At 47.2% G+C, this 70963-nt stretch overlaps 3 protein-coding genes across 4 annotated transcripts; all 3 read right to left on the bottom strand.

The window, feature by feature from the left end:
* Positions 1 to 32790: 32790 nt before the first annotated feature.
* On the bottom strand, positions 32791 to 44235 carry BUB3 (BUB3 mitotic checkpoint protein). 2 transcript variants are annotated; one of them, XM_021703869.1, is made up of 8 exons: positions 44039 to 44235; positions 43390 to 43584; positions 42784 to 42853; positions 40842 to 40993; positions 37848 to 38006; positions 36041 to 36218; positions 35344 to 35560; positions 32791 to 33137 (listed from the first exon to the last, which is right to left on the bottom strand). In XM_021703869.1, exons 2-8 carry the CDS (start codon positions 43582 to 43584, stop codon positions 33128 to 33130), a joined length of 981 nt encoding a protein of 326 aa, XP_021559544.1. In that variant the 5' UTR covers positions 44039 to 44235; the 3' UTR covers positions 32791 to 33127. The 2 variants fall into 2 exon arrangements, with proteins under 2 accessions (XP_021559544.1, XP_021559543.1); XM_021703868.1 differs by having other exon boundaries at positions 32791 to 34368; positions 44039 to 44225.
* A 4146-nt stretch (positions 44236 to 48381) lies between these two features.
* On the bottom strand, positions 48382 to 50057 carry HMX2 (H6 family homeobox 2). The gene is made up of 2 exons (XM_021703863.1): positions 49790 to 50057; positions 48382 to 48935 (listed from the first exon to the last, which is right to left on the bottom strand). Exons 1-2 carry the CDS (start codon positions 50055 to 50057, stop codon positions 48382 to 48384), a joined length of 822 nt encoding a protein of 273 aa, XP_021559538.1.
* A 10502-nt stretch (positions 50058 to 60559) lies between these two features.
* HMX3 (H6 family homeobox 3) lies at positions 60560 to 62240 on the bottom strand. Its single transcript, XM_021703862.1, has 2 exons — positions 61841 to 62240; positions 60560 to 61233 (listed from the first exon to the last, which is right to left on the bottom strand). The coding sequence occupies exons 1-2, from the start codon at positions 62238 to 62240 to the stop codon at positions 60560 to 60562; spliced, it is 1074 nt and encodes a 357-aa protein (XP_021559537.1).
* Positions 62241 to 70963: the final 8723 nt, after the last annotated feature.

Below are 70963 nucleotides of genomic sequence, written 5' to 3'. Positions count from 1 at the left end.
ATGGAGAGGTCCATGTGGTAAGGAGCTGAGGCCTCCTGCCAACAGTGGGCACTAACTTGCCAGACAGGCAAGTGAGTCACCTTGGAGGCAAATCCTCCAGCCCCAGTTCAGCCTTGAGACAACTGGACAACCCACCAACAGCTGGACTGCAGCCTCCTTAGGGACCCTGAACCCAAACCATCCAACTAAGCCACTCCTAGATTCCTGATCCACAGACTGTTTGAAATCATGGTTTTATGTTTGAAGCCACTAAGTTTTGGGGTGGTTTGTTATTTGGCAATAGATCGTTAATACACCAGGACAAATGAGGACACCTACCCAAGCTGATGTTCCTCAGAAATCATGAGACTGAGCAAACCCAACTCAGGACTGGAGAATCCCAGCTCTGATCTGGGCCCCCACGACCCCAGATGGGTGGCCATCATGCACCATATGAGACTTCCCCAACTCCTCTGTCTCTAGCTGACGCTCCTTCTTCAGACACTTGGTACCACATTGCTTGGGGACACCTTCATTCTCTCCATCACCCCCAAGGAATCATGATTTGGCCCATCTTCAGTCACAGATCAGACCAGGTGGAGTAGCAGAGGCTGATGCCAAGCAGGCAGATGCGGTGCATCTCAGCACCTAGGCCTCCACGTGAGAAAAGAGTGACCCTTCACTCCGGGAAACGTCTGCTCTCTCTTGCCAGTCTCTCTCCTGCTGGTGTCTTTCCCCAGATTGCTGCCAAAAGACCGAGTCTCCCTCTTAAATTCACTCAACTGGACTGCCTCCAGTTCCAATATAGCAGGTGTTGAAATTCCGGGGAGATGGGGCACATGTGTGTGACACGGAGGGATCCCACCCCATCCACCACACCCACCCTCGTATTTCCTCTGCTTTAGAGGGACCCTGAGTCTTTACCCGTACAGGCTCCATATTAATCCCCCATTCACACAACATGGCCCTAACCCTCCTCCCCACCTTATATCGTACCACCCTCACTGCCTGCTTTCAGCTCCAATGTCACGGTCCCTTGTACCTGACCCAGGGCCTTTGCTCAGGCTCCCCTGCCCCACTATCCTCCTTTCTAGTCCTTCATCACTTCCTTGGGGGAAGCTCCCCTCAGTGGCCTTTTCTAGGCCCTCATTATATCACGTGTTTGTCCTTTGCAGGAACTCGCATCCTTAGCTCAGCTCCTTCAGCTTCCTGCACAGCCCAAAAATTCCATGAGGGCTGCAGCTGTATCTGATTTTGTTCACCGGGCACCCAGACCAGCCCCTGGTACATAATAGCTGCTCAATAAACATTTCTTAAATAACTGAATGAATGATGACTTCTAGACCGTAACACCTGAAAATAAATATTCTCAAACTCAGCCCCCAGCATGATTTCCAGATGTATCGGGCCCTCCCTCCCAGCTTCCCCATCTTTCAAAGGGGTTATTATTAACTCCCTCCTGGCCTGTGCAACAGCAGATTTTGAGACTCATGTAAGCTACCAGGGGCCCCGCAGTACAGAGCCGAAGGACATGGCCTTTGATCTCTGAAGGACCAGAGTTTGACTTCCTACTAGCTGTGGTGATTCTGGAAGCATTGCCTACAGTGCATGCAGCTCCTTCAGTGTTTGCACCAAACACATAAGATACACCAAGTTTTCCTTATTCATTAACATCGTCATGAGTTCTTTTAGCAACACAGCTTTGTGATACGGTACTTTGTGCCCCACACAGCACCAACAATTAAAACACATTTTTTCCTTTACAGAGAGTGCTTTCACATGTAATGTCCCCATGAAGATCATTATCCCCACTTCTCAGATGAAGAAACTGAGGCTCAGAGAGGTGAACTGACTTGCCCAAGGTCACTCAACCGGGACGTGTCAGAGTCACAATTCAAGCCACACTGTAAAGTGAAGCTGGGAATCCCCACCACAGGGTGGGCGGAAAGGGGTCTGTCAAGTGCATGGCCTAGTGCCTCACACACAGAAAGCACTCAATAAATGACAGACACCAGCCGTTGCCCAAGGGAGAGACCAGGAGGGCAAGAGCCCAAGAAGGCAAGGTGGTGGTTCTCTGCCCACCACCCCTCCCCCGGCACTGAGCCCGGAGCGTTAGGGAAATACTGGTCATTGACACACACTCTGCCTCTGCCTCTCTCCAACTACCTTTACTTAAGGGCCCAACCCCTGTCCCTGCATGTCAATCCTGTGCCACAGATCAGCAGCGACCTGCAGCCGTCCTGACCCGCAGACAGACACTGCGGCACTGGGAGGCTCCTGCTGGCCTCAGCCCCACCAAGGGAAGGCAGCCAGCTACACCAATGAAGGCTGGTCCCTTCCTTATGCCTTGGTCACTGCCTTGAGACAGCTCAGACTCTCTAGCAGACCCAGAGGGGCTCTCTGCACTGAGAAACTGGAACCCTCATGCTCCCTCCAGGCTGTTTGCCTTCAGTTGAGTCACCCTGCTGCACAGGGTGCACTGGGGCCCTATCTTCTGGAACCCCAGGCCACCATTTCCACACGGCAGCCCCCAACTGGCACCCACCAGGGCCCCATTTGAAGGGCGGGCAGAGTTGATGGCTCTGTGTCCTTGTGAGTTTTGTGGATGGCTAAAACAATTTGTTGCAAATCTTAAAAGCCTGGCCCCTCAACATAGAGCACTCGGGGTCTTCATCCTGCCGGTCGGGGAGCCCTGGCCTCTCCCCCTTGTCCACAACGCTGCCCAGACAACAGTTCATGACTTGTTGCAGTGGGTCACATGGAGACAAATTTGTATTCCATTCTTTGGTCAGAATTAACCAAGAATGGCATCTGAAGGCCACCACCTTCACCTACATTATGCCCTCCATTTTCCTAATGCTCTTGTCACTGGGACATGAGCACCCAGCAGCTTCAGCCAGAGATTTCCTGACCATTTACTAAAGAGCGGGGCTGTCGTCAGCATCGTGGAGCAAAGGTAAATGGCCGTGTCTCTCCTAGGCCCTCTCCTTTCCTTCTTCCCAGCTTAGAATGAAAGTCTACTGTAAGCCAAGTTGCCTGTGTATTTATGGGAAGAATGTGATTATTTGCCTAGTGGTTAAAAGTGCAATCTAAAGTAACAAGTGTTGGCAAGGATGTAGAGAAAGGGAGCCCTCAGACATGGCTGGTGGGGTTGTAAAATCCTGCAGCTACTGTGGGAAACAGTTTGGTGGTCCCTCAAAAAGTTAAACATAGAATTATCATATGATCCAGCAATTCCACCCCTAGGTATATATCCAAAAGAATTGAAAGTAGGTACTCAGACAGATACTTATACACATTTTTGACAGCACCATTCACGACAGCCAAAGGTGGACACAACCCAAACAACCCCATCTGTCCATTGACCGATGAATGGATAAACCAAATGGTGGTCTACCCATACAGTGGAATATTATTCAGACATAAAAATGAGGGGCACCTGGGTGGCTCAGTCGGTTAAGCACCCAACTCTTAATTTTGGCTCAGGCCATGGCCCTGGGGTCGTGAGATTGAGCCCCACGTCTGGCTCTGTGATCAACACAGAGTCTGCTTGGGATTCTCTCTCTCTCTCCCTCTCCCTCTGCCCACCCCCCACCCCCAGCTCACACACTCTCTCTCTCAAATAAATAAATAAATCCTTAAAAAAAAAAAGGAATAAATTTCTGATACCTGCTATAGTATGGATGAAACTTGAAAACATACTAAGTGAAAGCAGCCAGATACAGAAGGACAAATGTTGTGGGATTCCCCTATATAAGCCATACCTAAAATCAGCAAATTCATAGACACGAAGGATAATGGTGGTTGCCAGGGACTGGAGAAGGACCGGGGAGTTACTGTTTAACGAGTACAGTTTCAGTATAGGATGATGAAAAAGTTCTGGAAATGGATAGTGGTGATGGTTGCTTAATGCCACTGAATTATACACCTAAAAATGGTTAAAATGGTAAAAAAAGAAAAAACGTGCTCTCTATAATTAGAAGGTCCTTTCCTTTCAAGGTTTGGTTTCATTGTCAATTCACCAGGTATTCATTGGGAAATCAGCTTCAGAAAGGGCTGGCCCCGCACTGAGCTAGGCACAGATAAGGTGTGTGGGATGCAGCATGGAATAAAGTGTTCTGTCTCCATAAGCAGCTCATCTTCACATAGATTCTGGGTACAGACACTTAAATCACAATCTAGTGCAGCGAGATCACTAAGATGCTGCCTGAGGGTCAAAATCAAGGTTCAGGGAAGAAGGACCCTGCAGTGTGGTAGCGCAGCTCCCACCTGCAAACTCTCCCCAAGTTTGGGGGCTTGGAGGCCGTAGAGGTGACAAGTCTCCTGGCCTACTCATGGAGGATCAACAGAGGGAGAAAATGGGGGAGGAGGGCCAGCGGAGGGGCTTGGCAGGCTTAGAATAGCTCCCCAGCCCTCAATTGAACCTTTCATCGATCCCGTCAAAGAGAGTTGAGCATCTCTTAGCCGCACAGATTTGATTAATTAATAATAATCAGAAGAAGAAGACCAAGAAAAGCTCATTCTTACTGAGGGCTTCCTATGGGCCGAGCACTGTGTTAGGAGCTCTACCTGCATTTTCTTGTCTGATCCCCTGACAGCCGCAGGAGGTAACAGGAATTATTATGATCAGTGTACAAACGAGAAAACGGAGTTCAGAGAGGAAAATGTGTCTGAGGTCACAGCTAGACGAATGATTTGTGAGTTGGAAACTTGGTGCGGAAAGCATTTTTCTTTTCTTCTCAAATGAGTCGGGCATGTGCCCAAAAGGTAGAAATACATGGACCATAGGGATGGCGTCTTGAACCCTAACCTTTCCCGTGTCAGTCTGGCTCTAGAGCTGGCCTCTGAGGCTGCCCGGCTGAGAATGGGGGGCAAACATATCATCCTGAATTATCTATGGACTTAGGTTTTTGTTGGGTTTTTAATTGCCCGACATCTCTAACCTGAGACACAGGCTCAGAGGGGCTCAGAAAGAACCTGCACTAAATTCTGTCTCTCTGCCGCCTCTTTCTGGAGAAGCTCCAACTCTTGCTCACTCCAGTGAGAGCTGGAAGATGCAGATGCTGGAGAAGACTATCTCTAATACAAATCCCTGGCATTGGCGATGGGCTTTAGAATGTATAAGGCATTCATGGGCATGCTCTCATTTAACCCCCTCAAGACTCTTGTGATATAAAATGTCTTATCCCCATTTCACAGATGACAAGCTGAGGCTCCAAGAGGCAAAATAATTGCCTCAGATTTCCAGACGGAGTGCAGAACCAGCTACATAATTTTCGAGGCCAGTGCAAAATGAAACTTCGCAGTCCCTTGTTCAAAAGTTCTTAAGAATTTCAAGATGGTGACAACAGAACACGAAACCAAACTCAGGCCCCTTCTCAGAGTGGGAGCAGGTCACGTGCCCAATGAAGTCAGCCCTGGGACTTAGGGACTGAGCCAGGACTGCTGGGGGCATGTTCCAGCATCCACAGCTGCCTCTCCAGCCCCCTGAACACAGCCGCCCTCCCGCCTGCCGCCTGCAGCCTCCAGAAGGGGGAGGGATCCTCTGAACCGAGACAGTGACTGAAGGCCTCGACAGAGCCGGGTCACAGACTCCAGCCCCCTTGTCGCTGATCACATTAGCTCAATTCAATTGTGATTCTCTCCAATTACAATCCTTTTCTAGGAACAAGAGGCCCAAACTGAATTAGGAGGGGGAAACAGTCCATACTTTCATTCAGAAAAAAAAAAAAATTGGAATAAAAGCAAAATGAGATTTCACTCCGTGGGTCCTGGATTTGTGAACCAGAGGACCCAGGGCTGAGGCTTGCCTCTGTCACTTCCAACTTGCACGCGACTTTGAGCCAAGATTTCTCTTTGAGCCTTGGTTTCCTTATCTGCGAAATGGGAATAAAATAACCATTTTTAAAACTTTTATGAAGATTAAATTAGATGATGCAGTGGTAATCTTTGGGAGGAGGCTTGCAAAAACTGAATCGTCCTGTTTAACTTCAGGGAATTTCATGGACCCTAAAGTCTAGGCTTCAGTATTCCTGAAAGTGCCTGGAAATCAAGTTAAGAACTGCTAAACTAAGGAACGTGAAGGCACAATGCAATTAAAATGTATTTCTTGTTATTTTGCGGGATTTCAAAACACCATGATATGAATGTATTGAATTAGAAATCTTTGTTGAAATATTCAGACTTTTTAACAAATAAGCCAGAGGACCTATGCATTATTTTACTCTGCTCTAGCATAAATATTTCATAAATTACATGCAATTATTAACAACATCAACACTAGCAAATTAATTACTGTCAATTCATATTAATAAAATTGCATTTTGTAATAAATAAAGTTAGTTTACTGGGCCCCATCAGTCTCAGAGGTATTCACATTTGTCAATTGTCCTCTACTTCAGGCTAAAACAAAAGTAATCAAATAACTAATTATTGTACTAAATGTAGCTCCGCTTACACATCAATGAAAACTCACATTATTTATAACCCTTAGGACTGAATATTCAAATCTGTGTTGATTCCTATGCTAAGAAGAACTTTCCAGCCCTCTCCATTTTTACCTGCTCCCTCAGCCCCCACCTCTGGCCACCTGAGGAGCGACAGGAGGGCACCTGAACCCTGCGGAAGATGTTTCAGTGAATAGGGAGACCGTGGTGAACAATAACTCAAGTATAGGTTACAGAATCTTCCAGAATCTTCCATCACCAGTGGCCAGTTGCTCTCTTCTTGAACTCAGTGCCACATAGGCCTCCTCTACCGTTTTGCATTCTTACAAATGAAAAAAATTCCTTCTCCTTTAATAAAGGCTCCAGAGTTGTAGCTTGAGATTGCAACACCAATTTTGTCTCCATGTATGTTTCAAAACCTGGTGAGTCGGCTCACCAAAGTAAAACAGAAATAAGAGCAATGAAAACTCTACACGGCCCAGTGCAGCAGAGTTAAATTACACCGTCTTGATTTCATTTGATGCTCACTCACAACAATTTAGTGTGTTGGCAGTTCCATTTTATAGGTGGAAAAACCAAGGCTGCACAAGGCCAGGAACCTGCCCTACTGACCTCATCTCCCCTGAGATGGCCATTGAACATCCCCGAGTCTCTTGCATCTGGCCAGGCCAGATGCTGGCTTCTTCCCTAGAGATGTTCATACCGGGCTGAGCAGACATGAACCCTGAGATTTGGCCAGTCCCACATGGCCAAGAGGCATCTCATGCCCTCAGCATTTAACCATCCGTTTAAAAATGTGTCAGTACAGATGCCAACAGATACATAGGAAGGTGCTTAACACCACTATTCATGAGGGAAATGGAAATCAAAATCACAATGAGGTATAACTTCACACCCCTTAGAATGGCCATCATCAAAAAGACAAGAGAAAACAAGTGTCGGTGAGGACATGAAGAAAAGGGGACCCTGTGTGCTGCTAGTGGAAATGCAAACTGGTGCAGCCACTGTGGAAACCAGATGGAGGTTCCTCAGCAAGTTAAAAAGAGAACTACCATATGGTCAGCAACCCTACTTCCAGTCTCAGATCCAAAGGAAATGCAATCAGCATCTCCAAGAGACTTCTGCAGCTCCAGGTTCCCCGCAGCATTACTCACAATAGCCAAGTCATGGAAACAACCTCAGTGTCCATCACTGATGAATGGATAAAGATGTGGTGCAAATATACATTGGAATATTATTCAGCCATGAGAAAGAAGGAAACCCTGCCATTTGCAACAACATGGAAGGAGCCTGAGGGCATTATGTTCAGGAAAATAAGTCAGAGAAAGACAAATACTGCATGATCTCGCCTGTATGTGGAATCTAAGAAAGCCAAACTCATAGAAAGAGCAGAATGGTGGTTACCAGGGTCCGAGTGTGAGGAAAACGGAGAGATGTTGGTCAAGGGTCCAAACTCTGAGTTTAAGATGAGTAAGTTTTGGGGATTTAATGTACTGGGGGGCGATTATGGTTAATACTGTGTTATATACTTGAAAGTTGCTACAAGAGTAGAACTTAAATATTTTCACCACAAACAAGATACGGTAATTCTGTGAGGTCACGGAGGTGTTGGTAGAGCTATGGTGGGAAGTCTTTCACACTATATAAGTGCATCAAATCAATGCACTGCATATCTTAAACTTACACAGTGTTATATGTCAATTCTATCTCAATAAGGCTGAAACAAATAAAAAATAAAATTTAAAAAATTAAAATGTATCAAGACCATTTTCCCCTAAGGGGGAAATTCTTTCCTAAGATGTGTATGGATGTCTATAAATGCCAGAAACATGTCAAATTATTCACAAATAGGCTTCATCAGCAGAGTTTCTGCCTAATTGCAGGATTATCAAAATGTGATGTAGAGTCTGTATTAGTTCCCTATTGCTGCTATAACAAATTACAACAAACGTGACAGCTTCAAACAGCAGAAATTTATTCTGAGGAGAATAAACTGTTACACAGTTCTGGAGGCCAGAAGTTGAAGGCCAAAATCAAAGTGTTGGTAGGGCTGTGCTTCTTCCAAAGCCTCTGGGGACGATCCTTGCTTCTTCCAACTTCTGGTGGCCCCAGGTGTTCCTTGGCTTGTGGCTGCATCACTCCGATCTCTGCTTCCAGCTTCCCTCTGTGTGTGTCTCTGTGTCCAAATTTCCTTCTTCTTACAAGGACGTCAGTTACGTTGGATTTAGAGCCCACCTCCATCCACTAGGGCCACATCTTAACTTGACTACATCTGCAAAGACCGTATTTCCAAACACGGTCACATTCACGGGTTCTGGGTGGGCGTAAGTTTTGTGGGGACCTATCCAACCCAGTACAGGGTGCACTTCATAATACAACACAGACACCTGTCAGGGCCAGAAGCACACCCCTTGCAATCTCCTGGGTTGAGCTCCACAGCCATCCCATAAACACAAGGGAAACACATTCCCAAAATCCATCTCGGCAGCTCTGATTCAGGAGGTCAAGGAGGGCCCAGGAATCTATGTGTAAGAGCTGTCCATGTGATGGGTAGCGGCCAGGCCTGAGAACCTCTCTTGTAGTTATAATGACAGCCATAGCAGCCGCCACTCACTGAGCTTTTCTTGTGTGCTGTGCACTGAGCTAAGTGCTTACCTGTCCCACTTCATCCTCATGCTGATGCTCGGTGACAGGTGTTGTCACATCAAGTGTGAGAAACTGACGGGGTGCAGGGAGCCTCTGTGACTCACCCAAGGCCACACGCAGCTAAGTGGGAAGCCTGGGCTGGAAGCCTGTGTTCGGTCATTTCACCATGCACACAGCCATGGGACAAGCAGTGAGGACCAAGAACCATCATAGGGAGCTGGGTGCCAAGGGAGTTCAGAAAAGGGAACTCCCCTGGCAAGACACTGCATGCTCCAAACAGGCCTGGGGGAGGTGTTGGGATTCCCAAAGTGATTCCATTCACTTTAGTCCCCGCTCACATAGAGCCACCGTACTAGCACCGAGTCAGGGAAGTGACAGAGAGAGGGCCCCCTCCCACCAGGGCAGTCAGCAAAGGCATGTCTGAGATTAGCCACCACAGGCAAGTGGGACCAGCAAGTACTGGGTGCTCCGTGAGTATCTGATGAATATGCCAACGAGAGTCTGAGTGAGTTCATGGCACAGGAAGCAAGAAAGAAAAGGATGCTAGGCAGTGGAACCCATATAAACAGAGGCACAAGGACTGGAGAGCTTGGGTTAGGGAATAGTGGCTGAAATATAGAATTCAAACATCTAAAACGTCTAAACATCTAAGCCAAGAGTACAGGATGCGATTTTAATAATAACACCAATAATAGCAGCTCACATAGCTAAGCAGTTAAATCCCAGGCTCTGTGCTAAGGGCTTTCCACATGCTGTCTCATTTTATCCTATGAGGTATTACTACGATACCCATTATACAGATGAGAGAACTGAGACTCACAGAAGTTAAGCAACTTGACCAAGATCAGAGCTTGTAAATGTGCTAGATGGAGAACTCAGACCTTTGTCCATCTGACTCCAGGGCCCACAGTCTGGTTCATGCTGGGATATAGAGTTTACACTGTCCCGTGGTCAACAGGGAGCTCCTGTGGGTACTAAGCTACAAAAGGACATGCCTGGAGCTGTTGTCTGAGGAGGACCCACCAGGAAGCAGCACGTGAGCCTCCCCAGTGATCCCAAGGGGAAAAGTGAAGTAAGCAACACAAATATCCTAAAACAGAATGACCCCAAACAGCAGTTTCTTAAAGGAAAAACTCCAGATGGGTGGTTTTTATTGCAGGCTGATTACACAAGCAAGAAAGACTCATCATTTTGGTCACCACCCCCATTCCCCAAACATGCAGAAGTCAGCCCACATCAAGCAGACTCCTTCCATTTATCTGAAAAAGATAGTATTGTTCTCAGTACACTGCTGTTGATCTCAGACATGTAAACAAACAGAAAAGAGTCTTTGGTCACCCTCAAGAAGAGGGAAATATTGGGACATTGGTCAAAAGCCACAGGGACACATTCCTGCCAAAGGGAAACAATGCTGGGCTAAGGGATCCTATGTTCACTGGCAGGTGAAAAACTTGTCCTGTGTGCACGTACAGCACCCTTCCACATTCCAGAACCACAGCTGAACTAACACACACCAGACAGGAACTTTCAGGCCGCTGGGAACCAGGCTCCTTATCAAGGTATGGTGATGGAGCAGAAGAGAGTCACCACACACACACACACACATACGCACACACACATGCACACACACGCACACATGTACACACCCTCCCTCCAATCGAGGCTGCTTTGGAATGACCCCAGCACATGATCCTTTCACTAATTAATCCGAAGGCCTTTTGAGTTCCTAAACACTTGGAGATCATCCGCTGGAACCCATGCACTTTCCAGAGGAGGGGACTGGGGCTCAAAGAGGTTGTCTTGCCCAAACTGCACAGCTAGGTAGAGGTAGACAGGGTCTGCCCTAAAACTCAAGCCCCCTGACTCCCAACCCTAGCTCTCTTTTTCTCCTTCCATCCCATTCTACCGCTGCTTCCTAAGAAATGTTTCTTCTTCAGAAACAAAAACCAAAAAAGCAGCAGACACACATGCACACAAATATACACACACACACACTTTTCTTAAAATTAGTCAAAAATCACTGAATCCGGGAAACCGAAGTTCAACATGACATTGTGCTTAATTAATGATGCTCTCTTCATATTTTTCCTATCTTCAAAGTTGCTTTTTAACAACAGGAAGAGTTAAGTAGAGTGACTGTATTAACTCTGAATTTCTTGCCTTTGAATAGTCGGTGTCACCACCTTCATGTGATTCAAATTTAGTTGCTTTGCATCTAATTGAAGCATTGCACAAAAAAAAAGGTAATTTGCCATCCAAAGGAGGAGTGAGGGGAGAGCAGAGAAAAGAGGGGACATATTACTTAACTTTGTGATGATAATTACCCGAACACAAAGACGCTTACAAGAACATTCTACATTGGATATCAGCCAGAAAAATTAAACCTATGTTGCTGCTTCAATACATCTGAATACTAGGAATTGGCAGAAAAACATCTATTCTATGAATAATAGCCTCTACAGTCCGAGAGGGCAGCGGTACATGAATTTAAAAAAAAAAAAAAAAAAAAGGAAGAAAGAAGAAAAGAAAAAGAAAAATAGTCTCGAGCTTTTTCCAAAATGGTGCTAATGCGCCACTGAAACTTAATTTTATAATTTACTGGCAGTCAAGATGGCAGGAAATAAAATAATTTGCTATATTCTGCACAACAAACCCTGCTTTTCCCAGGAAGGCGTAATTATCCCCATGGAAAAAAAAAAAAAAAAAAAATACGCCATCTCATATTAGGCTAAAGTCTCATCAAGAAGAGAAAAAGTGCCTCATTACACGTAATTACCAGGGAATTAGAAACATCATTTAACTAAATGAGCGAATAATGCTCAGGATATTGAAGAAACTTGCCTGCACTTCTGCAAAGCACTCTAAGTCCCATTACAAAAATTGCCCCTCTTTAATGGAATAATTTTCGGCCTTGTCTGCCTTGCTTTAAAAATAAAGAGGCTCCGAGAGGCAGAAAGAGGCTGAAACTGCCATAAACAACTGTTGAAAGGACTGGAGAGAAGGCGCTGTCTCTCCTGGAGACCAAGACTCAGAATGACTCATAATCTACCGTAATCATGAAAATTAAACCTGAGGGCTTGAAGAAAGGATTACCCCCTTTCTAATTGTGCTTCCTCAAGACTGCGACGTACTCGTGAGTATGTATTAAGGGACGACAGATGAAAGATCTTCAGGTCCGGGTACAGCTTCCCTGCTCCAATACAAAAGCAGTTACAGCTATTCCACATTCTCTTAAAACAGAAAATTATAACATACCTGCAGATTGATGTTTATTGCAGCTTCATACAATGATTTTTCGAGCCACTCAAAAGCCTCCAGGCTTGGGTTGGGATCCCCCTCCCCCTTTTCCGGTCACTTTCAGTATTTGTCAAAATCCAGCATCAAAGCAGTGAATTTAACAGAACTACCCCAGCTTCCTGCACCAGCACCCTTTACTCACACAGGGAGCCAGAAGAGGAGGGCGCACTGATCCTGGTTGCCTCGTCAGTGTCTTGACTTTAGAGCAAGTAAGATCAGAAAGGGACTGGTACTGGTCAGATTCTTAGCAAATGACCCAAGAAGGAACTGAAGAAGGCACTGTAAAGAAGAAACGGGAGTCAGGGAGGACTGCAGTATCATCCTGAGGACCCTGCCCCAAGACCCTTTAAGGAGCTACCCCTAACCTTGAGCGACAACAAGTCCCCTTCCCTGGGACAGGCACAGCCTGAGCAACAAAAGGTGCCATTCCTTCCAAATGGACTTTTAGCCATTGGCAACTGCGACCCCCCATATCAGAGGTAAGGAAACTAAAACCAGGCCAAGGCTACGGAGCTCCCCGTTCAGGTCCCTTGTGTCCCAGTCCAGATTCTTACATATAAACTAGTCGCCTTTCAGTCGGGCAGGAATGACGTTCCTGCTTCCACACCACGTCTGAACTCTCTGTTGCCTTGGAGGTTCTGCAGTCCAGATGCATTCCTGCCTGGTGCAGCCCTTGTGAATGATCGCAGAAGAGAACCCCACAAAGCGCTGGCACTATGGGTGTGCTCATCACAAGCACCTGGCTTCGGGGAGCTTGCAGATGGTGGGCAGCGAAGGCAGGGGTGCTAGGGTGGGAAAGACCCGAGGCTGGTCTGTCCCTCTACCTCCTAGAGCCATTTTGACCTGACCCTCTGAACCACTTTCTAGGTCTGGTACCCAAGAAATCAGAAAATAATGAAAGGCAATTGGCTGGTTTCCTCAGGAATGAGAAAAGTTTCATACAGATGACGCTCTGGGAGGAAAAACCACTCTGGGGGATGATAAAGGGCAAAGTGCCCTGGGCTTCTTTAATCTTCTCCTTTAACTCCAGGATGGAGCTTGGCACTACTGAAGTTTCCAGAGGACAGGAAACGAAGAAGTTGACCTCCCATCCCAAGCTCATGGAGCAAAGTAAAAGGGGGCACAGTAATGACAGCTACTGCTTATCTCATTTAAGGAAGAAGAGTCTGGTTAACTAATTTACCCACCAGGATCACACAGCTAATAAGTGTGGACCCAGAATCACAACTCAGATCCACCTGCTTCTAAAACCCTTCCCTTGGGCCACACTGCACTATCTTCTCCAACGAGAACCGCCAAGGAGTATTAATAATAACACCATTCACTGCGGCAGAGGACTTCCAAACGTTGTTCAAAGTGCTTGCACACCTACAATCTCCAGTGAAGTAAATCAGGACAGCCCAATATCCACTTCACTCCAAAACAGAAAATGATCTAGAGGAAGTCATCCTGCCAACAAGCAGCCAAGACAAGAGACACTTCCTCCTGAGCCGGTGGTCATCTTGGTAGTGGTGGTAAAACAAATTCTGAGAGCAGGTACACCTGGCCTAAGATGTGTAAGCCCAACCCCTTGGTTCATTTCACCAACCAGAATTAATTCTCTCAATGTTGGCAATATCAGGAAACTGGGAATATTTGAGCCACTACTTTTATTTTTCTAATTGTTTCTCATCAAGTCATCTACCTGGTGCAAATAGAGCAAAACGTTTAAACCACATGAGCTAGCTCATCACGATGCCACAGTAAGCGCACGTTCTGATCACCCTCTGCTCCAGGGACCACAGCAACGATGGCTAAATTGTAAGAGAAAACAAAAAAGACAGATTTTGACCCTAAAACCAGAAACTGACATCTATGCGGAGCTGATCTCTGGGGCTGGTGGCAGAAAGCAGCAGCTGGGAGGCTGGTATCTGCCGGGTACGAGGGGTCTGTGAGACAGGAAGAAGGAAGTACAGAGAGAGAAACACCAGCAGTAACAACAAAGGACCAAAATTAAGAACCTTTACTCAAAATCTTGATGGGGGAATTCCTGTTACAATGTATACATATATCAAATCATCACATCGTACACCTTAAATATCTTACAATTTTATTTGTCAACTGCACTTCCATAGAGCTGGGGGGGGAAATAATAAGCCTAAAAAACAAAATTATAAGTCAGCCATCAAAATCAAATTGAAACATATATTTAATCCAGAGGACATTAATTTTATAGCTCTGTCAACCAAAGACTTTATTGATGTCTAAAATATTCAAGGAGATAAAGGAAGGCATGACTTCATTAAAAACAATTCAAGAAATTATGTATCAAAAATAGGCAACTATAAAACAAGAAGAGGCAGATATAAAAAAACCCCAGAAATCCTAGAAATAAAAAACACTTACTGGGTGGAATAAATTCTACACAAATACAAAGAGAAAATTAATATATTGGAAGAGAGTTCTGAGGAACTCACTCAGAACAAAGCACAGAGAGAAAACACAACATCCAGCAAGCAGGAGTGCCAGAACAAGGGAATGTTAACGAATTTGGGGAAGGCAATACTCACAAATATAAATGCGACAAATTTTCAAGAAGTTAAAGTTTGTACACTTTGAGTACCAAGCAGGTATAGATAACATAAATCACAGTGAAACTACAGAACATAAAGGATCAGGAGACGACCTTAACAGCTTCCAGAGGGTAATGGTTAATTTTAATGTGTCAAATTGGCTGGGCCACAGTGGCCAGATACTTGGCCAGTCATTATTCTGGACGTTTCTGTGAGGGTGTTTTTGGATGAGCTTTATATTTGAATTGGTGGACTTTGAGTAAAGCAGATTACCCTCATAAAGTGGCTGGGCCTCATCCAATCAGTGGAAGGCCTGACTAGAACAAAAGGTTGACCTCCCCCAGGCAAGAGAGGATTCTACCAGCAGCTTGCCTTCAGATTTTGTGTGCAACATCAGCACTTTCTGGTTCACCAGAAGACTGCCTTTGAAGAGCTCTCTTTCCTGAGTGTCCAGCCTGCCAGCTTCCCCTTATCAGATTTTGGACTCACGAGCCTCCACAAGTGCATGAGCCAATTCCTTAAAATAAATCTCTTTATATATACATATACATCTTACTGATTCTTTTTCTGGAGAATCCTGACTAATATACAGAAGGAAAAAAGACAGATATTCTATAAAGAAACAATAGTTACACTTATAACAGGCTTCTCAACAGGAAAGTACAGATGCTAACAAAAAGGAGGCTGAGGGGGAGCCTGGGCGGCTCAGTCAGTTAAGCATCTGGCTCTTGATTTCAGCTCAGGTCATGATCTTGGGGTCGTGGGATCAAGTCCTGTGATGGGCTCCAAGTTCAGTGGGGAGTCTGCTGGAGATTTTCTCTCTCCCTCTCCCTCTGCCCCACCGCCCCCACACTCTTTCTCTCTCTCTCTCCCTCTCTCTCTCTCATAAATAAATAAATATATTTTTTAAAGATTTTATTTATTTATTTGAGAGAGAGAATGAGAGAGAGAGAGAGAGCATGAGAGGGAGGAGGGTCAGAGGGAGAAGCAGACTCCCTGCCAAGCAGGGAGCCCAATGCGGGACTCGATCCAGGGACTCCAGGATCATGACCTGAGCCGAAGGCAGTCGCTTAACCAACTGAGCCACCCAGGCGCCCAATAAATAAATATTTTTTAAAAGAAAAAGCAGGCTGAGGGAAAATTAACTGTCAACCTAGAATTTTATATACAGCTAAACCACCCTTCAAGAAAAAGAACAAAATAAAGACATTATCTGGAATACAAAGATATGCTCACTATGGGCAAAGATTTTTTAAAAAGTTAATACATGTAGTTAATTAACTATAAAAAGAAAATAACTAACTTTGGTATTTTTAAATTGAATAAAACTAAAATTAAAACTGTAAACATCAATTATAAGAAAGCGGGAAGGAGTGTTCAGTGAACAGGTAACATGTGCGAGACCACTGTTGTTGGGAAGAGGCTAGCAATACTGAATATTTTATAGAGTTTGATAGAAAGTTTTATGCTTGTGGTGCCTCGCTGGCTCAGTGTGACCCTTGATCTTGGGGTTGTGAGTTCAAGCCCCACATTGGGTGTAGAGATTACTTAAAAATAAAATCTTTTTTTAAAAAAATGAAGTTTTATAGTTAATTATGAGTGCTTAAACTTGAAGGGTAGCTATCAATCTATAACCTTCAAACCGAAGTGAGATGGAGAAGGACAGAGAATATGAAAAACTTTATCAATCCACAGAGAGCAGAGAAAGAGAAAAGAGAAAACAAAAGCATGGTAAACAAAAATACCCAAACCAATGAAATAGTAGAAACTATAGAAATGAACTTATATACATCAGCGTTCACATAAAAATCTAAATGGATTAAGTTCATCAATTAAAAGACTGAAATTACTAGACTGCATCTGCATTTTTAACCCAGCTATATGATGCTTAAAATAGACATACCTAAAACCCACAAGAAATGCTGAAAATATTGGAATATAAATATATATCAGATGCAAATGCTAACCAAAATAAGCCCAGAGAGTAATATGACATCAGATAATACGTAAAGCAAAAGGTATTCATAGGGATGAAGAGGCATACTTTGTAATAATCAAAGGGAAAAAAATCCACCTAGAAAATATAATAATCACAAACTTGTATATACCTAATAACACAACCTCAAAATAATGTAATTCATAAAATATATAAAAATATATAAAGTAAAAAACTACACAAAGCAAAAACTGAATTACAAGCAGAAACTGACAAATCAACTTCGTGGGAGCTTAACACATCAGAAAATTGATAGCTAATGTAGTTCAAAATTTAATCAGAACATAACAGATTTGAACAACAAAATTAACAAACAATCTAATAAATATAAAAATTGAACTCTACACCTGACAGAGAAAATTCTTTGCAGATGCACATGAGTCATTTATAAAAACTATTTGTGTCACAATGGAAAACATAACAAATCACAAAAATTAGTATCATTCAGACCACTCTCCCTGACTACACTGTCATTTAGTTGTAAATCAACAAATAGCCCACATGTTTGGAATTTAAAATGTACATCTCAATAATTCATGACTAAAAGAGGAAATTCTCAGTGGAAATTATAAAGTATGTGGAACCAAATAACTCTGAAATAACTCATATCAAAACTGGTGAGATACATACAGCAAAGAATATACTTAAAAGTAGACAGTGTATAGCTTCATATACATTTATTTTACATCGAGAAAGACGGTGTATTACTGAGCTTTGTGTTCAACTCAAGAAGCAAGAAAGAGAACCAAAGAGAAAACCTAAAGAAGTTGGAAGAAAGGAGAAATTAATGAAATAGAAAAGTAGCAGGAGACAGGAGCAACAAAACCAAAAATGTTCTCCGGTGGGAGGCAATTAATAAAATAGACATTCTTCTAGCAAGGCCAGGCAATAAAAGTCACAACCAATATTAGGAATAAGAAAGTAAGTAGTAGAGACTTTTTTAAATCATAAAAGAATGTTACAAACAATAAATTTGGAAATTTACATGAAGTACATATACATATATTACCAAAATTGACACAAGAAGAAACAGAAAACTAGAATAAATCGAATTGAATTGCCAACCAAGTCTCCCCACCATCCCTACCACTTAAAACCTACAAGGCAGCTCTTACCAGATCTTCAAGGATCAAGTAATCCTTAAATTGTTTCAGAGACTAGAAAAATAGGGGAAACTACCCAATTCGTCTTAGAGGACGGACAATAAACTTGATATTAGAACTGGATGAGAGCCGGGCAAGAAAGAAATCACGGAGCACACAAGAACAGCACTAGAATGCAGAGCTGCAGCACAAGCCAGGAAAAGGCACGGCGACCCGGCAGCAGCTGGGGCACCCCAACTCCAGGCCAGAGAGGTTACACCCTACCAGCTTTGTGAAAACTTCAAGTAGAAATCCAGCAAGAATTCAAATTCTCTTTTTTTTCCCCCTGTACAATCTAGAAGCCATGTTTTGCTTGCTCTTCAGTACAATGGGTGAAGTCAGGTGGTTGGGAAATCAGTCAAACTCTACCCAGAAAGACACCCCCTCCAGTCTCATGCACACCCAGGGGGACTTTGGTTTTCTAACAGCTGGTATTTATTCAGACTGTGTGCTGGGTGCTACGCAAAGACTTGTGCGTGGGGTGTGACTGCAGTAAAATACACATAAAATTTACTGGTTTTGCCATCTTCAAGTATACAGTTTGGCAGCATGACGTACATTCCCACAGTTGTGCAACTATCACCCACATCTCCAGGACCTTTTTCATCTTCCCAGACGCAGTTCCCAAGCTCCCCCTCCAATGGCAACCACCATTCTACTTTCTGTCTCTCTGTATTTGACCACTCTAGGTACCTCCTGTTAAGTGAATCACACAGTCCTTGTCCTTTCGTGACTGCTTTATTTCACTTAGCATACTGTCTTCAAAGTCCATCCATGTGGAGCATGTGTGAGAATTTCCTGCCCGAATAGTATTCCACTGTATGTGTGGACCCCATTTTGTTTCTCCGTTCATCCGCTGAGGGATGCCTACCTGCTCACCTTTTGGCTGTCGTCAATCATGCTGCTGTGAACATAGGTGTACAAATGTCTCTACGAGTCTCTGCTCTCAATTCTTTTTGATATATACCCAGAAGTCGGTTTGCTGGATTACATGGGAATTCTGTATTTCCTCTTTTGAGGAACAAACCATACTGTTTTCCATAGAGGCTGCACATTTTCCATTGCTAGCAGGGCACAAGCCTTCTGATTTCTCCACACCCTCGTCAACACTTGAGAGTTTCTGGGTTTTTTATGACAGCCACTCTCATGGGTGTGCATGGCATCTCATTATGGCCAGAGAGATTTTCATGACACTAGACGCACGGCAGGCATCCTTGGAAGAAGGCTTCTGTTCCCACAGTAACAGCTCAGTTTAGAGCTCAATTTGTGTTTTAAAAGAGACTAGGGAATAAGGCAGGGCTGGGGGGGTGGGGGGGGGTGTAGTTATAAGATGCATGACCTGAAATAAAAGTCCTTTTAGATTAGAAAGAGAATATTCGATTATTGAGTCCCATGGGAGTCCACCACTACACAATGGCACTCCTACAGACCAAAAGAAAGAATAAAAGGAAAATAGGAATTTGTATTTATTTTTGGCTTTGTGGGTCAAAGATCACCTTCCAAAGGTATATATTTTATATAATAGCCAATGTAACATAATATTACCATGTTATATATTATGTAACCAGTTAGCATGAATTGAGTCCTCACTCTATGTCAGGCACTGGGCGAGGCAATTTTCATACCTTTTCATGTCATCCTCCTAACAACCACCTGTTCAGACGAGGTGGGTGAAGCCTGGGACCCAGGAAACTTACCCCAGATCACATAGCTGGTCACTTGCAAAGCCAGGATTTGAGTCACAGGCTGTCTGGCTTGGAATGTCCCAGCCCATAAGTCGTAAGACTTCAGGACTTTTTTTCTCCCGTTCCAATTTTCTCTCTTATAAAACTTAAGTTTAAGCTCAGCTTTGCTCACCAAGTTAGCTGCCACAGACTTCAGAAAATGGAAGCCCCTCTGAAGAGGAAGGATTTCTTTTAGCCACGCTGCAGTTCTCTTGATAACTTGCCACTTCCCGGGTATTGACAAAACTCTTTCTTTAGTAGAGAGCACAGATTGCACGCACTCAGCTACTTCCCTTTGGATTGTGGCACACATTAAATGCTGAAGTTTCAGTATTGGACCACCTTACAAACTCACAAGACAGCTGGATAGGGTTTGAACCTCCAAAAATAAAGCCCCCACTTTTTAAATGTAATAGCATATATCCGGCAATCAATAGTCAATTGATTTATAACTACACTGCAGAACAGAAAAAAAGGCTTACAGATGAGCCTGTAGAAATTCATCCAGAGACCCAAACAAAGAATGCAAGAAATGCAACAGAAGGTTGCATACAGAGGTCTCAATGCAAGCAAGATCTCCATTTTTCGGGGGCTCCATGGTCTCTGCTCCTCAATGCACACCTATGCTCCCTTCTCTCCACCTTACTTACCTGCTTGCACGTGGACCAGAAGGAGCTTTCCTAGCCACCAAATGTACAAAAGCCTCCATCCAGCTGCTGAGCCTACCACCAACTGGCTCAGTCTCTTTAGTGCCCTAGGAATGAATTCCAGTTGATCCAACTCATCTTTCAGGACAATGAAAGTCCAAGGTCACCACCCTATTTCCAACCAGAAAATCAGATGCCCTTGGGTCAAGTATCCATCTCAAGTCCATTTTAATGTGCCAAGAAGGAGCGGGAGGTGTTGTATATAGTTCTGTGGCTTCAGATACTATCCCAAGGAAGGGGACTCGGTCCAGGACTGAAAGAGCAATTGTGCAGAAGACATGTTGGGGAGGTGATAATTTGGGAGACTGTTTTAACGATGATTATGATTATATATTTAAATATGTATATAGCCACATAATGCTTATCCACCTACACTTTCAATATCTCTAAGCTTAAAAGAAAAATACCTAACTCTTGTCCCCTTCCTCTCGGCCTCAAGCCACTTTGCTGGCTTATGTGCCTGCCCCACCCCAGTAAACTGTAAAGCTTCTTGAAGACAAAGATGACATGTGATTCATCTTTGATTAATAGTAACAGTTATATAGCAATTCTATCTCAATAAAGCTGGAAAAAAATAACAGCAGTTAACATTGTGTACTATTAATATGCCACATACCAGTGCAAATCACTTTACACCCATTAGCTCATCTAATCCTTATGACTATTCTATAAAATACGCACAGTTATTGTCACCACATAGACTAAGGACATAAGGCTCAGAAGTTAAATAACAACCCCAAATCTCATAGTTGGTGAGTTACAACACCTGCATTCAAACCCGACAGGTCTACCACAAAGCCCACCCTTCTAAACCCAATGTTATGTCCAAGGCAGGTCATTCAGAAGTGTTAAGATCAGGAGATGGATGGATGGGTGGAGAGACGGATGGATGGGTAAGCAGGTGGGTGGGTGGATGAATGAGTATGTCAGGAAAACAAAAAAGCGACCCACAAAAGGAATACTTTGGTGTCCGGTGGGCTTAGCAGCATTAAGGCACGTTCCTGAGTGAGGTGAAAGGCATGGATTTGCTGTATTCCTAGCCTTGCTAAAACTTTAAATCCCCACCACCAGTCCTAAAAGCATAAGAGGTCATATGACAAGGAAAGGAGGAAGGGATGAAGGACAGAAATAAACATGTGAGTGTCTATTCTCTCATGAGCTTTCACAAATCCGAATTTGTCTGGATCAGCACGAACCCACCTTCACAAATGGTAGTGAGTCAGAAGGGTCATCTTCATATGAAAAAGGACATCTCATTATGTCCCAGAGACCACAGAAGCAAGGCAGAAAGGTTTTAGCACTTTTGTCCACCACTAAACACTTGCCCTTAACAACTTTAAAAGCAAAAGGCTTTGAAAGAACGAAAGCCCTTTGGAAAAAAAGACTTCACACTTACTTCTAATTCTCTTCCTCCTTGTGTCAGTCAGGGTTCAGTCAGGGAGCAGAGACACCACGAAGAAATGGAATGAGATTTTATTATAGGAATCTGACTATACACAGTTGTGGGAGGAGCTGAGAGGGGGGCGAGAAGGTCCAAAAGAGATGCTGGCAGATCAGCAGTCACCGAGCAGTCGATCAGAGAGGGCAGGCATGTCCAGGCACAAAAGGGACTACAAAGGGGAGCCGGGTACAGGCCTCTGTGTAGCTGCCGTCCTGTCTACAGCCACACAACTGGTGGAGCGTCTTAGGCTCCAGTTGGGCATCAGGGCCAAGAGCCAGGGAGAAATGCTGGCGCAAGGACAAGCTGGGCACCCATTAGACACCTCTGCTGCCACCCATCTCTGCACCGGACAGCCAACAAAGCTTGAAGAATAATGGCCATGTTTCTAGTCTGTGTACATTCCCTTTGGGCCAACTCTCACCCGGAACCATACAGATAAGGGGATGCTGGGAAATGTAGTTCTCAGCTTAACCAAGGCAACCCAGCACAGTCCACCAGACTCCTTTAATTAAATATAGAATACTTAACGTTATTATTCATATCTTTGGGGAGACTGTACATTTTAATCATAATTACATGATAAATATTTCATGGTATATATCTTTGTCATATAATTAGGAATAAAAAATGTAATCTCAAAAAGATGCTAAATAATTCAAATGGCTGAGGATGTGATTAAAGCCATGATTGAAATATGGTCAGAAGTAACTCGAGGTCCTCAAGCATGATATCCCAAGAAACCTGTCACAACCAGGTGTTTTCAAAAGTGCATTGAAATGGAAATGACCCAAAAGGAAAAAATTTTTATGACTGTTTGGGGTAGAAACCTAAAGAACCTATCTAGCTCACATTAAAATCTGGCAAGAAATGTTTTAGCCAGTTTATGAAATCAGTATCTATTCTTCTCTGGCCATTGCTAAGGCAGTGGTATTCATTTCACTCATTGTGAAAATTATCTTCTTTTTCTCAAACCCCTTGAGGTTATGGACTGTACTATGTTACTTCTAAAGGCCCTCACAGCACCTAATACCAGGAAGACTGGCATTTGGAATTTAACTCTTGACAAATTTCAACCCAATTCCGTATTTACTGCATCCTACTTCATACAGCACTATGTTTGATGCTGGGTTGCTGTGAACTAGTGGGGTTCCTGACCTCTAAGGGCTCATTAGCCAGTACAAGAGACAAGAGACTACTCGTACACAAAATTTATTCTGAAACAGAAACAAATTGGACTTTGAAAAGTATAAGGAAACATGCCTTGGGGAATATGGGAAGAGGTGAGATCAATGTGATGTGGGAAATCTGGGAAGGCTTCTTACAGGAGGTGGTGGGAGAAGACCTTGAAGATTCAAACATCAAAGGAAGGTGTGTGTGAGACAGGCAAAGAGACAGATGGGGGCGGGGAGAGAAGGAAGGAGGAGGGAGAATATAGCTAAGATAAACTGAAGAACTCAGCGGGGGGAGGGGGGGCTCGTGAGGGCATGACTTACCAGCAGATCACCTGAAACATTCTAAGCGTCTCCCTTAACCTACAGCAAAGTGAGTGTCCATGGCTTCCACCACTAAATCTCAAATACAGGAATAAACACTTCTATCAAGTGTTACATCCTAGGTTTATTTTTTTTTTAAGATTTTATTTATTTATTTGAGAGAGAAAGGGAGAGCATAGAGTGAGAGGGAGAAGCACGCTCCCCAGTGGGCAGGGACTCAATCCTAGGACCCCAAGATCATGACCCAAGCGGAAGGCAGACACCCAACCGAGCCACCCAGGCACCGCACACCCGGGGTTTAAAGAACTCATGCCCTGTGGAGGAAACTGGAAACTCTTGGATGGGTCAAGCAAACTCTTGTACCATGAACTATGTCCATCCTTCCAGGCAGTCATTCATGTAGCATACATATATTTATTGAGCACCTACTCTAGTCCAGACACTGTAGAAAAAATGAATATCAAGACACCATCCTTATCCTAAATGAACTCACTACCTAGCACAGTCTGGAACTCAGTATGGGTCAATAAATAGAGAATGAATGAATGAACAAACGAACGAACAGGAAAATAATATACATCTTCATCAACTATATAGATAGTGAAACAAAATGGTGTAGCAGGTTAAGTGCTCAGGCTCTGGAATGAGGCCAGGTATGAATCCTGGTCCTGGTCCTACTAGTGGTGTAACCTGGAGGATGTTGCTTAATCTCTTGTAGCTTTGGTTTCCTTGTCTGTCAAATAGGTTAACAATATCACCCTCATTGATTTGAGAGATAACACTATGCAAGGAAAAAAATGATCAATGTGGTTTAGGAGATGATACAATCATTGAAGGACTCTGAGCAGGTAGAGGTAAAGCACTTCAGTTTTTCTTAACCTTCATCTACTCAAATACTTAGAAACATTACAAGTCCATACTTATAGAAGCTGAGAACCCCTGCCTTTCAAAGGCAAAGGGACAGCGGGTCAGGCCATGTCAGCATGGGGAGGAGCCTCAGAGAGCCTTTCAGAAAAAGCTGGAGCCTCGGGTCCCTCCTGCACCCCAGGGCACCCTGCTAAGTGGGCCAGAGGCATGTTCTGCCAACCATGAGCCACGTTGGGAAGCAGGAATTAAAGTATCTCCCAAGCTACTACCTGGCAGAATCCCTCCACAATGCTTGTGTTTGTGTTCTAATGCACTGAAAGTAAAATGTGCTCTTTCACTGTGCCTTCAAATGGCCCAGTGATTTCATGGCATAACGCATACCATAGGCTGACTTACCCATTGTCACCCACCACCACCTGGACCAAATGGCACAAGGGAGTCTTGAGCGTCTATTTCAAAAATCCACTAATGGCCTTATTTTCCTAACTTTTACACAAATGTCTATTATTACCTGCCCGTTGATTGAAGGAAAGAAGGGAAAAAGACAAAGAAGTGAGAGAGGAACAGAGGGGGCGATAAAATGAAGGACTGTATCCCCTGGATTACAGATCTGAGGATTAGCCCTACGCAGTGACCAAGAAACCTTGAACGATGCGCCATTGTAACATGCAGCCTGGCACAGACTTTTGATCTCTGAGGATGAGGAGGCTACTGTCAAAGACCCCTGATATTTCTTCTAGCAAGTACTTGGCAGTGATGGATGACTCCATTAGAAGAATGGCCACGACTCCATGTTTTCTATGAGGCCCTCAATGTTCAGTAAGAGGCCAGACCTGAAGAAGCTTTTCAGATCTCTGTTCTCCAGATGTCCAAGGATTTGGGATACCCCTTACTCAGCAAGTTCTGACAGAGGTCGAAGGAGGCTTGTTTCAAACTGATTTCTGCAGTTTCTAATTCCTGACCTTTGTATTTCTGGAGGGCTAAGAAAAACAAAGACGAATCCCCTTCTGCCAAAAGTAATGACAATCCCACCCACAAATATTGGCATAGCCTCTGGCGCAGCTGTCGCCCCTTCCAACACATCCCCTTCCCTCTCTTGTCGCCGCCTTCTCCCCAGGTGCCAAAAAAGGAGAAGCTTTTACAAGCATTTTTGTCTCTTTAATTCCAAATCTACAATTAGATATGCTCAAGGCAACAAGAATTAAAAATAACTTTTCCTAATTTTATTTTTTCTTCTCATCTACTCCACTCTTAAGCTCTAGTCAAGGAAAAAACATAAAAAAGATTAAATCAATCAAGAAACTTGCTGAGAGAGGTCTAAATGCTGTCCAAAGAGGAAACAGGAATCACCCTCTCCTGGTTTTCACCTTTTCTAAAATTTCTGCTGGTGGCCAAATTAAAATTTTGCCTTGATAGCCCAATTTAAATTTCGGATTAGTCCTACTGTTTCCTAATTAATCCCAAGAAGCTGGTCTCTGCCTGTTTCCACAGGTTTGTCCCCAATTACCAGCTTAGAGGTCTCAGGTAAATCAAACTGTTTCACTGTTTTCGGCCAAAAAGTGTTTCTTTAGAAACATTAAACATGCCCAGACTCAGGATGGGGATGGCTACTCAAGCGTCTCCAGGCAGAAGCCCTGTTCGATGCACAGATCAAATACTACTACTATCTCTAAGAATGTGCTAAATCGCCATGAAGAATTCACCTTTCAGGAGTTAAATATATTCCCTCTGATCTCATTTGCTTTTCCTCCTAAGTCAAGTCAATTTATCACAAATTCTCTGTTAGTGAAGTCCAAATAAATGAGATTTCTCTTCCTCTTCAATAGCTTCAGATTGGAGTCAAAAATAAAATCCTGGGTAACGGTGGGCAGCATAAGCACGAGATGTTTTGAAATAGTACATGTTATTGCAAAGCAAAGGTGAAGTCCAACCTTTACAAGTACATTTAGCATCCTAGTAGCACAAGCAAAAGCCAGGCCATCAAGGAAGGACTGAGCTCTCAACGAACAGCACCCGTTCTAGACTTCTGCTAGTAACTGAAGTCAGTGTTCACCTGACGGACAACAGCAACAAAGGGCAACGTGCTGAGTGGCTGTTAACATACTTGTCCTCCACGTCTAGGAGGACCGCTATGTTGGTCACGTATGGAAAGCTGGGCTTCTCCACAGTATCCCTAGCAATCTTGATGAACTAACAGTGAACCCAGCACCAGAGCTGCTTCCACATCCAAAGCTTGAAGGTGCACACTGCCATTATTCCAACCAAGGGTATTTCTGTAAATGGGAGAATGCTAATAACTGACTGCCATGTTAAGCTGCGAAATAATGAAAGAATTGAGTGATTTTTGTCAGGCAATTCAATAAGAATGTTCGGTCTCACCGGCTGAGGAGATATGGCTAATAAAACACCGAAGACAAATCATCTGGCCTCTTTAAGAATACATGGCTGGTACTAAGAAAATCGAGAGCCAAGTATTTTGAGAATTATAAAGTGATGTTATAACAAGGTCAGGAGTCTAGGTACATAGGTTTTAAATTACTGCAATAGCCTATAACACAGTCCTATAAAGGGGATGAAAGGTACTTCATTACAACATTGGAAAAGCAAACTTCGGTGCTTCAGAGACCAGTAGGTATAATTTGTACGGCTTCTTCAGGTTTGTTGGCTAGGATGGTCAGAGGTGAAAGAATACTTCTTGGGAAATTAGTTAATGAAATAAACCACTGGAAATGAGCCTTCAATTACTTCAGTGTGACACCCTGTGACATTAAAGCTAAGGAAAGCAAAACATTTCTTTTTCCATTTCTCTATTCAAGTCAGGTGATTTGGCAAGTCAGACCACCAGGGGTGTATTCACGGAAAGCCAAACAACAAACTAAAACCAACTGCTTTTCATTTAAAGTAAGTTCTGAAAGCTGGTTGCCAAATTGTAAGTTTTATTAATCAGGCAAGCTAACTTGTGCTGTATTTGCTCAATGACAGCTCTCCATAAATCACAGTCCCATTTTTACCTTCAGATTTCTTCCCTCGGGATATAAAATACTTCCCAACCAAGCCAACGACCCACAACAACCCCACAAGTTCTGTGGGTATCCTTCAAATACGAAAGCAATGTTGGGGCGCCTGGGTGGCTTAGTCAGTAAGCCTCCGACTCTTGATCTCAGCTCAGGTCTTGATCTGAGGGTCGTGAGTTCAAGCCCCATGTTGGGCTCCACACTGGATGTGGAACCTACTTAAAAATAAAAATTTTTTTGAAAAAAAATGAAAGCATTGTTGCAACACACCCTTGATCAAGGGAAAAGTACCTTTGTACTCAGTGGTCCAATGGGTATTTGTAGGCACCAGGCTCAACAGTGAGTCTCTCTTTGTGCTAGTTCCAAAGCAATGGAGCCAGCCAGGTGCCATTTTTTTTTTAAGGAAATTGCTGTAACTAGACCTAATAGCTTAAGTAAGTTCTTTCCCCAGTGAAAGATGGTGGCTGATCTACTCCTAGGAAAAAGGGGGCACTCACTCAGTCACTCCACTATATATCCTTGCTGCTTTGCTATTTCCCTACAAATGATCCTGTCTTTGTCCTTTTCCTTCTACATCTTATTAACCACACTTAATGAAGAACAGGGGTGGGCTCGTTCCAGAACAGAAACAGTACAACATTTCTGTAACTTTAAAAACATGTATGTGGATACCACATGAGCCTAAAGGCATAAATGGGTACAACTCTTGAAAAGTGGGAATGGGGTGACAGAGGGGTACAAATGAGGCCCCAGGTATGTGCAAGGCTTTATTGTAAAAATAAGCAATTAAAATGGCAATATTAACTTTGTAAAGCCTGGATGGTGGACTTGTGTGACTGTTTTTCTGAATGCTTGAAAAAGCTTATCAGTTTTTTAAAACAATATATACACTGGCAAACTTAAGAACTAGGAATCCTACAGATACGTGAGAACTACATTAATCTACTAAAAAGAAGAAAACCTAAAATGAAAGTCACATGACTAATGAATGAGAGGAACAGACTGAATATTTTTTATCCAAGGAGAGCAAGGATTTGCTATTCATTGACTCTGCCAGGCCCACCCTCAGAAACAGGCTACACACTCATTTGTAACTCCATGAATTAGGTATTTTCTCCATTTACAGATGCTGAACCTGGCTCAGAAATTAATGTGGCCAGTGACACAATGGATGAAGCAGAAAGTTAGGATTCAGAGTCAGGTTCAAAGGCTAGAATCAAGACTCAAGCTGTCTCGTCATGCTGCCCGACCCGATAAACTAGCAGACGCAATTCTGGAGGAGTAACAAGCCATACAGGTGATAGGCTCTATGACTCTATGGTATCTTGCTACACTCTTTCCTCTTTAAAATACTAACCAGAAGGTTCTTGAACAGGAGCTTTCTGTCCAAACTGCTTCTCCTGGTGCCCAGATTGTCATAGTATCTTCATTATTAACCAGTGATGTGACCTTAGATTTAAAAACGGTCACGAAATTTAACCGCCCCCCCCCTGCCCTCTTCACTGATAGGATAGCAGATGTGAGGACCGAAGGTCAGCCAAGTGCTTAAAAGCAGAACTTGGTCACACTATAGCATGATAGCATTTGTCAGTTATAACTGTCTACATGTCACTAATTGTCACTACCAGCCACAATTCCTGCCCCAGAATGGAAACCCAGGGAGAGCAGGGACTTTATCCTACTGATCACCGGAGCCTCAGCACCTAGCACAGTGCCTGGCATACATACAACAGGCATTAAATATTTGTTCAAAACCTCATACGAGGTGGCAATTAAAAATAAGGCAAGAGGGGCGCCTGGGTGGCTCAGTCGGTTAAGCGTCTGCCTTCGGCTCAGGTCATGATCCCAGGGTCCTGGGATCGAGCCCTGCATCGGGCTCCCTGCTCAGTGGGGACCCTGCTTCTCCTTCTCCCTCTGCCTGCCTCTCTGCCTATTTGTTCTCTCTCTCTCTGTCAAATAAATAAATAAAATCTTAAAAAAAAATTAAAAAAATAAAAATAAAAATAAGGCAAGAAACAAACGAGAGAATTTTCCCAACACATTAAGTGTATAAAGCAAGATTCTTCCATATGACCCAAACTTTATAAAATTATATATACTAGAGCCCGCAGAGTTGCTCAGGAGCCTCTTAGCTGTAGATAAATAGGCACCTGCAGCTTCTCACTCTGGAACAGCCAAAAGAGTGAGGCCATGTGAGAAGCAGCTCACTTACAAACTGTCACCAGTCATTTGGAGCACCTGCCCAATATGACACCTGCGGGTGCAAATTTGAAGTATGTCATGAGTTCTCCAGGGCCAGGCTCCTCTGAGCCACCGCCGTAAGCTCTCTTGCATTCGTGCTTCAAATGCTCTAGGGGATGACCAGCCACCCATTACTTCAAAATACATCTAGGATACCTCCTCAAAGTAAATGTCACCAAGACACATGGCATGTACCATACATCACACCATCCCAAATAAAATCTCCAAATACGTTCACCCAGGCATTTTCATTTGATGTGGTTAAACAAAATCGGTTATTCACAGAAAATTTTGAAGGATGGATTTTGGATAACCAAAATATTATCTCCTATTGTAGGACTATGTGATATAATGTAATTCATTTTTTGCATGCTGTTATCTAAATGTTTCTACAATCAACATATTATATTAATTCTGTAACAGCTACTAAATGCTTACTGAATTAACAAAGCTGAAGGTCACATGTCCAGTACACTGGACACTATTCCAAAACTGTATTGATGCGGCCCCTGGGTGGCTCAGTTGGTTGAGCATCCAACTCTTGATTTCGGCTCAGGTCGTGATCTCAGGGTTGTGAAACTGAACCCCGCACTGGGCCCTGCGCTCAGTGGGGAGTCTGCTGGAGATTCTCTCTCCCTCTGCCCCTGTTGTTTGCGTTCTCTCTAAAATAAATAAATCTTAAAAAAACAAAATTATATGGAAAATTGCTTTTGAAAAAGGGATCACCTCTATTATCCAGCAATACCAAAGTGGCCCAATGCTCATGTGCCAGAGTACAAAAAGATACAGTCCCTGCTTTTGATGGAATGTAATACGGGAGGTAAGGTGTGTACCTACAAAAATGTTAAAATGCCATGCAGTATATGCTAAAGGTATATAAACAAGAAGTGCTTCATGCAAGTTTTGAGGAAGCATATACTGTTCTAAGCTGGAGTAAGGCTGGAAGGCTTCATGGCCAAGAGGATCTTGAACAGGACCTTGCAGAAGGATTCAAATTAAAACTGCAAGAGCAATTCAGAAAAGGGAAAAGCCTGAGCAGACTGTGAAATCTGGTAGTCAGTGTGTGTAATTGAGCAACAGTAAAGCAAACAGCCCGGCACTCACTCAGAGTACAGAATCCTAATGTTTTCTCTGGGAAATGGTAAAAAGTACAGCGTTGAGGATGGGGGGGTATGGAGGGTGTGGAGAAAAGGGAATGCGGCAACGAGTAGAGGCTCAGGGGCAAACACATTTGGGAAAATTAGGTTTAACAAAGTATCAGGTATGTCTCTACTGCTGGAGTTCTCCAAGCTCTAGCACAGATAACGTGCACTGAGCCTCCTCCTCCTGGGGAAGAAATCATCTTATTTTACCACCCAATCCCTTTTCACTGAAGAGATTCATACACAGCAAAACAACTTAGGACACACCTCTTTAACAGATAACAAAAGCAAAACAATAAAGGGCTTGAATGCCAAAGGCAAACTTTGAGGTCTGGCCTCCGTCCAATCAGGCCTGGATTTTCCCCACTACAAGAGGAACTGCTGATGTACCCTTAAGTTTCTACACAGAAGAACTCAAACCAGGTATTGCTGCCCCCACATAAGCATCTACTTGTCAGAATCCCCAGTGGTCAGCCCCAGCCCCATTCTTCTAAGACCACCTGGATAGTCAGCAGTGGCTTCCTGGTGATCTGCAGGCCTTGGACACATGCCTTCTCGTAAAGTGATTCAGGGACTTCTATGAGCAATGGGGAGCACTGGACAATCCCAAGCACAGAATGAGAAAAAGAGCAAGCGTTTTTAAAGTCTTGTGTGGTACAGAGCAGCTTTCCCAAATTAGAGGTGGCAAGGCATGTGTTATAAAATCAGTTCAGGGGGCCATAACCAGCATTTCTTGAAAGAAAGAAAGGAAATAATAAAAAGAATGAAAAGAAAGGCAAGGGAAGGGGCGCCTGGGTGGCTCAGTTGTTAGGTGTCTGCCTTCGGCTCAGGTCGGGATCCCAAGGTCCTGGGATCGAGCCCCGCACTGGGCTCCCTGCTCAGCGGGAAGCCTGCTTCTCCCTCTCCCACTCCCCCCCGCTTGTGTTCCTTCTCTCGCTTTGTCTCTGTCAAATAAATAAATCTTTTAAAAAAAAAAGGAAAGAAAAAGAAAAAAAACCAGATGCATCACATGTACAAAGGGCAAGGAATACTTTATGAAATTTGTTTCTATTACACATACTGGATTGACCTCTGTTCAAATGTATTTCCTACTTGGATCCCAGCTAAAAGGTCTGAAAGTCACTGTTCCAGAAGACGCAGAACTCCGGGCGGAGGCTGGAGGCTGCTGTACTCCCCAGCTGGGTGAGGGGCAGTGGGAGAGGAGCAGCAGAAAGAAGAATCACCAGAAGAGACACTTAAAAACAGTGAAGAGAATATGGAGAAAGGAAATCAAGGAAAACACTAAGGTATTACCCCTGGGTCATTTGGGGGAAAGGTGGCTATAATCCCAAACACGCAAACTGTGAATGAGAGCTGTTAACAGGTCCACAAGGGGGGTAGGGAGACACATTCAGGTTGAGACACATCTGGTTTCAAGAGACAGAGGACATCCAGATGTAAGTACACAAACAGCTCTCCCACACCACGAACTCAAAACAGGTCCCCAACATTGCTTTAATTTTAGTCACCTTTTACAATACCGTATTAATTCCCTTTCAGTTAAACAATGTTTTAAATTTATGCTTTGTCCTCAACCAAGTGGTTGCGACTCTGAAAAGCACATAATCGCACTGAAGAACCAATGCCATCAGTCTCTGGCTATGACATTATTTACCATCCCAAGGGCTTCACTTTGATTTAGCGTTTGATGGATAAGCACAGACGGGTGTGTCATTTGGCTGTGTGTGCGTGTACAATGGCCCGCATCAGCACAGGATGTGTGAGCCACATGAGCCCTACTGCACCAGCACCGGGACAGTCCTGCCAAAGGGCGCCCGTCAGCTGCCACACTGTCTGTGCCCACCCTGTGACGCTACACAGTCGGCTCAAGGGCCCTGCTGATCCAGCAAGAGGGCATGAGGGAAATGGCAGAACTCCAACAGATCACTTTAGCCGGGACTGAATCCCCAACATACACCAGAATAGACATAATTAAACGAGGCAGTGTAGACTTAAAGGTAAAATGTCATCCCCACCAGGCCCTTGATGAAGCGAGTTTTGCTTTACAGAAGCCTTTTTATGAAGTAAATTACATTAATTAACAACATTTAAAAACATCCAACATTTAAGGGTTCTGAATCTCTGATTTATTAGACAGCATGGAAATAACAGGTTTAAATTATTTTACAAAAAGAGCTCTAGCTGCTCATAAACAGCAACCGGGCTTTCTAGGGGTAAAAACAATTCTTCGGACTACCACACAAGGACACAAAGACTCCTCATCCTATACAGTCAGCATGAAAGGGCACACAGACAAGTTTTTTGTTCAGACAGAAAACAGAGAAATCCACATACTAAATAAGGTGTCCACAATGACTATAACGCATCCCTTAGGGGATAAGTATGTATTTGTAGGAAGCAAAACAAAGCTTGCCATAGAGAAACCACTTTCACGAGATGATTAGGTGGACCTGCAATGAAGAAAATACATTTCAAAAGATGGGTTCAGACTTACACTAAGTTTTCACTGAAACACTCAGAAAATAAAAGACCTTTCTCTGTATCAAAAGAATTTCTTAAAAAACATGTCATGGATAAATTTCAGTAAAGGTCCAAGGCCCATTCAAAACATACATTTGCAAATAATATAAATAAACACCGAAGTCTGACCACAGAAACACTATGTGGAACTAGCTGGAACAGGCCAAGCGAAGTTCGTGTTCTGTTTCAGGGCATTACATTAAAGTGAATCTCATTCTCACTATAATTTTTTCTTTTTAACCTTAATCACCAGCGGCTGGGCAACTGAAATGGACATGAGAACTATATAAATGTCACAGAAATATGTAAACCTTGTTAATGTTTCCAAAAATTCATTTAGAGATAGAAACAGGTCCAAATAGATGCCTGTCTAAATGTACTGCAATTACGTTACAATTATTTTTCCAAATACACAGATATGCTCTGTCTTTTCTCAGCTCATTACTGACTCAAACAATTTGCCCTTCTGGGATCAATTGTTTGCTAATAAATAATTGTTTACAGTCACAAAATGAAGTTAGGAGGTTTTCTTATTAGTTTTCCTTCTGCACCCTAATAAGATTGAAAACTAGCTGATTCCCAGGAGTCTAACCTTAACCTTGCTTTGTTGAACAGCCCAGGAAACGATGAACCATCTGCTTCGGAAAATAATGGACGGCCAAGAGGAAATACTGTTTAATTGTAGATTAACCTCCTCATGAGGCAGTCTGAAGCAGCTTTCGAATTAGCAACTACAACCAGCAAAAGAAACAAATGGCTCAAGAGCCTTTTCCTCCACCATTTAAGGTCCAGAAAGAATGCAAAAGGATTTTTATTACCTATATTTATTTACAAACATGTATTTCCACAGTGGAAACAAAAATTATCAAGGTCAAAACTGATTCTCAAAAGTGTAATCACTGCCCTCCAATTCTGTTTGCCCAGAATACCCTTAATGCAACAAACCATCAACCGTCTCATGCACTTAAAAGTGTTCGTTTAAAAAAAAAAATCAATAAAAACCTCTTTTCCATTATTTTCAGGTTCTTATAATATTAAAATTAATATATTTCCCTGGTTTCTTTGTTAATAGTAATAAATCCACCATTGGGGAGTACGAATTGTTTTATTATCATCAACATGGCACTTAAGTAAATGAAATCTTGTCAAGTACATGGTGACCTACAAGTTCAAAAGAAAAAAGAACAGCATGAGATCAAAATGGCCGGCCAGGACAAGAAACACAAAAGTGAGAGATTAAATGCAAACACAGCCCTTTATCCAACAGGCTTCACATGCTAAGTCTTTGCTAAAGTCAAACCTGTAAAAGTATGCATGATATTGAATATTTAATACTCTGCCCCTTTTCAGGGACTCAACCACTTTAGCAAGGGTGCTAAACCATTTTAACTCAGACAAGTAGAAGAATCCTGAAAACATTCAGTCATTCCATATTTATTGAGGCCTGGATAGAGAGGGACAGAGAACAGACAAAGACCCCTGGGGTAAGTATTTTATGGTTTAACAAGAGCCTAAGTATTGGTTTTCCCTCAGGCCTGGTGCAGGTAATTAAGTAAAGAGCTTTGCCCTGGTAGTACCAAAAAAATGTAAATCGTTCCCCTCTGTTAACAGTTACAACCAAGAGCCAAAGACAGCTATGAAAATTTCAAAACTACGGAAATTTGCTATTCCAGGCAAGGCCATATTACTCTGGGTTTCCAGTAAGACCTGAAGGTCATTCACTTTGTGTAAATATTAAAGAAACAACCTCTGTGGAGAGGAAAGATTTTTGGCAGTTCAAATTCTTAAATATCTTAAACAGAATTTGCTAAAATAAATTATTCTTGAATTCCTCAACTTAATTTTGAAGCAATGAGCTAGTAATAACTCCAGAGATTCAAATAATAGTGCCTATTCAAGAAGAATGAGAGTTTGACATTCTTCTCTACCAAACAACTAGGCACAATTTTATCCATCAGACGTCTATCAACCTACGGATATTGAAAGCTTGGGGAGAACAAGATAAAATCAACTCCAACCCTACAGTCAGCTGTAATATCGAGCAGGCATCAACAATGCTATTCATGAATTTAGAAAAATTAATAAATCCTGGGTTGAATGCAAGAAAAGGCTCAAATACAGGTGAAGCATACTCACTTGGGTTTTGTTTCTGCATCTGTCACTTGGCGAATGAAGATACCATCTTCAGGATGTTCTGTGTCATCCATTTCATACATATACGACGATGCTATTGCAAGCGTGGTCCCATCATTACTGAAGGCCAGGGATGCAATGCTGGTGGGGTATCGATGGAACTGGCACAGTCGCTTTTTGTTAAATGGATCCCAAATGTTTACAAATCCATCAGAGCCACCTGCAAGTCATTTCAAAAGAGGTAAAATGGTTCTTAAAAGCAGGTACAGAAAAAAACCATTATCCTTAATGGTTAATTTTTAAGGTCACAGAAGTTACATTTTCCCCACAGGCGATAAAATTTTTACTTCCTAAATGTCAGAAAAAACAAGCACAATTTTTTAAAAACTCTTCCTGAGTGTAATTAATTGTCTAACGTTCAGTTAAAGCAAAATTGTTGGGGCGCCTGGGTGGCTCTGTCGGTTGGGTGTCCGACTCTTGATTTTGGCTCAGGTCATGATCTTGGGATTGTGAGATCGAGCCCCACAAGCCCCACGGCAGGCTCTGCGCTCAGTGCGGAGTCTGCTTAGAATTCTCTCTCTACCCCTCCCCTCCCTCTACCCCTCACCCCCTTTTCTCTCTACAATTAATTTAACTGAAATAAAATAAAGCAAAATTGTTCTCTCAACGATGGGATGTACGCACACATGCTATGCCATACCCGTAGCAAATGTATTGTGGATGTTGTGAAAGGAAATGGCATTGACTGGGTAAATCTGCTCGATATTGTTCTCCTTTAGTCTGTGACACTTGAAGGCATACTTCTTCTTCTGTACCTCAGGGCTTGGGTCCAAATACTCAACTGCCACTCGGCCTTCAATGGAGCTTAATACATAACCCTGTCAAGAGGGAACCAGAGAAGGACAAAAACGGTTACTCCAGCTTCCAAAAACAAGGCACTAATTTCCAAATTCAATCTGCACTAAAGAGGATTATTTCAGAAACGAAACTACAGCCAGCTTTTAACCAGGTACAGGTTTTAAACTATATTAACATAGCTATGACCGGTCCAAGAGTTAAAGAACATTTATACCCATTCTATAAAAAAAGAAAAATAAGGCTATCACATCTAGTAATTTTGTCATATCTAGACAAGAATTTTAAAGTGCTTCAGTATCATTTATTTGTTGTCTTGTCCAGAGGGGGCTCAAATTTGTGCTCTGTGCCTCTTCACCTCCAACAACTCTTAAGAACTCTGTGTCCTTCCGCAGGGGCGGGGGTATCAATGATCCGAATCAATGAGAACACCAGCTTTCCACCTCAGTCATTCTGCCTTTTGCATTTAAGTACAGCATGTTGAGTTCACACACAAACAACACAGATTTTCAACAATCTTCAAAGTAGTTGGCCGTTTCAAACCTTTTCTCGCCTTTCCTTGAAATGACAATATGTCAAAGAAACTAAAGGATATGATAATATGAACCCTATATTTTATTTTTTTTAATTCTAAAGGTATGAAAAAGAATTATTCCTGGAAAACTACTTGAGAAAAAAAAAATCAGTGAAATCTTAAACTTCCATCATCAACTAGAAACATTTATACTAACAAAGTTTTAGACATAAGACATAAAAATAATATTTATAAATACAAGGATATCTTATAATCACAGTCAAATCTTTAAAAGTCACATAACTTCAATGCCTTATCTTCAATGGAAATTTACAATTTCCTGAGAAAAAGAACTGTGATCACCATTTGAGGTACCAGCCTTTCGAGATAAAGGGCCAAGAGAATAACTGACCATTGCATCTAGCTCCTCAACCATTAAAGGACAGCAAAAGATTTCAAAGATATCTGCCGTTTTTAATGACTTTTCCTCTCATAAAATTCTTATAGCAGCTGACACCACCACCAACTCTCCTTCAAACTTTAAGGATTTGAGGGGAAAAGAGGCTCACTAATAAAGAGGGCAATCTTGTTTAGCAGTGATGACGGGGAGGGGAACCCACCCCATGTTTCAAAAGAGGTAGTCATTACCTAAGGATTATCGCCTTCTCTTAAAAAAAAAAAAAAAAATCCAAGTTCTGCTGTCAGACCAGCTAAAGAACTCTATTAGTATCAGAGTTAAAAAGAGGCAAAAAAAAAAAAAAAAAAAGAGTACAGGAAATTCCATAATCCTAAATTTCCAGATTTAAATTTGAAATCACTGGCTTGGTAAATTGAAATATGTGCAAAACGCTCTCTGATTACCATATACCTGTCAAGCATCCTGGACCAAGAAAATCAGAAGACCTCTATTCAAACCACTGATAGATTACTTAATCTCTCTGAACATCAAGATCTTATATGAAACTGGGTTAACACACCACTCTATATATAACACAAGGCGGTTGAAAATGTAACTACAGCAAATTCTAAATCAGTACTCAAAACATTTTTTAAAAAGCAAAGCTTTAAAAGGCAGTGACCAATGAGATGAGATCTTATTTTCAAATTCGCAAACAGGGGGTGGGGAATAGGTCAGTACCTGCTTGTTTGGAAATGCCCGGATGCAGCGAGTCTGGTACTTGAGGCTGGACTCCCGGCGCTGTTGCACATAGCCCATGTTCCGTAAGTCCCACACCAGCACTCTGCGGCCTGCAGTGCCCACAATCAGCCGGTCTCCAGACACTGAGAGGGTATACACCTTTCAAGAAGACCAAAACTTACTAAATCCACCTATTTGCCTAAACAGGCCATTTTGTCCCCAAAGAAGTCCACTAACTGTGAAACCATAAAAGTTAGCTGATCAGGTTCTCAAACACAGGCATTAAATTTTAAATGCTACGGTTACACAAACCAAGTAATGTGCACAAAATAATCAATCCAAAATATTCTTAATACTTAGTCATGTATCATATAATGTACATTCTAATTAATTCTGCAAAAACACTTCTGAAGACTTAATTCTCTTGGTTACTAAAACAAATTCAATTATTAAGCAATTTTTCCAGCCTTCTTGTTTCATTTAGTAACAATGTAAGTGTAAAAACTACTCAAAAAAGGAGATAATAAAGTCATAAAAACAATTCAAGATACCTCTCGATAGGCTTCTAGCTTTTCATAAAATAATCATTTTCCAAGTTATTTGTCTAAGACCACCCTTTAAAAAAAGATTTCATGTTAAGTCTAAAAATCTTGATTTTCTAGCTGTCACAGTGAATAAAAAGGCCTTTCCAAGAAGAATGAAGGAGCCATCATTAATTAGCTGCTTAGCTGCTTTTGGTGGCATATGTACTCAAAATTAAAAGGCAAGAACAGTGGTCTGGCATGTGACAAAGCACATTCTTGTGTCTTGATGTCCTACTAAACACTCAAGACAAAGTTCATCTTCAGCGAAAATTTAAAAAGCATTTTCTCCCTTACAGGCATCTATTTTCCCCACATAATGCCCTTTTTACGGTATTAAAAAAATTTCCATAAAAAATTCCTTTATAATCATAGAATTTCCTGCCAGCAAGTATTTCAAGTGGTTTGTTTTCAAATATGTCAAATTCAAATAGCAAATTCATGAAAATAGTGCCAAAATGTATTTTCCTGATCATATTAAATAATTTTTTTAAATCTAGACTTCAGGCATAAAACTGTACTCTGGTTATTACTTTCAGCTAAGAAGCAACTCTAATTTAATCTGATTTAATATTTTAAAACCTGAAGAATCACTATTAAAAAATGAAGAGAGCCCACGGCCTGGTAAGACATCTCTTTAACATTCAGTAACTAAACCACAAGGTTAGTAATCACTTATGTGTTAACTATATACCACCACCCCAAAATACCAAGTTAGGTTTAACAATACAACAACCCAAGAGTTGCAGATTTCTGACCTTAAAATTCAACAACTAATTTGACTAAGGGAAAAATCAGGAATTAAAAAGATTCAAAACAGTAGATTTAACATAAGCATGTTTAAATAAGAGAAATGCGAGATCTACTGCAGTTTATTCAGAAAGCACAATGTTTGCAGAAAAATAGAAATTAACCTAAGACATGTGAAACGCCAAACTTGAAAAACACAGAATCCAGAAAGAGATCGATTTATAACAGTACAATCAGATTGGGAATTTTATCTTAAATCTTTACTATACAGGTGACACACAAGCTTCTAATAGGGCTTTCCATCCCCACTGATCGTAAATCATGTGAAACCACTGTCATGCTACTGACTAGGTATATACATTTATCAAAGAAAGTATTAAAAAAGGTGACATAATGAACCTTGCTGAACCAATAAGCAGCTTGATTCAGTGTGGCTGTCCATTATACAATATTCTGTCAGCAATTTATCACAGCTCTTAACATGTTACATACAACCATAAATCAAAACTAGAAACAATGCAATTATTTTATTCTGAACAAAGGTCTTGCCAGGAGTAGATTCGACTGTGATGTGACAGAAATAATGGCTCTTTGGATGCACTACAGTATATAATGATGGCTAACAGGAACTGAATAGTATATTTACACTAAGGAAATAGACTCAAGTGAAGGATACCTTTAAACTGCTAAAACAATCAATCTTTAAAATTAACTACCACCTGATAAAGTCTGATGAGGATAGAGCAAGAATGCTCAATTACACTTTCATTGTACAGATCAAAAGATCAGAATAATACACAAAGTTTCAGTTTTAAAAAAGCTTTCTTCAGGAGAGCCTTCAAACGACATCTGTCAACATTAAAAATAAATAAATAAATGGCAAAACCCAGGGAATACAGGACACCTTTCTCACTAACTTCAACTTCAAGATAACCCATTCCACCTTTTTTTTTTTTTTTTAAAGATTTTATTTATTTATTTGACAGAGAGATAGACAGAAGAGCACAAGCAGAGGGAGTGGCAGAGGGAGAGGGAGAAGCAGGCTCTGCACTGAGCAGGGAACCCGATGCGGGACTCGATCCCAGGACCCTGAGATCATGACCTGAGCCGAAGGCAGACGCTTAACCATCTGAGCCACCCAGGCGCCCCCCATTCCACCTTCTTAACAGTCCACTCAAATGAAACCTCAGGTCAAAAGTGAAAATGAGTGATGCTCTGTCCCACTTCCTGGTTTGGGCATGTCAAACCCAATTTAAGGCAATCCAACAGTCTTTGCTAAATGACTTCTCTGAAAAGGCATTGAGTTGCTTCTCAGTCCCGGGATTTAAAGCATTAACAATACAGAGCAGTGGGTTTATTTAAGCCACTACTATACAGTACAAAGATGACAACAAACAGAAAAAAAAAGCTGACCCAAATACCAAAATCCAATCCCTTTGCTTCAAAAAAAAATCAACTTTTTTTAAAGTAATCTCTACGCCCAATGTGGGGCTCAAACTCATAATCCCAAGATCAAGAGTCGTGTTCTTTACTGACTGAGCCAGCCAGGCACCTCTCATCAACTCTTAATTAACCTTCAAATTCAACACCATATTCATCAAACATGTATCAAATCAAATCACCCCAAAGATTATAATTTCTATTTTGAATGTAAAGAGCCTACCTTTTCAGGCTGAGAGAAGGTCCCTGCATTACAAGGAGTTCTGGGATCCCACAGTTTAACTGTCTGGTCCCAACTCCCTGTCACCATCACATTCACTTCAGGGCAGTATTCAACACATCTGATAGGGGCATCATGGGTTCCAACGAGATTTTCTACAGGGGGAGAAAGAAAAAAAATCACCCAGCTTTACTACCTCCACTAAGCAAAGATTCCTCAAGTGAACAATAGAAGGAAACATTGATTAAACTATAATGAATCGGCTTCCACCAACTCAATGAAAATGTCTGCATATAGAAAAATTTCTACATGACTATCAATAGTCATCCATTCCTCTCTGTTCACCTTACAATGAATGGTTTGATTCAGTAAAATGGTACATACCAAAGGCTGACTTGAATTTCACATTACATTAAATTGGTGGCATATCTGGCTTTTTTTCCCTCATCTGATTCTAGATTCCTTAAAATCAGAGACCTTGTTGAACACCATAGTTCTGACTTTATCTACTGCAGGTTCTGACACACGGTAGGTACTCAAATACCTGCTGAATGAAAGAATGAGTAGAGAACTCTGGTCTCCTGGATCTGGATAAAACTTACTGCATTAAAGCCAACATTTATAAGAAACTTATTTACGTGGTAACAGGATATCTGAAAGCTGGGGGATAAGGCAGGCAGGGAGTCTTATGATTAGTCCACTTGGTTTTCATGGTGGGTCAAATTTCCAACAGACAATTTCTTTCCTTTCAATTTCAACTCTTCACACTATCGCATCCATTCATTCAACGAACATCTACTAAATGTCAAGTGTGTGCCAAAATCTATGCCACATGCTAAGGATACAACAAAGAAAAATATGTGATCCTGATCCTCAAACAGGACAACTACCTATTTAAAAAATGTATCATTTAAACAAGAAAAAAAATGACCTCATGAAGTTCAGCAATGACCTCCTGAGAATAAACCGCTAATTCCCTTAACTATGGTCTCCATATCAAAAATCTTTGTATTTGTGTTTTTTCCCCTAAGTTTTCCAACAAATAGGACCCAAACCTGCAAGCTAACTTACTATATAGAATAATCTAACAAAACCAAATAGTTTTGCAGTTCTAAGTTACATGACAAAGTGACTTTCATGAAATAACCTCTTCTGAGTCTTTTTTTTTTTTTTGACAAAATATCGTGCTCATCTTCTTTGCATTCTCCCATCGTCCCACTAATGCTCAGCTAGTCACCTCTGTGCCGTGCCACCTGCTTCAAGGACATCTATACCTAATGTATGCACATACAAAAATAATGTTTTTAATGCTCCAAGAGCTCTGTACATTTGAGTTCCATTCCATTTCTGCTCTGTTCCAAAGTCACCATAAAAAATTGGTGAAGTCATTTCCTATCCAGGCCTCTAAGAAACTAACTTAAAAAAAATGTCATCTTATTATTCATTCAATAAATGTCACTGAAGCATATTCTATGCTAAATCATCACACAAGCAGAATTAACATAGTAGCTGGACAGGACTGGCTATTTTATAATATCAGATTTTTAAAGACCTATCATCCTTCAGTCTGAACTAAATAAGCTTCTGAAAAGAGAACACTCAAACATCAGCACTGTCCTGGAAAATCTTAATGAGCAGCAGACTACTGTGGGGTCCAGTCCACTTCTGAGGACAGGTACAGGTCAAATACTTAAGGACAACTTCATGTAAACACTTAAGAGTGGTGATCCTAATGGAACGAATTTACTGAGAAAGTACATGCATATTTTGTGATCAGTAATTTAATGGTTATCATTTAAACAAAAAAGTCTTAAACTGAAGCTACTATTACTTGTAAACAACTTGGGAACTAAGCAATTCAGGAACCACTCTTCCTAAATAAACATTTACACTTTAGTCCCCTAGCTGAGAAAACAATAAACTGATAAAAATGTGCCCATATTACCTTGATCAGTGTTCAAATCATGCATTTTCAATTGATGATCTAATCCCCCACTCCAAGCATGTGTTGGATCCTACAAAATAAAAGTTTCAAGGCATTCAAAAGTTATAGACGTTTACTAAGTGTTTCAAAATTCCTGTTTCTACAACCAACTGTTCACTTTATGCTCAGGATGATGTACACTGGGCTCTCACACACACAAAATAGAGCAAATAAGTGGTCACCAAAATAACATCAGCAAAGTAAGGAAGGACTGTTCACCACACTGGCTGAGAGCACACAGGCATTCCTATTTCCTAGGGAAAACAAAAAACCTTCCTTTTGATAAGGCAACCAAATTTTATTGTCTTGTAAATTTCAAATACAAATGTCATATATCCACAAAGTTTGCAGGGTTACTCTTTTTGAAAGAGGAGACCGTTTCCGCCGTCTGCATAACCCCAACCCCCCAAAAACCTGTATTTGGCTCAAGACAAGTGTTCAGGAAAATCTTAAGAGCTAGCCAAATAACTACCGACAGAAGCTTCTACCCGACACTGGTAGAAGGACGGTATCAGCACAGGATATCCTAAAACAAAGGGGGCAGGTGCGCGAACTGAGGACACCTACATAGAAGGCGCAGTCCAGGACGGCGCCGGTGTGCTGGTACTTGAGGCGCATGGAGTTGGCCGGCACATCGTAGAGGCGCACCGACGTGTCCCAGGAGGAGACCAGCAGGAACTGGGAGGTGTTGGGGCTGAACTTCACCGAGGAGATGCCGTCCTCGGGTGGCTGGTTCAGTTTGAACTCGTTAGAACCGGTCATCTACGGAACAAGCGACCAGTCAGTCCCCAGTGGCTCGGGATGGGGCGTTGGGCTGACTGCACGCCGCGTATTCAGGGGACTTCACCGTAAGGAGGTGCCGTACGGGTCGGGGGGCTGTTTTAGGGGGGAAGGACTTAGAGAACGTCGGCGACCCGGAGTCTGCGCCTGCGCAGACCCTGCGCGCCCGCCGCAGGCGGAACTCACCCCCGCCCCATACCCCGCTGCCCCTTCTAGGTGCCCCAACCTGCCCGGCCCGCGCCGGGGTACCCCTAACTGCAGCCCCCAGCATAGCCTACCACGGGCTCCCGCACCCCGGCCCCTCCGCCAGGCCTACCGCCCCGGACGCTCCTAAAATAAAGAGGATTGAAAGCGAAACGGGTTCCCCGCGGCCGGCTCCGACCTGGAATGTCACTAAAGAGTCCGCCCTAGAACCCCGTCGCCTCGCCCCTGCTACCTTGGGCTCCCTTTAGAAGCAACTTGGCCGCCGCTGACCGTCGCCACCACCTCCTCGCTTCCCTCCGAGCACTCGCGGGCTGGGCGAAAGAGGCGGAGAGGAAGCTCCAGCATATGGCCGCCATTGGCTAATTTCAAACGCCAACGTCTCGCTCGAGGCAGCCAATTGGTCCGCTCGGAGGCACGGCGACGGTCAACCCAGCCATCTTGTTCCGGCTCAAAGGCAAACCGCGGCTTTTCCGATCACGTGGTCTCCCTTTATCGCAAGGCTGAGGCGCGCGTCCTCGAGAGGGACGAGGAGAAACTACAATTCCCAAAGTGCGCCGCGCCAAGGCTGAGCCCACGCACTCTCCCGCCCTTGTGCAGCACGCTGGGAAATGTAGTTTCCTGGGGGCCGACGCCTGGCCAGTCTTCTGAATAGTAGGCGGGAAAGATGCTCTTTACAATTGGACCCGTGGCGCACTCCCCAACTCAGTCTCTCAGACGCAAGAACCCCATTTTGGTCAATACTTCTGTAGAGCTAAATTATTCTCCCTTTCACTGGACATGCATACGCCCATGAAGTTAATCCAAAATTGGAGTGGAAATATTTGCTCTAGTCAATTGCATTACTTTTCCCTGATTTATTCTCATTTTCCTGGCGTTTCCACCCCTTAACCAGGGTCTCACATTTTCCATTGTCTTAAGATCTATTGATATCATAAAAACTCATCCTTATTTTTACTATGCTTTATCCCTCCATTCCATCTTTCTGCAAACGTTTATTGAGCACCCACTGAATACCAGGCCTGGTGAGAGCATCTGGGAAGATACATTAATCAGACAGTCCTTGCTTTCGGGGGAACTCCCTGTCCAGAAGGGTGGACAGACTGGAAAAGAATTACTCTGCAGTGCGTTAAAGCTCGAAAGCTTCTGTATATTTAAGCAGGGTCCTAAAATGACAGCTACAAGCTTCTCCCCATTCACCTTCCCACCCCAAAAACTCCCTAGAGTTGCAGTCTCAGTTTGCTCCCGTTATCTGTTTCTAGACTCCTACAGAAATAGGAGAATTGAGAATTTGCTTCTGGAACTTACTTGATCTCCATGAAAGAAAAGTAATTCTTAATTTATAACTAGAATGCTGTGATATTTAAGTTACTCTTAAATATCAAAAACTCATCGACAATTTTCAACCTAATCCATACTGTAACCTCTTCTTCACTGCCTTTTGTGGAAAAAAAAATCTTATTTTATTATGTGATTTTGTATGAAGTGGGAGGAAATTGTTGGAGTTAAAGTGTTTAACTTTTAAGGTATATTAATAGAGGAAAAGTGTTGTTGGTCTTTACCCATTCGCAGACCCTACTCAGGTGCACTTCTTTTTAGGATTCTTGACAAAATAAACACACACACAGTAACCACCCTTCTGCCCACTGTGTTGATATTGCTGCTAAAAGAACAGAATCTTGCCCTCCCTCATTGCCAGTCCTCATACTTGGTTCTCTATATTTTCTCTTTCAACAAGTTAATGGTGAGGTTAAGAATTTTAAAATGCAGTGCCTTGCCTCCATTCTAACTTTGGCTAAATAATTTTATCTCCAAATAATTCTATTTGGTTCCCTCTCCCAGTTGTTTATTTAATTCTATTAGAGTTTCAAGATTCTGAGCATGAATTATCTGCTAATAAAATCTAAGTGTATTTCATTATACAGTGTGTGTATGATTCAGGTCCCTCTGGGCACACAGTTGCAGCCAGACTCTATTCGAGTTTTAAGAAACGTCAATCTTTTAAATCCAGTTTACAGCCTGAAAGAGAGGCTGATGATTTTGCTGATTATTCAAATGAATTGATAGTCTTGAGATAGGAGATCTGGCCACAATGGAATCTTGAACATTTTAAATCCAAATGCAAAGTCGTGTGTGTGTGTGTGTGTGTGTGTGTGTGTGTGTGTGTGTGTGTGTGTGGTAACACTCAGTTACCTGTAGGAGCAGGGAATTCCCAGAAACTAATTACAGTGTTGGATCACCTTTGACTGCTGATTTCTGAAGTAGTAAAAGGATTGAAATATCCACTATATGATATCATCCCTGAAATCTTAAGGGCAAAATCACTCTGCCATTAAGAGCCTAGAGTGGCTAGAGAAAACCACTTCCTATAAGATAAGTAAGCATAAGGAGGATACAGTGACCCAACACTGTTAAAACTATCATCTCTTGACAAAAACATAATCTATTGAAATGCAGACAATAATGAGATGGATGGAATATTCCTATACAAGTAGGTCCTTGAGCAAATTCGTTGTTTCAGCATGGAATATTCAAATAACAACTTTAAAGGACAGGAAGAATTTAAAGTGGGTCATATGGAAAGAAAAAATTCTTTGGAATAAAATACATGTACCAAATAAATCAGAAGAAAACGGACCCAGTGTCACTTTTGTTTTCTCTCTGTGTCTATCCAATATTTAGCCCAGTTCTCAGCAAGTTCTAGGGCTCAGTAAATATTTACTGAGTTAACTCAGCTGGAATGAAATAAGTGGACTAGAACTCACTTAGCATCTGCAGATGTGTTCTTGGATAACAACCCTCTGACGTCATCTTGAAAGAGATTGTAATTTTCATGAAATCTTAGAAGAAAACAACGACCTCAAAATGGACAAGAGACCAAGCACTTCAGACAAAATACTGCGGGTCACATAGATCTGATTTACAGATAGCCTCTACATTTTCATAAAAGGCTGATAATTTCGATGCCTCTCGCCTCAGAGACAAGTCCATCACGCAAATGTTTTCCTTCTAGAGGATGAAGTCCGACCTCCTCCCTGCGCTCTCCCAGCACCCTTGCACCGGCTAAGGGGACCTCGGGACCGGAGGCGGGAGGACCGGGGAGGTCTCCCCACGTGACACGGAACCAACGTCCTTCTCTAAGGTCCAGTCATCTTTTCCGACGCTTTACACGGAACAGGCGGCTGCGATCAAACATTGCAAAACTCTGCGATTGGCATGACACTCGCGCTGCTATTCTCTGGGTGCCGCGCCCTCCCAGCCCGCGCGCGGCGGCAGGTGTTAGGGCACGGAAGCTGGTGGGCACGCAGGCCCCGCGCCGCGGTTCCTTTCAGCGCGACTGGCCACGTGCTTGCCCGTGACCCCTCCATTCAGCCACACACAACGCAAACTATAAACTATAAACAGCAACAATCAAAAAGTGCGCGGAAGCGCCTTTGCCACGCGCCTAGTCTCCAGCCTCAGATCCCTCCTCGGCCGAAGTGCCGCCTCTCTGCGCCCAGTTCCGCGCGGCGGGGGACCGACAACTGTGCCACCCGCTCGGGAAGTGTACGCGGCTGCAAGCCTGTCGCGCCAGGCTGGGCGATGAGCAAAGCCGGCTCTGCACCTGGTTCAGGCAGCGCCATCCCACCTGACCTTCGCCCTTGGAAGGAGGCGCGTGGCAAAGGCTGGACCACGCCGCAAGGCGCCCTGCTGCGGCTAAGCCCGAGGCGCTCCCAGTGCTGGGAAGATGCTCGTTCCGGGAAGGTAGCGCTTCAGCAGTGAGGCTCCCCGCCTTTGTCCCTCTCAGCGCGGGCTCCGGAGATGGATTCCTGCCCAGGTGCGCCTCAGCCAGCGCCAGGTCTATGGGCACCGGGGAGTGGAAGGGGGTGCAGCTCTAGCCCACGTGCCGCCTCGACGGCGCCAAGGTCCCCACCTTTAACCCCTGACCCCAGTCCCACCCTCCACGTGGGGTGGGAGCAAGACCTCTACTGCCTGCCGCACGCCTCCACCGAAAATCGAGAAAAGCCGCGCGTTAGCACGCTGGGCAATCAATCTCACCAAAGTTAGCAACGATGCTTAAAATGTTTTATTGTTTTCCTCTTTAAAAATATTTACAGATCTGAAATCTCCTCCTACCCATCCTCGGAACGAGGAAAACGAAAAGAGGCGTTGAGATAATTGTCCAAACACCTCGCTGACTTTGGCCGGCTGTGTGCGCATGTACATACGTACAGGTGTATATATGGGGAGAGGAGTGTACCTGGTTCTGTTGGTGTTTTTCTGATTTTTTCCCCCTACCGATCAATGTAGATCTGGCCGAAACTCCCATTCCCACCACCACCCGAGAACATCCCCTCCACAATGGTTTTCAAAGCGTATTGGTTTGTTTTGGGTAGAAAGCAGGCGATCTGGCTTGAGAAATGCCGATAAATACCCGAAACAATCAAAACAAAAAGTAGGGCAGAGGCCATAAATAAGAGATAATGAATACACATGGTGTATTTCTTAATATTTCTGGCAACACACCGCCCCGCTCCGGAGCCCCGGGAGGGGGCAGCTGGAGGCGGCCGGGAGAGCGCGGCGCGGGCCGGCGGCCGCTCAGTAGTCGAGCTTGTTGTAGAGGTTGTAGAGAGGTAAGGCCGAGAGGTTGCTGCCGGGGTAGTAGAGCGGCGCGGGGAAGGCGAGCGAGCGCGGCACCGGCACGCGCAGCAGCGAGCTGTCCCGGAACACCAGCGGCATTCCCACCAGAGTCTGCGCCGAGGCGTGCGCCATGTTGGCCGCCTCCAGCTCGGCCGAGAGCTGCCGCTTCCACTTGTTGCGGCGGTTCTGGAACCAAGTCTTGACCTGGGTCTCGGTGAGCTGCAGGCTGGAGGCGAGGCAGGCGCGCTCCGAGCTGCTCAGGTAGCGCTTCATGTCGAAGGTGGACTCGAGCTGGTACACCTGGCTGCGCGAGAAGACCGTGCGCGTCTTCTTTTTGGCGGCGCCCGCCTGCCGCTCCGCGCCGCCGTCCCGCGGCCGCTCTGGCCCTGGCGACGGCGAGCCCGCGGGCAGGAGCCTCTCTTTCTCTTCCTTAAAGTCCGGGTGCGAAGGAGAGAGGAAAGGCGTGCGCTCCGAGCTCGCCGGCCCCGCGCCTCCGCTGCCCTTGGGGGTACCTGGGGAGGGAGAACAGACAGGAAGGCATGGAGTTGGGGAGCCTCCGAAACCCCCAGCCCTGGCCAAGACGGGGTGGGGGGATGGCAGGCGGCTGCAGCCTTGGTCCCAACCCCTTCCTCTTCTACCTCTCGGTGGAACCCAAAGCCCAGCACCCTAGCCTTGAAGAAGCAACGGGTCCCAGCTATTTCGAGAGTGTGGGGACTCTGTGCCCCCAGCTTCGGTGCAAGGGGAGCAAGTCTGGACGGGGGGACATTAGCATCATTTTAAAAGGTGATTTTGCCTTATAATAACTGAGCTGGAAGAGTTCCCCGAGCTTTATAGTGTGGCATCATTTCACAGGCCGTTTGTTCGGAAATCACGCTAAGGACTAACGCGGGGCTCCCCTTCGTCAGTGTTGTAAAGAGGAGCCATCTCTGAAAGGCACCATTGTCAATCATCTTGGAGTGGTAATCAGGCCGGGGGGGGGGGGGAGAGGGAGAGAGAGGAGAAAAAAGAAGCTGGAAGAGATTGCAGTTGAGACAGATGGACCGCTGGGACCCGACTTCTAGACCTCTTGTTCGGAAAGTATCCGACCGATGTACAAAGGGGATATTGAGGGCAGAGCCGTGTGTGCGGCCCGCCCTGTACCAGCCCGCTGTGGTATATTCTCCTTCCAACCCAACCTTCTCCAAGACGGTTCCCGTCACCTCCCGAGCCCCCTCCGGGAGGAGGAGACAACAACGCGGGCGCGTCCCCTCCCCTCCTCCCTGGACCCCGGGCGGCCGGGGCTCTGGCCAGAGGGGGCCTGGACCCCGGCACAGCTTCCCTCCCCTAGAGCTTGCTCGCGGCCGACCCGGCGGCGTGCGATCCTTACCCAGGCAAGGAAAGGGGATGGGGGGGTGATGCTTGGGGCCCGGCTCCTTGGGGCCGTGCGGGTCTGGGCAGAAGCAGGCAGGTGCCTTCCAGCCGTCGTCCGGCTCCTCCTCCTCCGAGGACACGGACAGGCTGCGTTTCCTGGCGGGCCAGCCGGCGGGCTCCCGTGGCACCTCCGAGGGGCCCCCGCCCAGGATGGACTGAATGGTGAAGCTGGAGACGCCGCCGGCCGCCGGACACCCCTTGCCTGCATCTTCCTTGCTGCCCATCCTGGGTTCATAAGAAATCGGAGGAAACCAAGAACTCCCTTTAGAGACGATCTGGGTGGAAGGTGGTGCAGGCAGGCAGGCGGGGGGAGGGGCGGGGAGGAGAGCCAGGGGGAGGGGGCGGCGAAGCTGGTGAGGCGTCCCCTCTGCGCGGGGGACACGCGGGCACGGGATGGCTGCACGGGGATCCCTGCCTGCCCGGCTCTGGGTGTGCCCGCCCAGCCCCACCGCGAATGCCCCTTCCTTGCCCGCCAGCTCTCGGGGTCTCCGCCGGCGCGGAGGTGGCGCGGCCTCATTTGCATAGAGGTTATCCGAACGCGGCCAATCGCAGCGCGGCCGAGCGGCCCCGGAAATTTTCAAAAAGCCCAGGCCCGGCACGCAGCCACTGTGAGCCCCGGAGCGCGCCGAGAACCCGGCGGGCATCTGCTGTGTCCAACCAGGGACAGCAGGGCCGAAAGCAGCATAGATTCCAGCTCGCGGTCCTAGCCTCTGTATGGACTCCCACCGCTTGCACTCCGGCCCCCTCGAGGGGCACGGGCAGTGCGAGGCTCCGAGCTGGAGTGGCCCGACGCCTCCGTCGGAGGAGCTCAAACAGGCTGCTCGAGGACCCTCCCCTAGCCTCCAACCCCTTCTCCTCCGGGCGAGCGGGCAGAACTGGCACCCCGCAGACCGCTGCGTCCGGCAAGGGAGGGAAGGGGTTTAGGAGCATGCGCCTCCGAACTGATGCCATTCCTGGGAGCTTAACTGGGAGGCCAGGGAGCAGACAACTTCTGCCCATCCCCGCCTACAGAGCTCACCCCGTCACAGGCCCAACGGGCCTGCATGATCCCTGGGTTAGGAGAGACCTAGATCTTGTTGCAAGAGATCCTGGTTCAAGTCCCAGCACCACCATTTACAGACTGCGTGAACTAGGACAAGTCCATTTCCAGTTAGAACCTCACTGCTCTCACAGATGAAATGAACTTCTCATTAGCATCCCCCCATTTCTCCTGTTTTGAGGATGGCATTAGGTAGGAATGGGAAAGGCACCGAAAGCCCAGAAGCACTAGGAGCTCATAGTAGGTACTCTGTAAACTTTTGCTTAATAGCTCACCGCCAACCGCCCACCCTCTGTTTCACAGGTGATTTCCGGTTTTTGGCAAATGCTGCAGGCCATGGAACTGCTGCAGAAATAAAAGCACTTTGATGCTGGGAAGAAGAGAAGGAGGTGAGAACAGGTTATAGTTTTAGAATTAGGCAAAGTCGATTCAAATCTCATTTGGGTGACCTTGGACATGATACTAAAACTTTCTGAGCATCGGTTTCCTCCTTTCCTAAAATTAGAGGAAGCAATGCCTACCTCGAAGAAGTTAGGTTATGTCAAAGTGGCCAACTCTGAGGCGTGGGTTAAGTGTTTAATAAACCGTGGTTCGTTCCCTCCTTGCGGCCGCCTCTAAGCCCTGGCTCTCTCCCCTTTAATTCCCAGATCGGCTGTTACTGGATCTAGAAGCAGCCTGGTGCCGGCAACACGGTACCAGGGCACAGTTGTCTACACAAGCATGGAGGAAACGAAGACGAGGTAAGGCCCCGAGGCGCTCAGGCAACGCGACCACGGGCCCTCACCATCAACACCCCCCCCCCCCCCCCGGCTGCGGCCTCGAGAATGCTGGACCAAGAGCTCTTGGGAGCCCCCGGCTCCTAGGATATTCCCCCAAAAGCAACCAAGGTGATAGGAGACTCTGGAATCAGTCCCCACAGATGTCCAGACGCTGCACCATGACGGTGCAGTTCCCTCCTCGCCCGCGCCGCGCGGGGTTATTGAGTAAAGCGCTTATAATATCATTAGCTGCGGTGAGTTACCGACTGCAACCCTACCCGTGGCAGAACCTCTCGCTACTTAACTCCTCGAAGGGCTCGTTAATGGGCTAATTGATTAGGAGTCGGCGGCGCAGCCGAGCAGGGGCAGGCGAGGGGGTGGAGGCTGGGGGCTGTGAGCCGCGGCCCGGGAGGCCCGCGAGGGGCAGGTGCCGGCCTCCGTCACCGCATTAACCTCTTCAGGGCTCTGCGGCGGGGTCGAGACACATTACAAATGGTCAGCTTTAATCATGGTGTCAGCTCATTAACCCGGAAGGACCCGGCGCTGAAATACAATTTGTGCGTCCTCTGCGCGGCCGCGGCGCAGGCTCGGGGGCCACGTCGCAGCCTGTCCCGCGCGCTCCCGCTTGGTTGGGGGATAGAGGGGAGGTTCCTGGAAAGACACAGCCGACTCTCACCCGCCTGCAGCCTCTCCGCCTGCCTCAAGCACCCTGAGTGGGTGCTGTCTCAAGACCCGGGCCTTGGCTACCCCAAGGAAATGGGCCAACCCGGAGAGCAGAGCCTGCCACCCTCTGGGGAAGAAAGCGGAGTTGCGGGTGGGCATTGGTTGGACCCTTCCTAATTAGGAAATACTTGGTGCCGGCAACCTGGAACACGCCGGAGCATCCCATCTCTCTTCACTTTAATCCTCATGGCAAACCTGTGGTGCAGATCTTTACCCCCATTGTACAGGCCGGGAAACTGAGGCCCAGTGGAGAAAAGTGACCAGCCTGAGCAGAGTAAGCAAGATTGAAGCTCAAGTTGTTCCACCGCCAATACCAGGCCCTTGGGAGGGGGCGAGGGGTGGAGCAGGCTTTGGCACGGAGTTTGGGAAATGGCTGCGGGGAAGACTGTGAGGACTTCAGCAATCTCGCGACCAACGGGGCAGATGTATGGGTGGGGCCAAGGACCCACGGGGTTGGCCTCAGCTAGGGCGGGGACCATGTGAGATGGGAGCCAGACCTCTGGGGTGGGCCTCAGAGAAGCAGCTAGGAGCAGCGAGGGACTGCCAGTGGGGAGGAGAGTGTGGCGGGGGCGGGGGGGTGCTGAGGTTTGAGGACTCAAAACTAGGAAACCACACAGCCCCGCGACCCCACGACCTTGCCCCATTCCTCACCCCAGGCTAGTTTGGGAAGTCAAAAGGAGCCATCTGGCCTCCCTCGTACTCCGTTTGCTCGCTAATTCCTCTCGCATTGACAGTCTGGTCTACAAAGAGATGCGCTACAATTGAGTCCTGCATAGCCTCCACACCCCGCACATCTTCAGACGCGCACGCATTAAGCCGCATGCACGCACTTGCATAAACGCTTACGCTTCGCACGCATTGAGTCAGCAAACGTTCGCTGAGCTCCGACTAGTGCGTGCGCACACACACACCCACACTCACTCACACTCTACCCTGAGCCAGGGAAGTGATGGTGGGCGCAGGACGGAGGCGGGGAGGCCATGGCAGAGACCAAGCAAGACTCCTGGCTCGGCAACCCGAAGGACTCTCCTCTGGGCTCTCCTCCGCAATTCTCAACTTGTCGCCGGCAGGGTCTCCTGCCTCTCGGGCACTGATAGCAGTCACACCGCAGGGGCCCGAAGGCCAAGACTCAATCTTCTCGCCATCCCTTTGGGGCATCCGGGGGTCCCCGAGACCTCACCCAGAGGGCAAGGCCCAGACGCCCTCTCCTGGGCCCAGCACAGCTATAAAACACACTCCGGAACCGTCAGCTCTAGGAACCACCACCCACAGACACCCCGTCTCTCTGTCCTCCAGTGTGGCAATCTTTCAACTCTGTACCACCTCCCGCCCCACCCTCCTAGTCTAGGTATAGCTCCGCCCCTCCCTACACCATTCAGATTAACAGCAGATACTCGGGAGTGTGGCCCCTTCTCATTTGGGGGATCGCCCCCTCCCTAGGAATTAGACACAACCGGGTTCCAAGGAATGATAAACTTTCCGAAACTGGAAGGACGCTTAAAGTTTAGGTCTCGAGATTATGCCGCTGCTCAATATTAAAGCGGCCCAGAGCAAACTTGCCAAGGAGCCTAATAAAAATTGATCCTCTCTGCTCTGCAGCAGTTGGGAAATAGGCTGGCTGAGCCGGGTAATAGTGGAAGAAGGCTCCCTCCGAAATGACAGATGAAGTCATAAACAAGTTTGATCTTGGAATCAAGCGTCGATAAATATTAAACACAGTCTGCCCCCCCCCCCACCTTTACGGGAGTGGATTATGATATATGGCGCGTCCAAACTTTAAAATAAGGAAATACCAGAGAAAATGATCTCAATAAATTTTCTAAGTATAAACGTTGATTATGTTTCGATTTTCATTCAAGGACCTCTGCTGTTCGTTCTTTGGTGCAAATGACATCTCGCAATAGGCTTTTGGGAAAAAGGGCTCCCTATTTGAAAAAGAGAGCCCCAGAGGTGTACAATTTATGTAATCTGCGGCTGGAAAATGAATTGTGTAATTTATTGGAAAACAGAAAGTCATGAAGATTGGATCAGCATAGCCGAGTCCCGACACCACCCCCCACCCACATCCATCAAGTTCCAATTAACAGCCTAACCAGAGAGCTTTAATGGGTTTCCAATCTAGTGGCCTGATAGACTCATCAATTCCTCTGGGAGAAATTAAGAAAATCGACCGCCCCTTGGCGACGCAGTGTCATTCCTTTCTGCAACTATATGTCAAATTAAAAACACAATTAAAATTTAAACTGTTTCAATCAAAGGGTGCCCTGCAACCTATGTTTCACTTAATAGAACTTTGATGAAAATCTGATGCGTGCACTCCATCACCAAGGGGGGCGAGGGCGGCGAAGGAGCTCAGGAGAGAAGGGGATTCTTTCTATTTCTTTAAGACATTAGCGCTCGGGTGAGGCACACCAGGTGACTCCACCTCGCCTCACCCGAGTAAGTGATGGGCGCAACGCGCTCTCCTTGGCGCTCATTTGCTCGCTCTACACCTCTACCCCAGCTCCTTTTCCTCTCCTTCCACCGCAACCAGAAGGAATCCTTTTGGAATCCCGGCGACCCAGATTTGGGGCCTTTTCTCCCCGCAGGCGCATCGCCTGGAGCAGCAGCCGAGAAAGGGATCTGAGCGAGAACAACCAGTGTGAGCTGCCTGGAAACTCTCCACGGAGGCACGCAGCCTCCAGCCATCCCTTGCCTCAGGTCTCTGAAACTGCCCGACGCTCGAATAAAGGTCTACGGGACAGAGGCAGAAGGCTGGGAAGATATCCGAGGAGATTAAATGGATCCCAGAGAGGGTTAAGGCTGCGCTGCAGTGAGACCCTATTCCCCGGAAGCTGCCGCTCCCCACCCGAGGAGCCTTTAGGGTACTTCCACAGGAGCGGGGCACGCCGGGGGACAAGTGCACCCAAATCTCAACTCAAGATCCGGTCCGAGCACCAGTCAGGGCTCCAAAGTACCGCCGGCCTAGTTATCTTTGCGGCCTTTTCCTCTCTTTCACCACCCCTCCTCAACGCCTCCCCCCCCAGTTGTTTAGAGGTCAAAGGGTCAGCATCCGCCCAGCACACTTCTACTGGGCGCACGTGCACACACAGGCGTGCACACTTCCAGAAGCTTACTCAGGGACGCATGGACCACTGGCACCCCGAAGCCAGAGAGAGCCCGCAGTTAGGGCGAGGTGGTGGGCAGAGAGTGGGCGGGAAGCCTGGAGGAGGAGCCTGGCGGATTTTCTCCGCAGGGCCACGTGTACGTGCCCTGGCAGAAGTAGTCCCCTGAGCTTGACTAGCTGCGCTTCGGATCCTAAGAGGGGATTTCTGTGGTGCTCATGGTTCTTGCACCCTGTCTCTGTCTTGGCGACCCAGTGGAGAGATCTTTTCCTAGCTGCTTTGCGGAGTCTGGTTTTAGATCGCTAAAGGGGAGAGGCCCCCTGGATGGATCGCTGGGCCGCGGGGCGTGGACAACCGCGAGAGGTGGGGCATAATGGAGTCTTGGAGGCGGGCAGTTAAGTCTGCACCCCACAGGGCCCCTCGAGGGAAACTGAGGTGTCCCCCCCACACACTGGGGATCATGGCCCGGCCCAGGAAGCCTCACAACGCGGGGCCTAGCCAAAGCTCCCAAAGGCCAAAGGCTGCTCGGCCCTCTGGGCCCCATTGCTCGTCCCTCCACCCCCATCGCCCAGGCCCTAGCTGGCCCGGCGTGCGCCTGCCTGCAGAAGAGAAAGCAAATCTCACCGACCTTGCCTTCTCTTTTTCCCAGCTCCACCCTCGAGCGCGCGCTCTGAGAGCGAGGAGAGCGCTCTGGGGTTCTCTCCGCGAGGCCTCAGGCTCTGGCTGCCAGCAGGACGTCCCGGCTCAGAATGAGCGCCCAGTGGCGGGGAGGGGGGGGCAGTTTATATCTGTCTTGCTGTTGTTTGATGTACACACACCCGCTCTATTTACTATCAAATAAAAGAAATACATCTGTGTTGTCAACAGAAACAGCTTGCGCGCTGACTCCGAAGTCTCCCAGGGCCCCGAGGCGATCCGGGGCACTCAGAGTGGCAGAGACCCACATTGTGGGGACCTGGGCTCCGAGTTACGTCCCGGCCTATAGGAGTAATGGAAGTCCATGGTGGGGTGTTGACAGGCTCCACTAGTTTGTCGCAGGTGGGAGAGAAGGAATGCACGAGGCATTCCTGTTGGACTGATTTCAGGCTCAGTCTGTTCGTTGGGATTCTACCCAGTTTGCCTTAGCCTGGGGCCGTCAGAGAAAACCAGCTGCCCAGGGTCATCTCAAAGTGTGCCTGATTTTGTGTGTTAGCGATAGCTGTGATGCTAAACACATATGTGACCAGGTGTACTGCGGGCCCCTGGGTACGGGTCTGTTAAGGTCTGTCTAAAGTGTGTGTGTGTGTGTGTGTGTGTGTGTGTGTGTGTGTGGTGTGGTGAGTGTTTATGTCACACGTGAGTGGACTCTATGTGTAGTTTGCTGGTGTGTCTATTTGGATGATGCAGGAAGGATTTAGCCAGAAAGACCTGTCATTTGCACTGACTTGAAGATTAATAGGGGGTGCAGATAGGGAAGGATCTGAAGTTAAGGTAGGTGGAAAGAAACTTAGGTTCTATGATGGGAGGGAAAGGAAGGTGAATGTATAAAATCTGGGGTATTGGTCCACTGTCCTAGGGTAGGGGACAGGGGCTGACATCCCACAATGGAATGTCCTGGAGGAATTGCATAGAGGCACCCTCACCCCTTCAGATAGCCAGCCCCCTCTGCTGCATGGTTCCAACAGCCCCTGGCAATCCCTGTGGAGGTGGGGGTGGGGAAGGGCATTCTTTGTAGGGGAAGATGACCCCAACCAGCTCTTGGGATGTGACAGTCCCACTGAGAGGTTTCTTGGGCTCTCCTGACACCAAGACCTCAGAAAGCCCTGCAGTAGAGCCTAGGATGTTTCCTTGTGAGCGATGATGCTTGGTGCCCCCACACTCAGGCTCAATTCTTTCTCTTGCATTGTGAGAAATACTACCACCCCCACCAGACAGGAGGGAAGCGGAAGTTTCCCGCCTGGGCCAGCTTCTAGGCTCACACAGCCGCCAGTCCCTGGAGGCCTGGCGCCACCCTTCTCCCCTAGGGCAGGCACCGTGGCTCCACGGAGAAACATGCCGGTGCAGGGCAGTGGGGCTCCCCAATAGGAGGGAAAGGGAGGCCTCGGGGAGCAGGACAAAGAATAAACTGTGTGTGGGGGGAACCAGTTATTTCTTGACTTTGTATAGACTGGGTCAGTCAAGAACCGTTTTCTAGAATCCAAACACAAATAAAGAAGTATTTTCTTGGCGTTTGATAGCATCATGTTCTGGCTGTAAAATCTAAGGACATGTTTGCTATTGCAACATTATTTTTAATGAGCTGTTATTGGCCTGTCCCACAGTTAGTATTGCCAACAGTAAAAGGCATCACTATGTTTGCAGGTAACACAAGGAACAACATATTTTGACCCCGAATTTCTGTTTATTTTTCATTTACGACACATGCCCTCGTTTTTATTCCAAACCACAGGGAAATAAAGGGAGATCTATCTTCACTGCGGTTCAGGCTAAAATTGTGCCATTAATACGCATGCCAGTTTATTTGGGGGCAGTTTCCCATCAATAGAAAACGATACTCAACATTTCAGCCATAGTAGACTCAACTGTGTCGATTGGGCTTAGGGAACCTAGCAAAGCATTGAGAGAGGGAATGGGAGCGCGTGCAGGCGCTCCCCAGCGGACGCGCCGGGCGGTGTGCTCTTCGGAATCTTCACGGTCTACAGGTTCTTCATCTCCCCCTTCTGGCTCCCCAGCTTCGAACTTGCCCTGCCAGGAGTTGGGCGTACAGACACCATGCTCTAAGGCAGGCAGCCAGGCGGTTGGCAAGGAGGGCCCAAGCACCTCCTTCCGCCGGCCGACTCGCGCTTCCCAGCGGCTCCCGGCGCCCCGCGCCTCCACAGGCTGCCCACCAAGCTCATGGGAACCTCAACCGCTGCGCTTCCAGGCATGGGCCAGACGGACAGCAGACCAGAGAGGCCGCCCTGGAGGTGGTGGGCACCGGTGGACAGAAAAGGGCCTGGCTGGGAGGAGACAACGTCCTCTCAGTGGCCGCTGCCACAGTCTGGTGGTCTCTGTTCCCTGGCACTCTACACACCGGGACCGCGCCCCTACCCGAGCCGCCCCGAGAGCCACAGTTCCTCAAGGCCTGCGGATGCTTCCCGGTCCGGGAGCTGGTTGGCCTCCCTGGGTCTGCCCTCTCTCGATCTGGCTTCTCCCAGCGACACTCCGCGACCCGCCTCTGGCCACGGCTAAACGCTAAGTTCACTCCCTTTCTGCCCCCGACCCTAGATGCCACAGAGCCCAGCACACTCCAGGCCCGCTGACGAGCGCCCCGAAATGTCCTGCCCAGAAGCTCGCGGCTCTTGAAGGAACCGTGGCCTGGGAACGGAATGCGAGGCTGCAGCACTACGTTCGGAAATTTATCCGCCATCACTCAGCTCGCGGCTGCGGCTTCGCTCAATTTCTCAAACTAGATAAGCTTAGGTTCTCGCCCCTTCCGCCCCGCATTCTCCCCTGAGCGCAGGGCTTTGCAAGCCGCAAAAGACACTGGGGAGAGAGCAGCCCTGGTCGCGAACAAAGCCGCCTCTGTCTCTGCGGCCTCCTGGATTATGGGGATGTGCGTCCAGGTCCGACTCGGCGAGCGAGCGCAGAGGCCAGAGAGCGAGGCAGAGAACAGTTTCATAGACACCTGCTCTGCGGAAAATCGTCCGAAGTTACACACTCTGGCAACACGAAAGGCTTCACTTTTCTTTTCTTTTTAATTAATTCAATTTCACGACAACATTAAATGTAACAATATTTTGTGGGCTTTTTTCTCTTTTTCTTAAAAAGGGACTGAACCCGGGCAGTGACGAGGGAGATGGGGGGTGGGGAGAACGACAAGCTATCGCAGAACAACAGGTGTAGCCAACACCGACAGAAAGAAAACAGATTGGGTGGCAGAGCGAGGAGCCCTGTGGAGTTGAGGGTGAACTTTACAAGAAATCTGTACATATATCAAATAAGTTAAAATTCTCCTAAATTGATTGTCCTTCACTTAAAGCGCTCCAGTATGCCTGCCTATCTTACTCCTTTGAGCTGTGCTACCTATCCTTGTTTCTTTCCTCCCCCCCTTCCCTCTTCTTAATTTTCTCCTCCCAAACGAATGACCAGGATTACACAGTGAAAACGTCTGCTTCTCTCCGTGGAGAAAGAGGCAGGGCTCTCAGGAAATTTTGTACAATATTGCACAGGTCAAAAGTACAACAGTTACTGCAGAACAAAAAGGGGGAGAGGATAAAAGACAGATTTTTTTTTTTTAATATTGAAACCACTCTCTCAAAACAGGGAACAAAGCAATAATAGTAATAATAATAATTTACCAACAAATGAAATCCCCCAAATAAATGCTACTAATAAATAAGACCACTCACACCGGGCCAGATGTGGAGTTGTTTCAATAATCAGAAGTCTAATTTGGGGCTGTCTTGTCTTTTCCTTTTAAACACTTAGAGAATTCTTCAGTCACAAAGCAGGACAGATGAAGAGGTCAACCGCGACACACCTCTGGGGGAAAAGCGGCCTGAGTCGGGGTTCCTACCAGAGGCTTCTCAGATTCTGAAAATTGGGGAGGATAACGAGGGCTGGAGAGGGAGAACCACACTCAGAAATCCAGGAATAAAAGTAGGATAATGTGAATTATCTCCTTCACTCTCTCTCTCTGGACTTCTGAAAATAGTTCTGTAGAAAATGAATAAACTAGAGGAGTTTAGGTTTTTGCGGCTTATTTCTCTTCTATAAAAATAAAACCAAAAAGCCACAGCGCAATGCAAATTTGGGGGCAGGGGGGAAGAGTTGCACCGTTTACAAAAGCTTCCAGACAAAGTATTTGACCCGGGAATTTTGTCTTTTCCCTGCTCTTTCTTAAGAGAACCAAAACCAAGAGTAAGAGGGGAAGCGCCTCAAATCCGTTAGGGGTGAATTGCACGAAAATGCGTTGCAAATACTTACAAAACGCTACTGATTGGGGGAGGGGAGGCCGGGGCGGCGCGCCGAAGCCCCGGTTCCCGAAGGCCGCTGGACGTCTTGGCGCCCTCGGCCCGGCCCAGTCTCCTCCGGGATCTGGGAAGGCGGCCGGGCGCTCCCTCCCCCTCCCCTGTCGGGCCTCAGACGGGCCGTAGCAGCGGCACAGATGAGACCACCGGGTGCGAGTAGTACACGGGGTGCGGGAAGGTGAGCAGCGGCTGGCTGACAGGCACCGGGGCCCCCGCGGCCGCGGCCGCGGCGCCCTCGGCCGCCGAGTTCTCGTGGTAGAGGATGGGCACCCGCACGATGCGCTGCGCCGCGGCGTGGCTCAGGTTGGCCGCCTCCAGCTCGGCCGCCAGCTGCCGCTTCCACTTGTTGCGGCGGTTCTGGAACCAGATCTTGACCTGCGTCTCGGTGAGGTGCAGCGACGCGGCCAGGCCCGCGCGCTCCGAGCTGCTCAGGTAGCGCTTCATGTCGAAAGTGGATTCGAGCTGGAAGACCTGGCTGCGCGAGAAGACCGTGCGCGTCTTCTTTTTGCGGCACGCGGGCTTCTTCTCGGGGCTTTCGGCGCCCTTCTTCCAGTCCTCCGCGCCCGGCGTCGCCCCCGCCGCCCCCACGCTCGCCCCGGCTGCTCCCGCCGCTGCCTCGCCCTCCTTCTTGCTTTCCTCCGAGTCGCTCTCCTCCAAAATGATCTCGTCCGGGCTCTTGGAGTCCAGCTCTTTGTGGTCGGGGTCGGCTTTGAGCAGTGGCTCGGGGGAGTCACGATCTGTTCCCGAGGCGGGGGAGGAGTCCCGCAGGAGCGCCTTCTCCGAAGCTGGGGAGAGACAGACAGACGGACGCACACACACGCACACGGACACAGCCTTCAGCGAGGCCTGGCGCCTGGGGGCCGAAGGCTCGATCCGCACTGGCCTCTGGGCCCCAGGCCTCGAGGCCTCAGCGTTCCCACGGGCCTCCTTCCTGGCTGGGCCAGGGTGGGGACTCCGCGTCCTGGGATCCCCTTCCTCCCGAGGGCAGGCGAGAGACCCGGACGGTGGCAGAGCGGCCACTTCCTTTCTTTCCCTCAGATCTCCCGCCAGGGGCCCACGGAGAGATTCGCCTCTGGCCTGGGCCTACCGGGTCAGTGCCTCCATCCAGGCCCGGTCCCCGGTCCCAGCCGGCCGAAGCCTCCCCATTCATACCCCAGGCCACTTTTCCCGGGAAGCGCCAATCCCACCTCCTTTTCTCACCAAGTGGGATTGGATTCCCGGGCAGCGCAACCGAGCGCGCGGGCAGTAGATACAAGCCAGGGGCCGGAGGAAGTTGGCCAAACAGCGGGTTGGAGGGCGCGGGGGTCTCAGGGTTGAGATGGGAGGCGGCGCGGGACGGGCATGGTACTGGCGCGCGGGGAGGACAACGAAAGTTCAAAGAGAGGTCGGTACCTTCAGGTCGCGAGAGGTGGCCGCCGGCGGGGGTCAAGGTGTAGGGGTACCACCAGGCCGGGGAGCGCTCCAGGTAGTGCGCGGGCAGGGCAAACCTCTGCGCCGGGATCTCAAAGCGGGGGAAAGCCAGGTCGCCCACCTGCGAGAGCGCGAAGCCCGCGGCGCCCTCCAGAGCCCCTTTGGCCGCCGCGGCGGCGGCAGCGGCGGCGGCGGCGGCGGCGGAGGCCGGCGCGAAGAGCGTCCGTGGGGGCGGCTGCGGCTTAGGGGGCGGCCGGTGGTGGTCTCCGTTGAGCAGGTTCTTGATGGAGAACGGGGACTCCTTGGGCGCGGGAGGTGGGGGCGGCGGCGGCGGGGGCTGCGCGCTAGCGGTGCCAGGGGCGTCCGGCCCGGGCTCCGGCATGGTCCCCTCTCCTCCGGGTCCCGGGGAGGGAGGGATCGGGACAGGCGGGCGGCCGGGCGAGCAGGCGGGCGGCCGGAAATCAGACCATAAACGGAACTCAACTACGGGGCGCAAAGTCGGGGGCCGCCCCGGGCGCAAATCCAGCGGCGCGAGGGCGGGGTGAGGACCCGGCCGGGGTGGGCTCGCATGTGGGAGGGGTGCTGAGGGGCGGGGAGCGGCCCAGCCGCGGCACCGAGGGAGCGAGGCGGCTCGGCGGCGGCTGCAGCTCCCGGGGAGGAGGCGGCAGGAGCAGTCCCCAGCTTGGGGCTGCGTCAATCCGGCGCCGGATGCTAATGATGAAATCAAAATGTCATCCAAGTTAAATGCGGGGAGTATACGGCGATTGGGCGCGTACAATGGCAAATGGGATTAGGCAGGCGAAGGCGCAGCCGAGCCCGGGCCCCGCAGCCGCCTCCGCCACCGCCCCCTCCTCGCCTTCGCTCGGATTTTGGCGCTTTGGCTTCGGGCTATAAGAGCCTGCCTGTTATTGGCTTTATATAGTCCAATTAGGCAGCAAATGAGGACAAGCCTATTAGCACAAAAGGATATTGGCTCCCGCTAAAGAGGCACTCGGAGCGTTCCGGCGAGCGCAGGAGGCGAGCGAGGGACGCAGAGCCGGCGGCGCCCCCGGCCGGAGCGCACTGACAGCCAAGGCGCCGGGAGCCCGCGCCTTCCTCTCCCCCCTGCAGTTCGGGGACCCGCTTCCAGCCGCCAGGCCTGCGGGAGGGGGAAGGGGCGGGCCTGGCCCGCCCGGGTCACCTCGGGGTTATCCGCGCTCGCAGCTGCCGATCCCCCGCCCCCAGGGGCTTGACAGGGTCCCGCCGCCCCCACGCTGCTGGAGAGCCACGCAGCCCCGGCCCAGGAGGCAGGACGCAACCTCCCGCCCGCGGCGAAGTCAGCACTTTCCTACCCTTTGGGGTCCGGCGGCCTCAGCATGTTCCCCAAAGCCTGCTAAGGGCGCGGTCACGAAGAGGGGGATTTAGGTTCCGTCTAATCGATAGGAAGGGACTCGGGGTGTAAGTACTTGCACTGCGTCAGCGGGCCAGAATCAGCGTGGCCTTGGCCTTTGGCCCTGGGAAACCGAAGAGTGAGTCTCTCCTCTGGAGCAGGAGTGGGTGTGCGTCTCGGGGCACCCGCCTGTGCGCGCAAAATGGGCTAACGCCCACGCGTCACTTGCTGGGGCTGCTAAGGCAGCAGCGTCGCGGCACCGACGGCTACGCTCAGAAGGGCGCTCTTCTCGGGCCGGCTCGCGGCCCCGAAGACAGCGAAGACAGCGCTTCCTCCTGGGAAGTCTCTCCTGCCAGCGTTTGGAGCTGCCTAAAGCTTTCAGAGGGGCAAGGAGAACCGAAGGCACAGCGGCGGGACCTTCCTCGGCGGTGGCCCGTGGCAGCGGCACGGCAGCATGTCCCCCAGGGCTGCCAAGTCCCTAGAGAACCCTGCTGGGCCTCTGAGGGATAGCTGGGCAGAAGGTCACTCTACTCTCTCGGCTTTAAAAAGCAGCTCCCCAGGTTGCACAAGAAGCCCATACGGCAGGCATTTAAGACTCTAGATTTAAGCATCACATAAAGTAGGATTGCTTGTGGGGTCCCTTCCCGAGAGACAGCTCCCTGGTCAGAGTAAGGCGGCAAAGTGGCCATCACTCTTCTCCACCCATTGTGAACTTCCATACACCCAAGGTCTTTTCATGGCCCCTTCGCTTCCCCATTGACGTTTTTTCCCCGGTTAGATCCATCCCTCCGCTAAGTCAAGGCTGTCCTGCATTGGCAGGTGCAACCGCTTCGGTTCCCCAGTAGAGAAGTGCGTATGTATTATTTTCTGATCCGGGTCTTCAGACCGTCCCCTTCCCCCCTCCCCAAATCTCGATGGGCGCATTTAATGCTTCTTTCAGCAAACATTCATCTACAGTAGTGAACCCTATTTTTGCTTTGGGAACCTGGAAGCATTGTAAATGGTGCTTCCATAAACAATCATTATTTTCATTATTATTACTCCCTTGAGTTTGTATAGAGCTTTAATGGAATGCAAAACGCCAAAGCCTCCGAAATCTGAGTTTGAAATCAATCACCTCCCTGAGACTCAAGCAGGGTGGGTCTCACACTTGGGTTTTATAGATGGAACAGGTCTCCCGGAGAGGAGACTGGGCCAAGGTCATCCAATCGGTGCTGGACACCCAGAAGTCATTTTCTCCTCAATTCAGAAATAGCTCGATGCGCGCGGGTCTACACAGGTTGGCTGGGCTCAGCCGGGACCCGCCTGCCACGCGGCGGAGGCTGTGAGAGAGAGGCCCCTGCGTGTGTTCGCGCGTGCTGTGGGAGCTCTCCTATCCGGAGCGGACGCGTGCAAAGTTGGCTAAACTTCTGACTCGTGGACACCGCCTTTAAACTGAGACAAGCAGAAAAGCTGCTCATTTCTCGGGAAAAAGCAGCAGCCGGCAGACGTCGCTGCAAAGTTCTGGCTGGGGAAGTGGGTTTTTGGCTGATCGCAAATTGAGGACTAGACCCAGATGGCAAGGGGTTCAGGCTGGCAGGAGAAGAGTCCCGGACAGCCGCCCCCGCCCCCGGTGGCGCCGCTACCCGAACCTCACTCTCTCTTGTCTTCCCAAGTTCTCCCGGTGTCTCCCCTCCCAGGGGGCGCGCAGGTGCGCTGCTGTGCGTGTGTGTGTGTGTGTGTGTGTGTGTGTGTGCGCGTGTGTTGACCAGAAAGAGGAGTTTCTCGGGTGTCAGCACCCTCGGCCCATACCCTGAGTTTCAGGGATGCTGGGCTTCCTGCACAGAGTAAATCTTTCCTTTCCGCTGCCAGAAAGCTCGTGGTTGTGGGGCCACTGTCGCGGACACAGCCCTTTACTCGCCCTCTGACAAGGGGTGTGGCTTCTGCTTACTCACGCCCAGGACTCCATTCCACGGCAGGCAAACAGCGCCCTCTATGGGACATCGTCTAAACCAAACCTGCAGGCTCGGCGGGAGAAACCACAGTCCCGGCGAAAAGCATTTAAAAGCCATCGCTGTTTTACCCTTCCGGGCCAGGCTGGAGAACAAAAGCATTTTTTCTCTGGGTTCCTGAAGAAGCAGAGACTGAAGTCGATTGCAGATCACTGCTGATCTTTACCTGGCCACCATAGGAAGTGGTCTCACCTGCCTCCCACCCTCCTCTCCTCTTTTCCTGCCTCTGTTTTAGGGCCCATTTTCTGTTCCTGCTAGTAACTGATCCCTGAGGTGCCCATCCTGACTGCAAGCTCGATGGGAGCCCCTGGAAGGGCCAGTGGTGCTCAGTAAGCACTTGTGTTCATGTCTGAATGCCTGAGTGAATGAGTGAATGAATGAGTGAATTCACAGTTCCCATTTCAGAGGATTTGTCCAGTTGATTATGGTTCTTCAGGTAGCCTGATCCTATCCAATAGTATTTTTCAAAAAATTTAATGAGAACCCGAGGTCCTCTGGTAACACGTTTTACAAAATCTAAAGGAGCCCCAGGGATGGGACTACTGGAGGCGACATTCATAGGCTGATCCTGGGTAGATGGGCTGTTTAGAACGGGGTCTCTGCAGCACAGTGGGACAAGCGCAGAGGGGGCCTGGAGAATGCTAGTAAATTAGCACCCAACTTTTACAAAAGAGAATGAGGCCTGGCAAAGGAGTGTTTAGAATGGTGTTCTCACCTGCCTCCCTGTCCATCCCCCCTCCCATGACCACCACACACACAAAACAGCTGTACACACATGCACACTTACAAGTCAGTAAGTAGTGAGCTCTACCAGGGGAGGGGAGCATTTCCATATTCTTCCGAACTTCACCTGCTTTCCTCCACAGGGTCCTCCTTGGATGTACAGCTTCCTGGGAGAGCCCACCTGCTTACCCATGGAGTGGGGAGGGTCTGCTCAGACTTTTAGCCAAGGCTGCCAAGCTCCCAGGCATGGAGGCTCCCCACACAGCGGGCACAGGCCCTGACGACCACACTTTATCACTTAACTCTTCTCACCAAGCAGGTCCTTGATTTGCAGGCAGAACGGATAAAAGTCTGGAGTTACGATCTTGGGGAAACTGTGCCCCAGCCTGCATGTGTTTTGGCCCTCTTTACTGGAAAGTTCTCTCATCTGTTCCAGGGCTGCCAGGAATGCTGCCAAAGAGCCCTCCCTTTGGCTAACGATTGTGACTCTGAGATGGGTCACATCTGCATCCTGAGTCAAGTATAATTTCCTTAGAGTGACTGAATGTCTAGTCCTTTCCCAAGAGTTAAGGGTGATAATTACAGGGATGTAATACCAGCTAACAGTCATTGAGTCCCCACTATATGGCTGGCAGGCACTATAACCTGGGGAGGTGGGTGCTATTATTATTCCTCTTTGACAGATAAGGAAACTGGGACACAGAGAATGTGACAAAGGCAAGGTAGAGAGAGTCCTAAAGGATAACGAGCCTCAGGGCGTTGTTATAAGGACAGTGCAGGCCTTACAGCAAAAGGGCTATGTAAGCGATGGCTCTCTCTGGTCGATGGTATCCTTTACTCAGTTTTTAGGATGAGCCCAGAGTGGGCCAGAAATCCATTCTTATGGGGTTTCTCCCAGAAAGCTAGAAGTCTTACAAGGGAGAGATAACCCCAGGAATTGATGCCTTGCCTCAAGGGGGCCTTACTCTGCTATCAAGGAGCAAGCTAGCTGTCCCATCCCTGACCCCCTTTCTCTTCTTAGTTCCCTTGTCTTCTTAAAAAAGCCTTTCTCATGATCACAGGGTCCTGGGATCAAGCCCCACATCGGGCTCCCTGCTCAGCAGGGAGTCTGCTTCTCCCTCCGCCTCTCCCCCCACCCCCCACTTGTGCTCTCTATCTCTCAAGTAAATAAATAAAATCTTTAAAAAAAAAAAAAAAAGCCCCTCTCCCCTAACAATAATTTCTCACATGTTCTCATTAGGGGAAAACAAATGCTTTGTGTGTGTGTGTGTGTGTGTGCGCATTTTGCTCTACCATATCCTACTATTTGTAAGTGTCTGGATATTTTGTGGGCTCCAGCTAGTAATTTGCTGTGACCTTTGACAAGACTCTGAACTTCTCTGTGTCCCAGCCTCTCTATCTGAAAAGCAATGGGGCGCACCAAAATGACTCTATTAGGAAAACAAGGCAGGGCACCCCTTGTGTCTTAGAAGAAGATACTCATTGTAGAAAAGGCTTCACAAGCTATCAGACCCCACCCTTGGGTCTTCCCCACTCCCCGGTCTGGCCCTCTGAGAACACTCACGCTCTCCACACCTCTGCTCGGGGTGGGGGCGGGGAGGCTGCCATCCCTGACGTTGCATAAGGCCCCACCGTGGACACAGCCACTGTTGTTTGGTTTCTCCCACATTGCTGAGACAGGCTGGGATTTCCAAAGCAAGTCTCGATAGATACTAAGAATATCACCATAATGTTTCCAGTCAATGTTTGTTGAGTACCTAATACGAGCCAGACTCTGTTCTAGGTACTTGAGATGCCTCAGTGAACAAAACAAAGCTCCCTGCCCTTGGGGAGCTTACATTCTAGTAGGGGGAGTAAGTAAATCATAATATGTTAGGGGATGATAACTATCATGGGAAAAACTTAAAGGGGAACAGGGCACTGAGGTGGGGGAGGGGGATGTTGTAGCATCAAGTCAGGCGGTCAGATGAGGCTGCCTGAGAAGGAAGGGTTTAAGCAAAGACTCTGAGGAGGTGGGGTATTAGGCTGAATGTTCCAAACAGAAGGAAGTGCTTAAGGGCTCGAGGCAGAAGGAGGCCTGTTATGTTCAAGGAGCTGCACGGTGGTGTGACCAAAGGCAACATAGAAGGTGAGTTGGGACGTCAGAGTTGCTGAACACATGGGCCTCTGGAGGCCTTCGTAGGAATTTTGTCTTTATTCTGAGCAAAATAGGAGGACCAGCACAGAGTTGTAGGTTTTAAAAAATCAGCTTTTGGGGCGCCTGGGTGGCTCAGTGGGTGAAGCATCTGATTTGATTTCAGCTCAGGTCATGATCTTAGGATCGTGAGATTGAGCCCCATGTCAGACTCCACACTGGACATGGAACTTGGTTAAGAATCTCTCTCTCACCCTCTCCCTTTCCACCCCCAGCAAATCAACTTTTTTGTGCGCAAAGAAATGCACACATTCTAAGAATATGGTTAGATGAACTTTGACAAAGGAATTCAGTCTGGTGGTATGGTGTGGTCAGGGGAGGCTTCCTGGAGGAGGTGTTCGGCTACAGTCTATGTTATCAGGTAGAGAAGAGAAAAGGACAAAGAGGCAGAGGACACAGCCAGGACATGGCCATAGAGGTTGGAAAAGGGCTTCGCGTGCTGGGCAGGGAGCACAGAAGGCTGGAGGGGCAGGCTGACACGTGACCAGGGAAGCTGTTTCCCTTTCATGGGCCCTTGACTTCCTGTGTCAAAATCAATAAGACTCTGCCAAACCCAGCGAATCACATGGTGGTGGTGAGTCGGGGGCTCAGGATTCTGCCATTTCTGTTTGCTGGGGTAGGCAGACTTCTCGAATGATCTGTGTTTTCATTTCCTAGGGCTGCTCTAAGAGAGGGCCACAAAAGGGGGCTCCAGAAATGTATTCTTTCATGATTCTGGAGCCTATAAATGTGAAATCGGGGAGTTGGCGGAACCATGCTACCTGTGAGGTTCTAGAGAAGAATCTGTTCTGGGGAGGAATGCCTCTCTCCTAGCGCCTGGTGGCATCAGGCAGTCCTTGTCTTTCCTTCGTCTGTAGCTTTATAGCTCTAATTTCTGCCTCTGTTTTTACATGGCCGTCTTCCCCCTCCGTGTGTCCCTGTGTCTTTTTACATGGTCTTATTAGGACAACAGTCCTTGGATTTAGGGCCCACTCTAACCTGATATCATCTAATTTAACTTGATTTATATCTTACACCTGCAAAGACCTTATTTCCAAATAAGGTCACATTCACAAGTACTGGGAGTTAGGACTCCAACATATATATTTTTGGGAGACACCACAGCCCCCAGTGATCCCTGCCTCTTAGCATTCACGACCTTGTGTGATGCCCTCTTCTTGAGTGTGCGCTGGGCCTAGTAACTTGATTCTAACCAAGAGAAGACAGCGAAGATGAAGAATGTCACTTCCATGAATAGGTAACCTCTGTCTTATCAACTAACTAAATCTATTGCCTTCTCAGCTTACATGCTTTGATGAATGAAGGGCAGCCTCTTGAAGAGGTAGGCAATGGGGAGCCATGGAAGGATTTTCAACAGGAAGCAAGAGGATATGATCAGGTTTAAGTTCTGGAAAGGTCACTTGAATAAGTTGAAGGATTTGTCAGAAGAGGAAGGGACAGAAAGCTGGGAAGTCCAGGATCAAGGTACCAGTGGATTTGGTGTCTGGGGAGAGCCCTCTTCTTTGTTGGCAGAAGGCACATTCTTGCTGTGCCCGCACATGGCAGACAGAGGCCTCATGGCCATTATGAGGCTTCGTTCTAATTACCTCCCCACAGACCCATCTCCAAATACAATCACACTGGGGATTAGGGCCTTAACACGTGAATTTGGGGTGGGGGAGGAGGACACAACTCAGTCCATAGCAACAAGGAAGCAAGGATCCAGATAGGGTCAGAGCTGAGGTACCACAGAGATCCTGGTGCTCCCAGATCTCTCCAGATCACCCTGGCCAGGCCTCAGATGTGCTGCATTCTGAAAAGCACTTTCTCACTCGGCCTCCCACGTCTTCTTTGTGACTCTGTGGTCAAGGGTATTTATTACTCCCTCTTGGAAAACAAAACAAAAATACCAAGTCTCAGGAAAGTTGACAATTCGCCTTCCTCTTCCTCATCTACTTTGCTGAGCCTTTACCCTTTCTGACAACTTGGCTCGAATCTGTTCATTAGAAGTCAGTACCAGGCCCTCAGCTGCTGAGAGTCATTGAGTCATTGCCAGATTGAGCTAAGGTCTTCATGCAGGGCTCAGAGTTTTTCCATGCCGTCATAAAAGAAAGTTCTCTTCTCTCGTTGTAATTATAATGGGCCTGAGAGGGAATGGGAATTCCGCTGGGACCTGGGGAGCAGCATGGAACAAGTGGTTTAGAATCTAAAGCAAGGCAGACCTTACTTTCATCCCAACCTGGCTCCTTCTGGGCTGCACAGATTTTGGCAAGCTGTCTGCTTCCCTGTCACTTTGGTCTCCTCATCTGGATGGTGACCATGACAGTGCCCACTTCTTGGACAGCTGTGGGGCTGAGATGAGGTCATGAGTGAGGAGTGCTTGGCGTGGAATCAGGCTAGTCCCTGCTCAGTAAAGGGTAGCTGATCAAATGTTAGGGGTGTGGGCGGAGGGCTGGAGGGAAGTGACAGGTGCATTAGTCCCTGCAGGATGCTACAACAAAAATACCATAAACTAGGGGAGCTTAGACAGCAAATATTTGTCTCTCATGGTTCCAGAGGCTGGAAGTTTGAGATCAGGGTGTCAGCCTGGCTGGGTTCTAGTGAGACCCTGTTACTGGTTTACGGACAGCTGTGTCCCTGTTGTATCCTCACATGGCAGAGAAAGAAATCTCTCTCATTTCATGCCTCTTACAAGGGTGTTATCCCATTCATGAGGGTTCCTCCCTGATGACCTGGTCACCTCCTGGAGGCCCCACCTCCAAAGACCATCACCTTGGGGGTTAGGGCTTTGACATATGGACTTGGGTGTGGAGGGGACACAAATAGTCTGTAACAGGGGGGGGGTGCTT

This window comes from Neomonachus schauinslandi, chromosome 6 (genome assembly GCF_002201575.2).
Source record: "Neomonachus schauinslandi chromosome 6, ASM220157v2, whole genome shotgun sequence".
NCBI classification, from domain to species: domain Eukaryota; kingdom Metazoa; phylum Chordata; class Mammalia; order Carnivora; family Phocidae; genus Neomonachus; species Neomonachus schauinslandi.
Note: the sequence above shows the minus strand (reverse complement) of the source record. Positions and strands in the feature narration are given on the sequence as shown.

Bases quoted from the DNA above. Each gene is read 5' to 3' on its own strand.
- BUB3 (XM_021703868.1), bottom strand. From the start codon at position 43,584: ATGACCGGTTCTAACGAGTTCAAACTGAACCAGCCACCCGAGGACGGC. The intron at 40,994-42,783 runs GTAATATGGGCA...CTCCCCCTGTAG, and splicing joins TGATTTGAACACTGATCAAG to AAAATCTCGTTGGAACCCAT. The intron at 35,561-36,040 runs GTATGGCATAGC...AATGACTTGCAG, and splicing joins CCACAATACATTTGCTACGG to GTGGCTCTGATGGATTTGTA.
- HMX2 (XM_021703863.1), bottom strand. From the start codon at position 50,057: ATGGGCAGCAAGGAAGATGCAGGCAAGGGGTGTCCGGCGGCCGGCGGC. The intron at 48,936-49,789 runs GTAAGGATCGCA...CTCCCTCCCCAG, and splicing joins CATCCCCTTTCCTTGCCTGG to GTACCCCCAAGGGCAGCGGA.
- HMX3 (XM_021703862.1), bottom strand. From the start codon at position 62,240: ATGCCGGAGCCCGGGCCGGACGCCCCTGGCACCGCTAGCGCGCAGCCC. The intron at 61,234-61,840 runs GTACCGACCTCT...GTCTCTCCCCAG, and splicing joins CCACCTCTCGCGACCTGAAG to CTTCGGAGAAGGCGCTCCTG.